We start from the raw sequence: 72,089 nt of genomic DNA, 5'->3' as shown, positions 1-72,089 counted from the left end.
ATGAAACACTCTCTACTTCATTTCTATCTCCCTCTTAATGTAACAAATATTTAAACTCAGTATTTGGTTTGTTTTACTGGTATTTCTTTTTTTGGGGGGGGTTTAATATTATTTTTAGGTCATTATAATTATACATAGTATTTGGGTACATTTTGACAAAATCATACATGCAAAAATCTCCTTTTGCAAATCAAGAAGATCCATTTATATTTGTATTTTCCCATGTCTTACACATAAGGTAGATATTATGATTCCTGTTATGTACTTTGCATTCCCCCCTCAGCATCTGGACATTATTTATTTTTGTTACAGGTGGAGACAAATGATTCCATTTTAATATGACAACACTCATATCATCCCTATTTGATGCAGATCTTTTTTAAAACCCCCAATCACCTATAAACTATGTTTTTGTTAGGTTTTATTTTAAAAATTTTGTTTATTTTAAATTATTCATTCTTTTTAGATATCCTTTACAGTAGAGTATACTTTGACATATTATATACACACGGAGTATATCTTATTCTAATTAGGATCCCATTCTGGTGGTCATCCACGATGTTGAGATTCACTGAGGTGTATTCATATATGAGAACAGGAAAGTTAGGTCCAATTAATTCCACTGTCTTTTCTATTCCCATCCCCCCACCTCCCCTGCATTCATTTTTGCCTAATCCACTGAACTTGTATTCTTTTTCTTCCCTCCTGGTTGTGTGTTAGCGTCCACATATCAGAGAGAACATTCCACCTTCAGTTTTGTAGGATTGGCTTATTTCACTTAGCATATCTGGCTACCTTAGCATGATAGTCTCTAGAACCACTCACTGGTGAATGTCATAAAGTCATTCTTTTTATGGCTGAATAATATTTCATTGTGAATATATACCACATTTTTTTATCCACTCATCTGTTGAAGGGCACCTAGACTGGTTCCATAACTTAGCTTTTGTGAATTGCTATAAATATTTGATGTGACCATGTCATTGTCGTAGCCTGATTTTAAGTCCTTTGGGTATATGCCAAGGAGTTGGACAAGTCGGTCAAATTGTGGTTTCATTCCAAGTTTTTTGAGGAATCTTCATACTGCTTCTAGAGTGGATGCACCAATTTGCAACGTATAAGTGTACCTTTCTCCCCACATGCTTGCCAACTTTTATTGTTGCTTGTATTCTTGATAATTGCCATTCTGACTGGCATGAGATGAAAGCTTAGTTTGTTTTTAATTTGCTTTTGTCTAATTGCTAGACATGTTGAACATTTTTTATATATTTGTGGGCCAATGGTATGTCTTCCTCTGTGAAGTGCCTATTTTGTTCTTCAGCCCATTTATTAATTGAGTTATTTGTTGTTTTGATGTTAAGTTTATTGAGTTCTTGTATATCCTGGAGATCAATGCTCTGAGGTGCAGATGGAAAAGATTTTCTGTCATTCTGTAGGCTCTCTCCACGTGAGGAATACAATTGATTTAATGGGTGTTAATTTTATATCTTGGTACTTTGCTGAATTCATTGATGAGTTCTACAAGTTTACTAGTGGAGTTTTTTGGTGTCTTCTAAATATTTTAGTGGAGTTTTTCTTTTCCTTCTAAATATAGAATCGTGTCATCTGCATAGAGATAGCTTGAGCTCTTATCTTCCCGTTTGTATTGCTTGAATTTCTGTCTTTTGCCTAATTGCTCTGGCTTGAGTTTCAAGAACTGTTTTGAAAAGAAGTGGTAAAAGAAGGCATCTTTGTGTGTTCTAGCTTTTAGGAGGAATATTTTCAGTTTTTCTCCATTTAGAATGATGTTAGCCTTGGGTTTGATGTATATAGCTTTTACAATGTTGAGGTATGTTCCTATTATCCCTATTTTTTCTAGTGTTTTAAATATGAATGGATGCTATATTTTGTCAAATGTTTTATCTGCATCTTTTGAAATGATCATGTGTTTCCTATATTTAAGTCTATGATGCAATGAATTATATTTATTGATTTTAGTTTGTTGGACCAACCTTGCATTCTAGGGGTGAAGCCCACTTGATCTTGGGGAACTTTCTTTTTTAATATGTTTTTGTATGCAATTTCAGTACTTTATGAAGAATTTTGCATCTAAGTTCATCAGGGATATTGATCTGATATTTTCTTTCCTTGATGTGTTTTTGTCTGGTTTTGGTATTAGGGTGATACTGGTTTCATAGAATAATTTTGGAAGGCTTCTTTCCTTTTCTATTTCATGGAATAATTTGAGGAATATTGGTTTAAGTTCTTCTTTGAATTGTGGTAGAACTCAGCTGAAATTACACCTGGTCCTAGATTTTTTTTTTTGGGTGGGCTTTTGATGGCATGCATTTTCAATTTCATTGCTTGAAATTGATCTGTTTATGGGCTGGGATTGTGTGGTCCAGCATGTGGGAAGCACTGGGTTTGATCCTTAGCACCACATAAAAATAAATAAATAAAGGTAATGTGTTCATTTACAGCAACAACAACAACAACAAAAATTTAAAAAACATTAGAAAATAAAAAATGACACTGATCTGTTTTAGTTTTCTATACCCTCTTGATTCAATATGGGTAGGTCACATGTTTCTAGAAATTTGTCAATATTTTCAAGTTTTCTATTTTATTGGAGTATGGATTTTCAAAATCGTTTCTGTCTCTAGTTCAGTAATTTCTGTGGTGATATTTCATTTTTCTTCATGAATTTTAGTAATTTGAGTTTTTTCCCCTCATTGTCCTGCTTAGTTTGGCTAAGGATTTATCAATTTTATTTATTTATTTATTTTTTAAAAAAACAACATTTTTTTCATTGATTTTTTTGGAATTTTTTGGTTTAATTTTGGCTCTGATTTTAATTATTTCCTGTCATCTAGTGCTTTTGTGTTGATTTGTTCTTCTTTTGTAAGGGTAATGTAATGCTAGGTTATTTATTTGATGACTTTCTATTTTTTTTCATGAATGAGCTCAATGAAATGAAAATTCTCTTAGAATTGCCTTCATAGAATATCATGCTAAGTGATGTATGCCAATCTCAAAAAAACCAAAGGACAAATGTTTTCTATGATAAGTGGATGCTGATACATAATGGGTGGGGGGGGCAAGGGAAAAATGGAGGAACTTTGGATTGAGCAGAGGGGAAGGCAAAGAGCGGAGGGGAATGTGTGTGAGAAAATGGTAGAATGAGATGGACATTATTACCCCTATGTATGGATATGATTATACGAATTGTGTGGCTCTACATCATGCACAACTAGAGAAATGAAAAGTTGTGCTCCATTTGGGTAAAAAAATCAAAATTAATTAAAAAAAAAAAAGAATTGCCTTCATAGTCTCCAAGAGATTTTGATATGTTGTGTCACTATTCTCATTTACCTCTAAGTGTGTTTTAATTTCATCAATGATTTCTTCAGCTATTCATTGTCCATTTAGTAGAGTATTATTTAGTGTCCAGATGTTCAATTGGCTTATATTTATTTTATCATTGATTTCTAATTTTATTCTATTGTGTTCTGATAAAATTCAAGGTATTATCTCAATTTTTGGTATTTGCTAAAAGTTGTTTGTGGCCTATGATATGGCCTATTTTAGAGAAGGATCATGTGCTGCTGAGAAGAATGTTTTCATCAATGATGGATGAACTACTCTCTATATGTCTGTTAAGTCTAAATTAGTAACTGTATTTTTTAGTTTTATAGCTTTTTTATTTAGGTTTTGTTACAAGGATCTATCCAGTGATGTGAGGAATGTGTTAAAGTCACTCAGTCATTATTGTGTTGTGGTCTGTTTGACTCTTGATATTGAGAAGGGTTTGTCTGATTTATGTAGATGCTCCATTGTTTGGGACATAAATATTTATGGTTGTTAGGTCTTGTTGTTGTATGATTCCCTTAAGCAGTATGAAATTACCATCTTTGTCCCTTCTGATTAACTTGGGCTTGAAGTTCACTTTATCTGACATGAGGATAGAATCCCCTGCTTGTTTATGAGATCCATGTGAATGGTAATTTTTTTTTTTTTTGGCCAGCCTTTTACCTTCAGTCTGCAAATGTCTTTGCCTATGAGGTGAGTCTCTTAGAGATAATATAGTGTTAGGTCTTGTTTTTAATCCAATCTGCCAGTCTATGTCTTTTGATTGATAAGTTTAGGCCATTTCAAGCAATATTATTATTGAGATGTGATTTTCATTTTATGTCATTTTGATTTATTTCTGATTTTTAATTTGAATTAGTTCTTTGATTAACTCTTCTTCTAGTATAGTTCCTCCCTTTGCTGGTTTTAAATTGTATTTTTAATTTCTACTTCATGAAATGTTTTTTGAGTACATTTTGTAGAGTAGGTGTTCTTGTTGTAAGTTCTTTTAAATTTTGTTTATTGTGGAAGATTTTTATTTCATCGTCGATTCTGAAGCTCAGTTTTGCTGGGTATATTATTCTTTGCTGGCATCTGTTTTCTTTCAGAGCTGATATATATGATTCTAAATCCTCCTAGCTTTGAGGGTCTGGGTTGAGAAATTACGTGAGGTTTGGATTGGTTTTCCACTAAATGTGACTTATCATTTTCCTCTGTCAGCCTTTAAATTCTATCATTCTGTATGTTAGGCATTTTCATAATAATGTGCCTTGGTGTATGTCTGTTTTAATTTTTTTTATTTGGGGTCCTGTATGCCTTGCCTATCTGCTTTTCTGTTTTATAATTTAGGTTTGGGAAATTTTCTGATGTATTTAATTGAAAAGATAGTACATTCTTTTGGTTTGTATCTTTGTCTTCATCTATTCCAATAAATCTTAAATTTGGTCTTTTCATGTTATACTATTTTTCTTGGAAGTTCTGTTTATGGTCTCTTAATATTTTTTCTCCATGGTCAACTTCATTTTCAAGATTACATATTTTGTCTTCATTGCCTGAAATTCTGTCTTCTAAGTGGTCTAGTCTGTTGGTGATGCTTTCCAATGAATTTTTAACTTGGTTTAACTTGATTTCTTAATTTTGAGAATTTCTGTTTTTTTCCCCATAATCTATCTATTGAAGTGATCTTTTACTTCCTATATTTTCTCTCTTATTTCATTTCTTTCACCATCCTTTATCTTGCAGATCAACTTAAGGTTACTTTATAAACTCATTTTTCTGACATTTCTTCCACCATGTTAGGGATAGATCCTGTTATTGAAGTATTATGGTTTCTTTGGATGGTTTATTACCTTACTCTTTTATATTGTTTGTGTGTACCCATCTAGTATGGATCCGATGCAGTAGAATTTCTACCCTGTGGACTCATAGTGTCCCTGAATGTTTTCAGTACCTCACAGTTTAGGGGAACACAGATAATAACAGCCAATGCAAATAATATATAGCATTAATCCAAATTGTTTCTGCTATGACATCTATGATATTAAGTGTCACAATAACTAGTAATGATGTGATCAATTATTGCCCACAGTAAAAACAATAAGTTTGCAGAAGCAATAGCAGTTTCAAAGGGTGAAGAGGGAGATAATAGAAGAGATGTAGGATGTGATGATTATGAGGGAAGAGAGAAAATATAAGTAAAAAGTTAAAAGAAGAGTGTAAGAGAGAACAATAATACTTGGTTGTAAGCAGAAGAAAAGGGTGAGAGTAAAAAGTGAAATAGGTGAGAGAAAAAAATATATAAAGTAAAAATTAAAAAAATTAAAGAATACAAAGGTAAACTGAAATACACTAAATAAATGTCCTTGTTCTGAAAAGATGAGCCATGAAAAATAACTGCCTTCCAAAATGTGCTAGAAATGAGAAAAAAACAGACAATGTTTATATGTATGTATAAGTGTCCACAAACCATAATGGAGAAAAGAAAAAATTCTTAATGAAAATTTAAATTGCTTCCATTGGAGTTCAAAAAATTCTTGGCTTTCCTTCTTAGGAGTGTTGAGTGGGCTGGAGTTTGTTGTCCGCTCCACCCTCAGGATGGGGCAGCTGTAGTGTTCTATGAGAGGAAATCTTCAGGTGGAGCTCCTGAAGGTGGGGTTTAGGCCTAGTTAGGCTCCAGGTTCTTCATCAAAAGGCAATCTGATGATTTTAAACCTGTGCACCTCCAGGGCCCAGAAATTGCTGGTTCATGCTGGAAGAGAATCTCCCTTGGGTTCCACTCATGTGACAGAGGAGCCAATTCTTTTTCCCCCTTTTTGTCACCCATAGAAGCCATATTTATTTATTCTAATTTGTTATATATGATGGCAGAATGCAATTTATTTCATATTACACATAGAGCACAATTTTTCAAGTTACTGGTTGTATACAAACCAGTGTTTTCACACCATTCATGTCTTCATACATGTACCTAGCAATAATGATGTCTAACTTTTTCCACCATTTTTCCTACCCCCACACCCCCTCCCTTCCCCTCCCTCCCCTTTGTCCTATCTAAAATTCCTCCATTCTTCCCATGCTCTCCACACCCATTGCCATTGTGAGTCATCATCCTCATATCAAAGAAAATATTTGGCTTTTGGTGTTTTGGGATTGGCTTACTTCACTTAGCATTGTATTCTCTAACTCCCTCCATTTTCCTGCAAATGCCATAATTTTATTCTCTTTTAATGCTGAATAATGTTCCATTGTGTGTGTGAGAGATGCCCTTCAGCAGATGAATGGATAGGGAAACTGTCAAAGTTTCAAACTATCAAATGGATAGGGAAACTGTCATCTACTGAAGGGCATCTGAGTTTCCCTATCCATTCATCTACTGAAGGGCATCTGAGTTTCCCTATCCATTCATCTACTGAAGGGCATCTGGGTTGATTCCACAGCTTAGCTATTGTGAATTGTGCTACTATAAACATTGGTATGACTGTGTCCCTGTGGTATGCTATTTTTAAGTCATTTGGGTATAAACTGAGAAGTGGGTATATTTTGGGTATAAGCCAATATAATGGTTCCATTCCAAGTTTTCCAAGGATTCCCCATCCTGCTTTCCAGATTGGCTGCACCAATTTGCAGTCCCACCTTTTCCCCACATCCTTGCCGACATTTATTGTTGTTTATATTCTTAATAGCTGCTATTCTGACTGAAGTGAGATGAAATCTTACAGTAGTTTTGATTTGCATTTTTTTTAATTGCCAGAGATGTTGACCATTTTTTCATATATTTGTTGATTGATGGTACATTCTCTTTTGAGAGGTGTCTATTCAGTTCCTTGGCCCACTTATTGACCATAGAACCCATATTTCTAGGTATCTTGGATTTAGTCTCCAAACTCAGTCACTCTAGCCCCAGCCCTTTGGAATTCCCAGCTGAGTGTGTCACTCCCAGCTGATCCTATGAGCTGCTGACTCAAAGGGGGAATGAGGAGCTGGGTGGGTTTCCATGACCCCCATTTCCCGAGGTAAAGCTCTCTATTTGTCTGATTTTCTCCTGGTCACTTTGGCATGCTCTATGTTGTCTGCTGTGGGTTTTCCAGGCCTGTATTTTGGGCCCAGCTCAGGAATTGGCCCCTACAGCTGATGGCTTCCATGGTGTGGCTGCAAAATGTCCTCCGTAGGCAACTGGGAGAGGTGTGTCTTGTTTCCCACAAAAGGATATTATGGAGTACAACTTTCACGTTGGTCTGGCAGTGTCTTTGATACTGGTCTCTCTGTACCCAGTCATGTCACAGGCCTCCTAAAAATGTGGTTTCTTCAATTCCCTTATCCTTCCACTTTGCTTGCTGGGGTGGGGTGGTGGGGGGACTGTTCTGACTGGCTCTAGCAGTGGCAGTGGCACTAGCATTGGCACAGGGTATTTTTTCCTTATTTTATTATATCCAACCTCCTGAGAACCCCATCTGCTTTGAATGTGCAGTATTAATCCCCAGTAAATTCCCCCTTTTTTTTTTCACTTACCTATTTGCTGTTTTGGAAAGCAGCCTCCTCTATTCTGCCAACTTCCTTGTTGCTGACTTTGCTCTTTTCTAATTAACAACATGTTCTCAATTGTGACATGTTAGAATATGGAATATTGAGGTGGCTCTCTTTCTCTTGTCTAGTTGCCCTGGTTACTGCCTTCAACACAGTGCCAATGTGGGAGAGGCCTCTATGCTTCATTTGGTAAGATGCTTGCTTTGAGGGTAGAATTGTGTCTAGGGAATCATGTCAAGAAAATATCTGTCAATTCTTTCTTAACTGAATATTTTAAAAAATCATAACTTGTGTGTCATATTTTGTCAAATGGAAACAGAAAGCGTGTCTCTTATTTTAATGGAGAGTTTTACTTGAAGAATTTCTATTTGTCAAGAAAGCGCTACTAGGATATCCGAGAGGCAGCAGAAAGTGTGTGAAGGAGCTCACACACTTGGGTTGGGGAACAAAGTGAAGAGAAGGCACCCGTGGAGCCCATGAGAAGAAGTCTACTGTGTGATTTGATGTGGCATCTGAGCTCAGAGGAGGGACTTGTAGAGTCAGACCCTAACTCTGAGGAGGGACTTCTGGTTAACTGGAAGAGCAAGTGCTGGAAAAATAGCAAACTGAATTCAAATGCAGCTACTGGAGCAAACCACCACATTTGGAGTGGAAAATCAAGAGAGAGCAAATGGGCAAAACCCCCCAAACCACCTCCCTCCAGTGCTCTCTACAGCAGAGGTTCATGGGGAGTTGCCTGTCAAGCAGGAATGTTTTGCCGGGTGCCAGCCCCATACCACAGAGCAGGAATGGAAGGAGGGTGAACTTGAAGCCCAGCTTGATAACTGGCACAACACCTTCCAGAATGATTTGATCTTTCTCTTTGGAGATATGGTGTCTTGGTTCATTTTCTGTTGCTATACCAAAACACCCAAGTATGGGATAATTTATTAAAAAATAAAAGTTTATTTGGCTTACAGTTCTGGAGGCTGGGAATTCCCAGAGGATGATGCCAACATCTGTTTTAATACCTAATGGGGGCCTTCTTGCTGCACCATAACACGGTAGAGGACTTCACATGGCAAGAGGGAACAGGTGTGCTAGCCCAAGTTTCTCTTCTTTTTCTATGAAACCATTAATGACATCACAGGGCACCACCCTCATGGCTTCATCTAATCCTAATGAACTCCCAAAGGCTGCACCTCCAAATGCTGTTGACATATGAATTTGGGGATTAAATTTACAACACATGAATATTTTGAGGAGAAACTCAACCATAGCACATGGAGATCATGAACTATACACTAATGTGATTAGGCTTTCTAATATTGATTATTTTTTTTGGAACCAATTCCTACTTGGTCACAGTGAGTTGTTTTAATATGTGATTTGCCCATATTTTATTTAAGGTATTTAAAACCAGTATTTAAAGTGAAACTGGTTTAGTGTTTTTTTAAGAGCAATATTTATGTCAATGTTAACTTGGCCTCTTTAAAAAAATTGGAAGTTGTAATTCTATCCCCATTTTCTGTAAGGGTTTAAATAACATTTGAGATTATCTGACTGAAAAAGATTGTGGTTGCTGAGGATCAAGCCCAGTGCCTCATGCATGCTAGGCAAGCGCTCTGCCACTGAGCTACAGCCCCAGCCCAGAATTCTTAATTATAGTTATTGAGATTCTAAAGCTCTAAAGTTTCAAATTAATAAGTAATTTTCCTAAAATTATGCTTTATTTATAATGTTAAATTTATTTATATTGTTTTAAAGGTATTATTTTAAGATATTAAAATATTCTCTATTTCATTGGCTTTCCCCCCTTTGTCCTTGTTCTATATGTGTTGTTGTGCTTTTTCTCTTTTTCCAGCATTTTCTCTATTTTTACTTATGCCATAGTTTTTTTGATTATTTTTCACTGTTTAATAGTTTTTCAAATCAATATCTTTTTTAATCCTTATTTATCACTCTGGTTTTATTTCTTACCTATTATTTATTGAGAAAGATATGGGTAATAATTACATAATTTTTGTTTTCTGAACACAGAATAAACTGTATTCTAATGTAAGTGTTTGCACATATATCTGTAATTTCTTCTTGGCAAACTTAATGTGTTTTCAGACACATAAATATTAATGTTATCTCTTTATTATAAATTATAGCCTTTATTATTAAAAATAAAAAATAATTTTTCTTGGTCCTGTTTATTGCTTTTTGGTGAGAATTATCCTTTATACCAACATTTGTCCAGTATGAACTTTATCAACCTTTAATTTTTTCCCTTTCTGAATCTTTTTGCTTACTGTGTCTCTTATAGAGTTGAATTTTTGTTCATCAGTAGGATAAATTTTTTTCTTATAATAGATGATCTAATCTGACTTCTATTTATTGATACTAATGAAATGTTGAGCGTCAGTTTGACCATGTCATGTTTTATTTGCTTTTGTTGAGTTCTGACTTTGTCATTCAGGAAGATTTGCATGTTATAGTAATTACTTCTATATTAATGACTTACATAAATGCCGTTGTTTCCTTCTTCTGTAGATAATCCCTGTTGGTTTCTTACTTAGAGCAATGTGAAATTATTATGTAACCTATTTCTTCTCCTTCCTCTTCCTAAGTTTTGAATTTTAGATACCACTTTTATTTTATTGTTGATCTTTTCAGTCTTCAATATATTTAAGCTTCAACTTCACTTGCCAGCCTCAAGGGATATCCTTATACTCTCTGCTAATACTAGGAAACAATCAGAGATCTTTTATTTCCAGTTCCCCTATCCTTTCTCCTTATCTGTCCATTGTAAAGTGTTTGCTCAAATATTTTGCTGTTGTGTTTTTTAAAAAATTTTTTCTTATTATTGAGTGAAATTCTGGATATAAATCTATTTTGTTTTATTTATTATATACTTTAAAAAATTTTTATTTTGCTGTGCTGGGGATTAAACTCAGGGTCTTGTTAATTTGCCCAGGCTAACCTTAAACTTGTGATTCTTCTGCATTAACTTCCTGGGTAGTTGGGATTACAGGCACATGCCACTGCATCTGGCTGTAAATTTTGTAGAAAAGTTTTTTCTATATCTAGAATGATTGGAGAGATTTTACAAAATTTGTTAATGCAGTGAATTATGCTGATTTATTTTTGAATGTTAAATTAGCTTTGAATTCCCTAGATAAACCCCACTGGGCCAACGTATGTTATTTTCTGTATTTGTTGTTGAATACATAGCTGTGTTTGTATGTTAATGAAGGATATTCAGCTGTGCTTTTGTTATAATGCCTTATGTGTTTTGGGATAAAAATAATATTGGCCTTATTGAATGAGTGGAATACATTCACTCTTGTTGAATTATCTGAAAAATTTATGTAGAATGTTACTATTCTATTATTCTTTCTTAAATGTTAGAATTCAATAGCAATCTGGGTTTGTATTTTATTTTAATTTACAAACTCATTTTGTTAATAATGTAAGTTTATACAAATTCAATTTCTTTTAACCAAATATAACTTACACTGAAATTGCAAATTTAATTTCTTTATAGACACATATTGTTAATTTTTGTCCAGGTTGCCTATATTAAGTTGTAATAGTGCATGTCTTTGTCCATTTCACTGAAGTTATCAATTTTATTAGTATAAAATTGCTTGTAATACCCCCTTATTATGCTTATAATAATTGTCTTATAATTATTATTAATAATTGATACACTAAAATTATTATATTACCATATTATAGAATTACAATATAATATAAATTAATATTATATAATATTAATATATTATAATTATTATTAATAATTAATAATGATTATTAATATAATAATAATTGTAAAAGCTTCAATGATGCTACTTCTATCCTTCCTTCCTTCCTCCCTTCCCTTGGGAAGTTTAAAAATTTTTATTTTTTTTTTTGATATTACATGACAGTAGAGCAAACTCACACTGCATAATATAGAGTGTGCCTAAGCGACCAGGAGAAAATTAAATGTGAATAGAGGTCTACACAGGAGACAAGAGGTCACAGAAATGCATCCAGTATTCCCCTCTCCCCTCCAATCCAGCTGCTTTCAGAACCAGCTGGTAGAGATGCACAAGGCCTGGAATTTGAAAGCACAGGGGTAGAAATTTCATTCTTCTTTAAGGCTGAGTAATATTCCATTGTGTATATGTACCACGTTTTCTTTTTCCACTCATCTGTTGAAGGACATCTAGATTGGTTTCATAGCTTAGCTACTGTGAATTGAGCTGATGTAAACATTGATGTGGCTGTGTCACTGTAGTATGCTGATTTTAAGTTCTTTCAGTATGTAGGGAGGAGTGGTATAACCAGGTCAAATGGTGGTTTCATTTCATTTCTAGTTTATTAAGAAATCTCCATACTGCTTTCCAAAGAGGTTGCACAAATTTGCAGTCCCACCAGCAATGTATGGGGTACCCTTTTCCCCACATCCTCACCAACACTTATTGTTGCTTATATTCTGGATAATTGTCATTCTGACTGGAGTGAGATGAAATCTTAGAGTAGTTTTGCCTTGAATTTCTCTAATTGCTAGAGATGATGAACATTTTGTTTTCATGTTTGTTGATTGATTGTATTTCTTCTTCTTGGAAGTGTCTGTTTTGGTCCTTGGCTCATTTATTGATTGGGTTATTATTTAATTTTTTTGGGTTAAGTTTTTTGAGTTCTTTATATATTCTGGATATTAGTGCTCTCTCTGAGGTACATGTGGTAAAGATTTTTTTTCCCATTCTGTAGGCTCTCTCATCATGTTGTTGATTGTTTCCTTAGTTGAGAAGAAGCTTTTTAGTTTGAATCCATCCATTTATTGATTCTTGATTTTACTTCTTGTGCTTTAGGGCTCTTGTTAAGGAAGTCAGATCATAGGCTGACATGGTGAAGATTTGGGCCTGTTTTTTCTTCTATTAGATACAGAGTCTCTGTTCTAGTGCCTATGTTTTTGAACCACTTTGAGTTGATTTTTATTTTAGGTCAGAGAGTTTTTAATTTCATTTTCCTATTTCATTTTAATTTTCATTTTCAGTTTTGCCAGCACTATTTGTTGAAGAGGCTATCTTTTCTCCAATGTATGTTTTTGGCACCTTTTTTCTATTTTGAGATAATCATATTTATGTGAGTTTGTTGCTGTGTCTTCTATTTTGTATCATTGGTCTACATGTCTATTTTGGTACCAATACCATGCCATTTTTGTTACTGTTGCTCTGTAGTATAGTTTAAGTTCTGGTATTGTTATGCTTCCTGCTTTACTCTTCTTGCTGAGAATTGCTTTGGCTATTCTGGGTTTCTTATCTTTCCAAATGAATTTCATGATTGCTGTTTCTAGTTCTAAGAAAAATGTCATTGGGTTTTAATAGGAATTGCATAACATTGTATAACAGTTTTGGTAGTATGACCATTTTGAACATATTAATTCTGCCTATCCAAGAACATAGTAAATCTTTCCATCTTCTAAGATTTTCTTCAATTTCTTTCTTTAGTATTCTGTAGTTTTTATTGTAGAGGACTATCATCTCTCTTCTTATATTGTTTCCAAAGTATTTTAATTTTTGAGACTGCTATGAATGGGGTAGTTTTCCTAATTTCTCTTGCAGTGGATTTATCACTTATATATACAAATGCATTTGATTTATGGGTATTGATTTTATATTCTGCTACTTTGCTGAATTCATTTATTAGTTCGAGAAGTTTCATGGTGAATTTTTTTTTTTAGTTGAAGTTGGACACAAAACCTTTATTTTATTTATTTATCTCTGTGTGGTGCTGAGGATCAAACCTTGCATGTTCTAGGTGAGTACTCTGCCATTAAGCCACAACCCCAGCCCCTATGGTGTAATTTTTTTTGATTTCTAAATATAGAATCATGTCATTGGCAAATAGTGATAGTGAGTTCTTTTCCTATGTGTATCCCTTTAATTTCTTTCATCTGATTGCTCTAGCTAGAGTTTCAAGGACTTTATGGAATAAAGTGGTGAAAGAGGGCATCCTTGTGTTTTTCCAGATTTTTGAGGGAATGCTTTCAATTTTTCTCTATATCAAATGATATTGGCCTTGGTCTTAGTGTAGATAGCATTTACAATGTTGAGGTATGTTCCTAATACCCCTAGTTTTTCTAGTGTTTTGAACATGAAGAGGTGCTATATCTTCTCAAATGCTTTTTCTGCATCTATTGAGATGATCATATGATTATTGTCTTTAAATCTATTGATGTGATGCATTTTTTTGTTTGTTGATTTCTCTGTGTTGAACCAACCTTGCATTTCTGGGATGAACCACACTTGATCATGTTGCACTATTTTTTTTATGACAGTAAAGCTTTATTTTTAAATTTTTATTTATATATGACAGCAGAATGCACTACAATTCTTATTACACATATAGAGCACAATTTTTTATATCTCTGGTTGTATATAAAGTATATTTATACCAATTCATGTCTTCATAAATGTACTTTAGATAATAATGACCATCACATTCCACCATCATTTATAACTCCATGGCCCCTCCCTTCCCCTCCAACCCCTCTGCCTTATCTAGAGTTTGTCTATTTCTCCCATGCACCAGCTCCCTACCCTACTGTAAATCAGCCTCCTTATATCAAAGAAAACATTTGGCATTTGTTTTTTTTGGGATTCCTAACTTCACTTAGCATTTTTCTTCTATAACTCTATTCATTTACCTGCAAATGCCATGATTTTATTCTCTTTTATTGCTGAATAATATTCCATTGTGTACATATGCAACATTTTTAATTCATTCATCTATTGAGGGGCATCTTCCACAGCTCAACTATTGTAAATTGTGCTGCTATAAACATTGATGTGGCTGTGTCCCTGTAGTATGCTATTTTTAAGTCCTTTGGGTATAGACCAAGGAGAGGGATAGCTGAGTGAAATGGTGGTTCCATTCCCAATTTTCTAAGAAATCTCCATACTGCTTTCCATATTGGCTGCACCAATTTGCAGTCCACCAGCAATGTATGAATGTACCTTTTTCCCCACATCCTTGCCAACACTTATTGTTGTTTGTTTGGCAGCTAATAAGCTGCCATTCTGACTGGAGTGAGATGAAATCTTAGAGTGTTTTTGATTTGCATATCTCGAATTGCTAGTAATGATGCACTTTTTTTTTTCATATATTTGTTGATTGATTGTATATCCTCTTCTGAAAAGTATCTGTTCAGGTCCTTGGCCCATTTATTGATTGGGTTATTATTATTACTTTTTTTGGTGCTTAGCTTTTTGAGTTCTTTATATACCCTAGATTAGTACTCTATCTGATGTGTGAGGGGTAAAGATATGCTTCCAATCTATTCACTTTACAGATTGTTTCTTTTGCTGAGAAGAAATTTTTTAATTTGAGTCCATCACATTTATTGATTCTTAATTTTAATTCTTATGTCACAGGAGCCTTATTAAGGAAGTTGGGGCCTAATTCCACATGATGGAGATTAGGGCCTACTTTTTCTTCTACTAGACACAGTGACTCTGGTTTTATTCCTAAGTCCTTGTTTCATTTTGAGTTGAGTTTTGTGTATAGTGAGAGATAGGAGCTTAATTTAATTTTGTTGCATATGGATTTCCAGTTTTCTCAGTAGTGTTTGTTGAAAAGGCTATCTTTTCTCCAGTGTGAGTTTTTGGCATCTTCGTCTAATATAAGATAATTGTAATTTTGTGGGTTAGTCTCTGTGTCCTCTATTATGTACCATTGGTTTACCAGTCCATTTTGGTGCCAATACCATGCTGTTTTTGTTACTATTGCTCTGTAGTATAGTTTAAGGTCTGGTATAGGGATGCCACCTGCTTTACTCTTCCTGCTAAGGATTGCTCTAACTATTCTGGGTCTCTTATTTTTTCAGATGAATTTCATAATTGCCTTTTATATTTCTATGAGGAATGTCACTGGGATTTTGATCAAAATTACATTAAATCTGTATAGTGCTTTTGGAAGTATGGTCATTTTGATAATATTAATTCTGCCTATCCAAGAGCAAGGTAGATATTTCCATCTTCTAAGGTCTTCTTTGACTTCTTTCTTTAGGGTTCTGTAATTTTCATTATATAGATCTTTCACCTCTTTCATTAAGTTGACTCCCTAGTATTTTATTTTTTTGAGGCTATTATAATTGGGGTATTTTTTCCTTGTTTCTCTTTCTGAGTATTTGTCACTGATATACAGAAATGCCTTTGATTTATGTGTGTTGATTTTATATCCTGTTACTTTGATGAATTCATTTACTAGTTCTAGAAGTTTTCTGGTAAAATTTTTAGGGTCTTCTAGGTATAGAAGCAAATAGGGCCAATTTGAGTTCTTCTTTTCCTATGTATGTGTATCCCTTTAATTTCTTTCATCTGTCCAATTGCTCTGGCCAGTGTTTTGAGAACTATGTTGAATAGAAGTGGTGAAAGAGGGCATCTCTGTCTTGTTCCAGTTTTTAGAGGGAATGCCTTTAATTTTTATCCATTTAAAATGATGTTGGCCTGGGGCTTAGCATAGATAGCCTTTATGATATTGAGATATGTTCCTGTTATCCTAGTTTTCTAGTGTTTTGAACATAAAGAGGTGCTATATTTTGTCAAATGCTTTTTTTTGCATCTATTGAGATGATCATATGACTCTTATCTTTGAGCTTATTGATGAGATGAATTACATTTATTGATTTCCATGTGTTGAACTATCCTTGCATCCCTGGGATGAATCTCACTTAATCATGGTGCACAATCTTTTTGATGTGTTTTTGTATTCGATTTGCCAGAATTTTATTGAGAATTTTTACATCTATATTCATTAGAGATATTGTTCTGCAGTTTTCTTTCTTTGATGTGTCTTTGTCTGGTTTTGGATTCAGTGATATTGGCTTCATAGAATGAGTTTGGAAATGCTGCCTCTTTTTATAGTTCCTGAAATAAATTGGAGAGTATTGGTATTAGTTCTTCTTTAAAGGTCTTGTAGAACTTGGCTGTTTATCCATCCAGTCCTGGGCTTTTCTTGGTTGGTAGACTTTTTTTATTGGTTGTTCAAAACATTACAGTGCTCTTGACATATCATATTTCATACATTTGATTCAAGTGGGTTATGAACTTCCATTTTGATTGGTAGACTTTTGATGGTGTCTGCTATTTCATCACTTGAAGTTGATCTGTTTAAATTGTGTATATCATCCTGATTCAATTTGGGCAAATTAGATGACTCTAGAAATTTGTTGATACCTTTGATATTTTCTATTTTATTGGAGTACAAGTTTTCAAAATAATTTCTAATTATCTTCTGTATTTCTTAGTGTCTGTTATATTTCCTTTTTCATCATGTATGTTAGTAATTTAAGTTTTCTCTCTCCTTCTTTTCATTAGAATGGTAAGGGTCTGTCAATTTATTTTTCAAAGAATCAACATTTTGTTTTGTCAATTTTTTTCAATTGTTTCTTTTGTTTTAATTTCATTGATTTCAGCTCTGATTTTAATTATTTCCTATCTTCTTCTGCTTTTGATGTTGATTTGTTTTTCATTTTATAGGGCTTTGAGATGTCATGTTAAGTCATTTATTTGTTGACTTTTTCTTCTTTTAAGGGATGAACTCCATGCAATGAACTTTCCTTTTAGAACTGCTTTCATAGTGTCCCAGAGATTTTGATATGTTGTGTCTGTGTTCTCATTCATGTCTAAAATTTTTTAAATCTCCTCCTTGATGTCTTCTGTAACCCATTGTTCATTCAGTAGCATATTATTTAGTCTCCAGGTGTTGAAGTGGATTTTGTTTCTTATTTTAGCATTGATTTCTAATTTCACTCCATTATGATCTGATAGAATGTAGGGTAGTATCTCTACTTTTTTATGTTTGCTAAGACTTGCTTTGTGGCATAGTATATGGTCTATTTTAGAGAAGGATTCATGTGCTGCTGAGAAGAAAGTGTATTCTCTCATTGAAGGATGAAATATTCTATATATGTCAGTTAAGTCTAAGTTATTATTGATTGTATTATTGAGTTCTATAGTTTCTTTATTCAGCTTTTGTTTGGAGGATCTATCTAGTGATGAAAGAGGTGTGTTAAAGTCATCCAAAATTGTTGTGTTGTTGTCAATTTGACTCTTGAATTTGAGAAGAGTTTGATGAACGTAGATGCTCCATTATTTGAGGCATATATATTTATAATTTTTAAGTCTTGTGGGTGTATGATTCCCTTGAGCAGTATGTAGGGTCCTTCTTTATCCTTTTTGATTGACTTTAGTTTGAAGTCTACTTTATTTGATATGAGGATAGAATCCCCTGCTTGCTTCTGTAGTTCATGTGAGTGGTATGATTTTTCCCAACCCTTCTCCTTCAGTCTGTGGATGTCTTTTGCTATGAGATGAATCTCTTAGAAGCAGCATATTGTTGGATCTTTTTCTTTAATCCAATCTGCTAGTCTATGTCTTTTGATTGGTGCATTTAGGCCATTAACATTCAGGGTTATTTTTGAGACATGATTTGTATTCGCAGCCATTTTTGTTTATTTTTGGTTTCTCCTTTGATTAGATATTCCTTTAGTGTAATCCCTCCCTCTGCTGATTTTCATCATTGTTTTTCATTTCCTCTTCATGAAATATTTTGCTGAGGATGTTTTGTACTGCAGGCTTTTAGTCATAAATTCTTTTAACTTCTGTTTATCATGGAAGGTTTTTATTTCATCCTCAAATCTAAAGCTTAGTTTTTCTGGATATAAGATTCTTAGTTGGCATCCATTTTTCTTTAAGAGCTTGGTATATGTTGTTCCATGATCCCCTGCCTTTGAGGGTCTGGGTTGAAAAGTTTGCTGAGATAGAAATTGGTCTCCCCCTATATATGATCTGATTTCTCTCACAGGCTTTTAAGATTCTATCATTATTCTGTATGCTTGGCATTTTTATTACAGTGTGCCTTGGTGTAGATTTATTGTAATTTTGTATATTTGGTGTCCTGTAAGCCTCTTGTATTTGGTTTTCCAATTTGTTCTTCATGCTTGGGAAATTTTCTGATATTATCTCATTGATGAGATTGTGCATTCCTTTGTTTTGAAACTCTGTGCCTTCTTCTATCCCAATAACTCTTAGATCTGGTTTTTTGATGCTGTCCCATAATTCTTGGATGTTCTGTTCATGGTTCTTAACTTTCTTCACTATGTAATCAACTTTATTTTCCAGATTATATACTTTGTCTTTATTATTTGATGTTCTTTCTTCCAAGTGTTCTAGTCTGTTGGTTATGCTTTCTTTTTTTTTTTTTTTATTGTTGGTCGTTCAAAACATTACACAGTTCTTAATACATCATCTTTCACAGTTTGATTCAAGTGGGTTATGAACTCCCAACTTTACCCCGTATACAAATTGCTGTTTCACATCAGTTACCCTTCCATTGATTGACATATTGCCTTTCTAGTGTCTGATGTATTCTGCTGTCTGTCCTATTCTCTACTATCCCCTCTCCCCTCCCCTCCCCTCCCCTCCCCTTTTCTCATCCCTGTTTAATGTAGATCTTCTTCTCAAGCTCTTCGTCCTTACCCTGTCCTTGTTTACTCCCCTTATATCAAAGGGGTCATTTGGTATTTGTTTTTTAACGATTGACTAGCTTCACTTAGCATAATCTGCTCTAATGCCATCCATTTCCCTCCAAATTCTATGATTTTGTCGTTCCTTAATGCAGAGTAATACTCCATTGTGTATAAATGCCACATTTTTTTTATCCATTCATCTATTGAAGGGCATCTAGGCTGATTCCATAATCTTGCTATAGTGAATTGTGCTGCTATGAACATCATTGTAGCAGTGTCTCTGTAACATGCTCTTATTAGGTCTTTAGGGAATAGACCGAGAAGGGGAATAGCTGGGTCAAATGGTGGTTCCATTCCCAGCTTTCCAAGAAATCTCCATATTGCTTTCCAAATTGGCTGCACCAATTTGCAGTCCCACCAGCAATGAACAAGAGTGCCCTTTTCCCCGCATCCTCTCCAGCACTTATTGTTGTTTGACTTCCTAATGGCTGCCAATCTTACTGGAGTGAGGTGGTATCTTAGGGTAGTTTTGATTTGCATTTCTCTAACTGCTAGCGATGGTGAGCATTTTTTCATGTACTTATTGATTGATTGTATGTCCTCCTCTGAGAACTGTCTGTTCAGGTCCTTGGCCCATTTATTGATTGGGTTATTTGTTATCTTATTGTCTAATTTTTTGAGTTCTTTGTATATTCTGGTTATTAGGGCTCTATCTGAAGTGTGTGGATTAAAGATTTGTTCCCAGGATGTAGGCTCCCTGTTTATCTCTCTTATTGTTTCTTTTGCTGAGAAAAAACTTTTTAGTTTGAGTAAGTCCCATTTGTTGATTCTAGTTGTTAACTCTTGCGCTATGGGTGTCCTATTGAGGAATTTGGGGCCCGATCCCACAGTATGTAGATCATAACCAACTTTTTCTTCTATCAGATGCCGTGTCTCTGATTTAATATCAAGCTCCTTAATCCATTTTGAGTTAACTTTTGTGCATGGCGAGAGATAGGGGTTCAGATTCATTTTGATGCAAATGGATTTCCAGTTTTCCCAGCACCATTTGTTGAAGATGCTATCCTTCCTCCATTGCATGCTTTTAGCCCCTTTATCAAATATAAGATAGTTGTAGTTTTGTGGATTGGTTTCTGTGTCCTCTATTCTGTACCATTGGTCCACCCGCCTGTTTTGGTACCAGTACCATGCTGTTTTTGTTACTATTGCTCTGTAGTATAGTTTGAAGTCTGGTATCGCTATACCGCCTGATTCACACTTCCTGCTTAGCATTGTTTTTGCTATTCTGGGTCTTTTATTATTCCATATGAATTTCATGATTCTTTTATCTATTTCTACAAGAAATTCCATTGGGATTTTGATTGGCATTGCATTGAACTTATAGAGAACTTTTGGTAATATCGCCATTTTGATGATGTTAGTTCTACCTATCCATGAGCAGGGTATATTTTTCCATCTTCTAAGGTCTTCTTCTATATCTTTCTTTAGGGTTCTATAATTTTCATTATATAAATCTTTCACCTCTTTTGTTAGGTTGATTCCCAAGTATTTTATTTTTTGGGGGGATATTGTGAATGGAGTAGTTGTCCTCATTTCCGTTTCAGAGGATTTGTCACTGATATACAGGAATGCCTTTGATTTATGCGTGTTGATCTTATATCCTGCCACTTTGCTGAATTCATTTATTAGCTCTAATAGCTTCTTTGTAGACCCTTTTGGGTCTGCTAGGTATAGGATCATATCATCTGCAAATAGTGATAATTTAAGTTCTTCTTTTCCTATTTTTATGCCTTTAATTTCTTTCGTCTGTCTAATTGCTCTGGCCAGTGTTTCGAGGACTATGTTGAACAGAAGTGGTGAGAGAGGGCATCCCTGTCTTGCACCAGATCTTAGAGGGAATGCCTTCAATTTTTCTCCATTCAGAATGATGCTGGCCTGTGGCTTATCGTAGATTGCTTTTACAATGTTGAGGTATATGCTTTCTATTGAGTATTTTATTTGATTTATTGTATCCTTCATTTCAAGGATTTCTGACTTTTTTTCAGTCTCTCTCTCTTGAAATAATCTTTTGCTACCTATATTTACTCTTATCTCATTGTTGGAGTGATCAATTTTTGCCTGTATTTGCTCATTTAGGTCATTCTTTAATTCACAGATAATTTTAATTATGAACCTTTTGAACTCCTTCTCTGATATTTCATCAACTTCGCTGTCCATGGGTCCTGTTACTGTAGTGTCCTGGTTTGTTTGGGGCACTTTCCTCCCTTGTTTTTTCATGTTGTCTACGTGTCTTCCTTTCTTGCAGTGTGGATCTGAGATATTACAGTTTCTTCCCTATATTCTTGTAGTACCTGTGCAGATTGTCTGTACCTCACCTTGATGTTGTGCTTCCAGACCCTTTTTGTGTCCCCCAGTGAATGCTACTGTATCCTGGATCTGAGTCCTGCACAAGTTGGAGTGTATGGATCTGAGCTGCCAGGCTTGACCCCACCCCCAAGATAGTCTGCTGGTTGGAAGGGGAGGTCCTGCACCAGAGGCTAGGCTCTGGTTGGGTATATGCCTCCCTGGGGGTGGGGGGGTGAACCAGGCCTACTGAGAGCCTGGATCCTGCATGCTGATGTGAGTGGTCTGGACTGGATCTTTGCTTCTGTTGGCAGTAGGCCACTGGTCAGGAGTGGCAATCCTGCACCAGAGGCTAGGCTCTGGTGGGTGTCTGCCCTGCTAGGGAATGTACTGGGCCTTCTAAGACCTGGGACCTGCACAGGTCGGTGTGGGTGGATCTGGGCCATGCCCTTGACCTCCTGCAGTAGTCTGCTGGTGGGAAGGGGCTGTCCTGTACCAGAGGCTAGGCTCTGGTGAGTGTCTGCCCCCCTGGGGGAGGGGCATACTGGGCCTGCTGTGCACCTGGGACCAGCATAGGCCAGTGTGGATGGATCTGGCTTGACCTCCTACCTGCACTATCTTTTTTTTAAAAAAATATTTTTATTGGTTATTGATGGACCTTTATTTATTTGTTTTATATGTGGTGCTGAGAATCAAATCTAGTGCCTCATAAATTCTGGGCAAGTGCTCTACCACTGAGCCATAACCCCAGCCCCACACTATTTTTAAAATATGTTTTTGTATGTGATTTGACAGGTTTTTTTGAGAATTTTTGTATCTATATTCATCAGGGCTATTGGTCTGAAGTTTTCTTTCCCTGATGTCTTTGTCTGATTTTGGTGTTAAGTTGATACTAGCTTCACAGAATGAGTTTGGAAGGATTTCTTCCTTTTCTGTTTCATAAAATAATTTGAGGAAGATTGGTATTAATTCTTCCCTGAAGGTCTTGTAGAACTCAGCTGAGAATCTATCTGGTTCTGGGCTTTTCTTGCTTGGTAGGATTTTGAACTTTTCCTCTCTTTTCTTCTTGGAGTTTTTCAGTTTCAGATCTTGTATTTATGCATATAATCTATTTTAAAATTTATTTTTGGATATGATGTAAGCTGAGAGTACAATTTTATTTGTTTTGCATGTGGTTTTTCAATTTCTCCAACCCTATTATAAAAAGAGATGGTCCTTTCCTCATTGCCAAAACTTAACTGTCTTTATATACTTGGGTTTATTTTTGAGCTCTTATTCTGTTTCATTTGTCACATATCTGTTTTTTAAAAATATATTCTGTGCTTACTATGTATCAAATACTTTTTTTTAAGTTGTCAATGGACCTTTATTTTATTTATTTATATGCAGTGCTGAGAATTGAACCCAGTGCCTCACACATGTTAAGCAAGCGTTCTGCCTCTGAGCCACAACTCCAGCCCCAACACATCTGTTTTTAATGCCAGTACTACACTGCTTTGAATATTATAGCTTTGTAATATGATTTGAAATTAGGAAGTGTGATGTGTTCAAATTCGTTTTTCTTTCTCAATATTGTTTTGGCTGTTCAATTTAATATCTTCTGTGGTTCTATATGCATTTGAGAATTCTTCTTTCTATATGAAAAATTCCTTTGTGGTTCCATATACATTTGATAATTTTGTTTCTATGTAAAAATGTCTCTGAAATTTTGATAAAGATTGTGTCAGATCTGTATATTGCTTTGGGTAATATGGACGTTTTAACAGAATTAATTTTTCCAATAGACAAATGTGGAATATCTTTCTATATTTGTAGCATTCTTAACTTTTTAAAATCAATGTTTTATATAAATAAATTGTTTAATTGTTTATTTTATATAAATAAAGTGTATAAATTTTTTAATAACTTGATGAAATTTATCCTAAGCTTTTTATTATTTTTGTTGTTGTGGTATTATTTTCTTTCTTGGATAGATGGTTAATGACCTAAAAAAACCCTACAGATTTTTAATGTTTATTTTTGCATTCTTCAATGTTATTAAGCACATTTTTTGAAAATGGCATATAGTTGAGTGTTACTTTGTAAATTTAAATTAATAATTTGTCTTCTAATTGGGGTATTTAGACCATTTATATTTAATGCTACTATTGATATTTTTAATTTTAAATCTACTGTTCTATTTGTCTTGTAGTTTTCTCTTCTACTGTTTGTTTACTCTTGTTTTTCTGTCTTGTCTGGATTTGGTAGATATTTTAGATGACTCTTTGTTTGCTTACTATTGATTATGATTTATGATTGTTATAATATGCTTTGTTTAATGGTTACTTTAGAGCAACTACTACTCTAATGTACTTATTCTATAATATAATATTACTTGGAGGTAGACTTAACAAAGACTTAACAAAGATTACCTCCAAATAATATTATAACACTTTATAAATATAGTCATCTTTCAATATTGGAAATTCATGGATTCAGCTGTTTGGAAAAATTATTTGGAAACTATTTTTCTTGTCATTATTCCCTAAACAATATAGTTTAACAACTATGTACAAAGCATTTACATTGCATTATATATTATAAGTAATATAAAGATAATTTAAAGTAAATGTTAGGATTGCATATGTTATATGCAATTAATGTACCATTTTATATAAGAGACTTGAGCATCTGTGGATTCTGAAATCCTGGAACTAATCCCTGAGTATATTGAGAAACAGCCATATTATAAAACCTTACAGTAATGAACTTCCATTTTTGACCTCTTATAGTTGTGTATCATCATATACTTACATATGTTGCATAAACCCCACAGTACATTTTGTTACTTTTGTTTAAAAAGTAATGTTAGTGCTACTTATTTTTATTAGTGCATCTCAATTATTGCAGAATGGTGGGTTTCATTGTGGCCTATTTGCACATACAGAAAACACAATTTGATCAATTTTATTCCCCAAATTTATTACCAAGTATCTCTCTCTTCACATTCCCTTCTTTGTACTTAATGACCACCCTTCTATTTTCATGGCATTTATTTTCTCCCTGTTTTTTTCTTCACTTGTAGCTTCCAAATATGAGAGAAATCATATGACACTTTTCTTTCTGAGTCTGGCTTATTCACTCAAAATTATGGTCTCCAGTTCCACCCATTTTTCTGCAAATGTCATAAATTCATTCATTGTAATTGAATAAAACTTCATTGTGTATATATATATATATATATATATATATATATATATATATATCTCATGATTTCTTTATCCATTCATTTGTTGACATATGTGTATGCATGTATGTCTAAAGTATGCTAACTTTAATTCTTTTGAATATATATCATTGAGTGATATTGCTGGATCACATAGTATTTCTATTCTTAGTTTTAAAAATTTGTTCTAATTAGTTATACCCGACAGTCGAATGCATTTTGACATATCATACATAAATGGAGTATAACATTTTATTCTTCTGGTTGTACATGATGCAGAATCACACTGGTTGTGTAATCATAATTGCACATAGGGTAATAGTGTCTGATTAATTCTACCATCTTTCCTCACCTATAAGCCCTTCCCTCCTTCACTCCCCTTTGTCTAATTCAAAGTTCCTCTATTCTTCCCTAGTCACTCCTTTATTGTAAATTAGCATCCACATATCAGAGAGACCATTCAGCCTTTGGTTCTTTGGGATTGGTTTATTTCACTTAGTACAATATTCTCCAGTTCCATCCATTTACTGGCAAATGCCATAATTGCATTTTCTTTATGGCTGAGTAATATTCCAATGTGTATGTATACCACATTTTCTTTATCCATCATTTGTTGAAAGGTACCTATTTTGGTTCCATAGCTTACCTATTGCAAATTGAGCTGCTATAAACATTGATGTGGCTGTGTCACTGTAGTATGCTGATTTCAAGTCCTTTGGATATAAACCTAGGAGTGGGATAGCTGGGTCTAATGGTGATTCCATTCCAAGTTTTCTGAGGAATCTCCATACTGCTTTCCAGAGTGGTTGCACCAATTTTCAGTCCCACCAACAATGTATGAGTGAACCTTTTCCTCCACATTCTCACCAACATATATTGTTGCTTGTATTCTTGATAATTGCCATTCTGACTGGAGTAAGATGGAGTCTTAGTGTAGTTTTGATTTGTATTTCTGTAATTGCTAGAGATGTTGAACTTTTAAAAATATATTTGTTGATTGATTGTATTTCTTCAGTGAAGGATATTCTTAGTTTTTTGAGAAATCACTATACTGATTTCCATAGTGGCTGTAGTAATTTACATTCCCATCAACAGTGTATGAGAGTTCTTTTTTCTTGCATCCTTGCCAGCATCTATTGTTATTTGTTTTCTTGATGATTGTCATTCTAGCTGTAAGAAGAGAAAATCTTAGTGTTGTTTTCCAAGATTTTAAGTTGGGCAACTTTTTCAAATAGTTATTGGACATTTGTACTTCTTCTTTTGAGAAATGTCCGTGTAGTTCATTTGCCCATTTATTTATTGGGTTATTTGTTCTTTTAAGGTTAAGTACCTTTTATAGTTCTTTGTATATTCTGGATAATCCTCTGTCAGAAGAACAGCTGGATAAGACCTTCTCTCATCCTGTTGTAACTTCATTTCATTAATTGTTTAATTTACTGTGCAGAAAACTTTTTAATTTGATTCCATCTCATTTATTGATTCTTTATTTTATGAGCTATAAGGATCCTGATCAGGAAGTCTTTGCCTGTGCCTATATGTTGTGTTTTTTACCCCTATATTTTCTTCTAATAGTTGCAAAATTCTTGGTCTTGTACTTAGAACTTTGATCCACTTGTGTTGCATTTTGTATAGGATGAGAGATAAGGATCTGGCTTCATTCCTATACATATGAATAACCAGTTTTCCCAGCATCACTTGTTAAAGAGCTATTTTTTCTCCAATGTATATATTTGAACCTTTGTCAGGTATCAGATGATTGTAGGTGTATGGGTTCATTTCTGTATATTCTGTTTTATTTCATTTGTCTATATGCCTTTTTAAATGCCAGTACATGCTGTTATAGTTACTATGGCTCTGTAATATAATTCAAAATCAGGTATTTCGGTGCCTTTAGCATTGCTCTTTTTGCTCAGAATTGCTTCAGTTATTCTGGGTCTTGTATTCTTCCACATGAATTTTAGGATTTTTTTTCTAGTTCTGTAAAGAATACTCAGTATTCTGATAGGAATTGCATTGAATCACTTTTGGTAATATGGCCATTTTATCTATTAATTCTGCCTATTCATGAACATGGGAGATCTTTCCATCTTTTAGTATCTTTTTTAGTTTCTTCAGCATTTTAAAATTTTCACTGTAAAAGTCTTGGTTAGGTTCATTCTTAGGTATTTTTTTTGTAGCTATTATGAATTGGGTTGTTTTTCTAAAAATTTTCGCAGCCAATATATTATTCTGTATAGAAAAACTATTGATTTTTGTATGTTGATTTTGTATCTTGCTACTTTGCTATTTTTTTTGTTGGTTCTAGAACCTTCTAGTGGGACCTTTAGGATCTTCTAAGTATAGAATCATATCATCTGAAATAGAAATAATTTGACTTCTTCCTTTCCTATTTGTATCCCTTTTATTTTTCTCTTGCCTGATTACTCTGGCTAAGATTTTAAGAGCCTTATTGAATAGGAATGGTGCAACTGGATATCCTTGTCCTGTTCCTAATTTTGGAGAAAATGCTTTCAGTTTTTACCCACTCAGTATGATGGTGCTTTGAGTTTGCTACATATAGCTTTTGTATTTAGGTAAGTTCCTTTTATCCTTAGCTTCTTCAGGAGTTGCATCATGAAATAGTATTGAATTTTGTCAAAGCCTTTTTCTCATCCATGAGATGATTATGTGATTTTTGTTGTTTGCTCTATGTATGTGGCATATTATGTTTATTGATTTGCATATGTTGAACCATCCCTGGAATAAAGCCAATTTAATCATGGTGTATGGTCTTTCAGATGTGTTGTTGAATTTGATTTGCATCTCTGTTTGTCAGTGATATTAGTGTGTAGTTTTCTTGAGTTCTTACCTGATTTTGGTATCCAAGTGTTACTGTCTTCATAGGATTCAGTTTGGAAATGTTTCTTCTTTTTGAATTTCATGAAATATTTTTTTAGGTATATCCTTTATGTATTTTAGCACATTTTACCTTTAAAACAAATTTTGTGCAATATATCAATGTATCTCTGAGTAGTTAGTTGAACAGTGTTTTTTTAAAAAAAGACAACAAAAAAGCTAAGTATATACCTAAGCCGTAAGACTTACTTTCATGCCATTATCATCTGACTACTGAGGAAAAAAGACCTGAATTACAATAAATCTCAGCAAAATTTTCCAATTCATATTAGAAGGACTTCAATTTACAAAATCTTTTGAAAGGGCAATATCAATGCAATTCACATGAGAACATCTAGTTAATACACTTAACAACAATCCACAATTTTGCCATATGGTAGAACTTTCTACTGGTCTTTCAATTCCTTCAGCCTTCAGATTGCAGATTTGACTGTGATGGCAGAAATGGTGTTGTAGGTCCAGGCACCAACAGCCACTGTTTTCATGCAGGAACCACAGTGCCAGGTCCCCACAGCCCTCCTCTTCATCTTGGTTTTGCCACAGAAAGGACATGTCTACTTGGAGTGCTGGCTGATTTCAATTTTCTTCACCATTTTCCGGAAGGAGGCACCATAGCGGGTCCCACGATTCTGACTTTCTTAGTGCGTTTAGCCATGTCCCCACAACTTAGGCCTGAGACTGAAGAGCTCATGAGATATTTTGAGAAATATTATTATTAGTTTTTCTTTAAAGATCTGGTAAAATTCAGCTGTGAATATGTTTGGTACTAGGCCTTTTTTATTGGGACTGCTTTAATCTCGTGCTTGTACTTGTTATGTTTAAGTTTTCTATATCTTCTTCAGTTTTGATAGGTCATTTCATATTATCTAGAGGTTTGTTCATTCCATCTTGATTTTCCAATTTTTCAAAATGTAAAATTTCCAAAGAGTCCTTAATAATTCTCAGAATTTCAGTTACTGCTCTTTTAGTATCTCTTTTTTCATCCCAAATTTAATAACGTGTGTTTTCTTTCTCTCTTTTGTTTACCTTGGTTTGGGGTTTATAAATTTTGTTTATCTTTTCAGAAAATCAACTCTGTTTCACTGATTCTTTGTATTGTTCCCTTAGTTTCCATTTTAATAATCTCAGCTTTAATATTTATTATTTCTTTCCTTCTATTAGTTTTAGGATTGGTTTGTTCTTGGTTTTCTCAGACTTTGAGATACATGATTAGGCTATTTATTTGCACTCTCTTTTCTCAATGTAGGTGCTCATAACTACAAACTTTCCTCTTAGAATTGCCCTTACTATATCTAAGAGATTTGGGGCTATGTTTTCATCATTTGATTATAAGAATTTTTCAGTTTCTGTCTTAATTTCTTCAATGATTTACTCATCATTCAAAAAAAATATTGTTCAATCTCCATGTATTTGTATATTTTCTGTAGTTTTTCTTGTTCTTGACTTTTTTTTTTCTTTTTTTGGTACCAGGGATTGAACCCAGGGGCACTTAATCACTGAGTCACATCCGCAGTCTTTTTTTATATTTTATTTAGAGACAGGGTTTCTCTGAGTTGCTTAGGGCCTTGCTAAGTTGCTTTGAACTCACAATCCTCCTGCCTCATCTTCCTGAGCCGCTGGGATTACAGGTGTACCCCACTGCGCCCTGCTCTTCTGAGTAATTTTGGCTTGACATCTGCTTCATCTGACATGAAAGTGGCTACTCTTGCTTGGTTTAGATTCTGTTTACTTCGAATACCGTTTCCCTTCCTTTGACTTTTAGTCTGTGAATGTTTTTGCCTCTGAGGTATTTCTTGGAGACAAAATGCAATTGAGTCTTGTTTTTTAAACTATTTTGCTAGTCTGTATCTTTAATTGGAGAATTAAAATATTTACATTTATGACATTACTTGCTGTCATTTTACTTCTAGTTTGAGCCATTTCTACTTCTCATTTGCTTATTTATTTTTTAATGTGATTTATTATTTTCTTGCTCTCTTGGAGCTGTTTATTTTTCTCTTTTGTATGGTGATATTTAAATAGTAAGAAAAGGTCTTACATATTTTATCCATGCTTTAACTTATCCCATGTAGTTTTACAGTTCTGGTGCCATTTTTATCTCTGATGAAGGATTTCCTTTATCATTTTTCATATTATGAGCCTACTGGTTGGTAAATGACTTCAACTTTTATGTGAAAGAGAAAAATAATTTTGCCTCAGTTTTGAAACATTTATACTGGATATAAAATTCTGGCTTAATCAATGTTCTTTGTGTATTTTAAAGATTTGTTCTACTGCATTCTTGCCTGAATTGTTTTGATAAGAGATATATTGTTTTCTTTATCTTTATCACATTTTTTTTTCTTCTGGCTACTTTAAAAATTTACCGTTTACCACTGATTTCGAGCATTGTGTTTATGATGTACCACCACAAGTGTATTTTTCTTCATGTTTCTTGTGATTTAGTTTCATTCAGCTTTTAAGACCTGTAAATTTATAATTTTCTTTAAATTGGAACAATTATAGTCATAATGTTTTCAATTTTTTGTTTTCTTTTCTCTTTCTGGGACTTGAATTACAATGCATGATGAACGACTTGAAGCTGTGCCACAGCTTACTCACAATATGTTTATTTATTTTTTTAATATTTTTGAGAGAGAGAGAGAGAGAGAGAGAGAGAGAGAGAGAGAGAGAGAGAGAATTTTTTAATATTTATTTTTTAGTTTTCGGTGGACACATATGTTTATTTTTATGTGGTGCTGAGGATTGAACCCAGTGCCCTGTGCATGCCAGGTGAGCATGCTACTGCTTGAGCCACACCCCCAGCCCTACAATATGTTTATTTAAAAAAATATCTTTTTAAAAGAATAGTTTTCTTTTTAAAATATTATGTTTCATTTTGTATAGTTTCTATTGCTCATTGAATACAGTGGTTTGTTTGGTTATAGAAATTTTTTTTCTGCCCGAATTTACTGATTTTCTCTCCATGTGGTATTAGCTATGCCCCTTTGTTTCTTATATTTCATTTAAAATTTATAGTTAGGGTGCAGAGGCTTGATTACATTCAGATTAATTTTTTAAAATAAGGATACATTATAGGTAGTGTTATGTACTTCTATTAAAAAAAGCACATAATATCTGGGCTCTTCTTTGTGATCTCAACAGTTTTTGACAATCATCACTATGAGTTCATACATCAATTTACTTCTGGCAGATTCTTCATGAATGACTCATGGAATTTTTCTTGAGTTCTTGTTTTTTTAATAAAATATAGTCTTCAATATTTATATTTAAATATTAATTTTGCTATATGTAAAATCTTTGGCTTCCTTCCTTTTTTGAACATCTTAAATACACCATTCCATTTTCACTTGGCACAAAATGTTGTTAAAATGTCTCATTTCAATCTGGTATCTTTTCCCTTTTAAATGACTTGATTATTCTTATCTGGGAGTAGAATAATTTTAAAAATTTTATACTCCTTCTCCAGTTTCAACTACTGTTCTCAGATTGGTCTTTGTTACTTCACAATTTATATATTTTTAGTATTTTTTTGTTCATTGTTTGATGGTGTTGTCAGAATTTTCTTTGTCTCTTGCAGATAATGTAGATATAATGTAGATAAGTGTTCTGTTCTGTGGAGTTAAAATTTTGGTTCATAAAGATATGTTGTCATTCAATTGTCTGTGGGTTTTTAGTTTTGTTATATACTCTTTATAAGGAGAGGGGACTTTCCAGGAAGATTCACATGTAAGTGTAGGCTATCAGGTGTGTTTCTTCAGAATCCTTCCACTAGGTTTTACAAATCTTATATGTAAGTTTTTGTTGGCCTTTTAAAAAGTTTTTTCTTTTTTTCCCCCCATGATTTGTAGGATACTTTGGTCTGCATTGATGTTCCTTACTTGAGTCACTTCTGTTGGCCAACCACAGTCTGTACCCATCTCCCTCACTCAGGTGTATGGAGAATCCTCTATTACCCAGTGTGGTTAAAGATGTTATTCATAGGTTCATCTTTTCCACTCTCATATTTTCTCTGTTTAGTTTAAGGATTTGGAAATTTAAACTTCACTCTGCTGTTATGGTCAGTCATAACATTGAAAGTTCAAGGCTTTCAAAAAATTTACAGAAGTGTTATTACTTCATAAATATTACTAAATCATTATGGAACTTGCTTTTCTTAGACTTAGTTTTTTAAATTTATCAATGTTGGCACATATATATTTGTATGAATACATAATTTCTTTTTGATATTTTCCCCTGTATCAATATATCACATTTAATTTACCAATTTACTTGTTCATTTGCATTTTCTCTAGCTCAAATTTTTCACAGTAACAAGACTGCAATAAAAATTCTGATATATTTCTGCTATCACTCATGTATGAGATTGCTACAGTATTTATTTATAAAAATATATCTTTAATCTTTTAAAGTGTAAATAACATGAAGTCTTTGTAAATTAAATATGGTATACAGGTGTTACATGCCTGAATTATCTGAGATTCTGGTCTTTTTGAGTTTTACAAAAGCTCTTCTACTTTTTGATAGCTGTTCTTTTAGATTGTAAAAAATCACAGCTTATCAAATAAACATCCCATTTCCTTTAATAAAGTTCCTGGAAACTTCTACCTTTTCCTTCAAAGGCTCAATAGACACATAAACACATACACAACCTCTGTGTTGGTAGTTTTCTGTTTAGTTTAGTTTGTTCCAAACCAAATAATGTAGAGAAAACAAGGAAGGATACCCTGGTTTCCCTTTCAGGTTTTCTATTCTATGTCCTTGGAGTTTCTGATAGGCTCTCAGAAGTCCCAACTGGACAGCTTTGCCTTAACTGAAATAAAGTTTTGGTTTGTAAAATATTTATTAACAAATAGTGAGCCTGCCTCTTTGGTTTGGAGGCTTATGCTTTCCTTTGGGTTAAGTAATTTAAGAACGCTAAATTCAATTCCTTGAATTTCCTGTGTATTCTGCTGAGGAAGAAGGGATCGTAGTTTTTAGAAATGCTCTAGGCAGCTGTGACTGTCCTAAATTAGGCTACATAATGTTTCTATTTTCAACCAATTCAGTGTTTTACTAGTATATTTGTTTGTTCATTCATTTGAAAGACCTTTGTATGGAGTGCCTGTTGTGTGGCAGATATGGTAGGGCTAGAGGATAAAGAGGAGGAGAAGGAGGAGGAGGGTGAAAGTAATGATTCTGATCACAATGGTGCTGTGCATAGATGTGTTTCCTTTTTATAACTTTAAAAAAATTCATTTTTTAGTTGTATTTGGACACAATACCTTTATTTGTCTTTTTTTATGTGGTGCTGAGCATTGAACCCAGGGTCTCTTGCTTGCTAGGTGAGCACACTACCACTGAGCCACAACATCAGCCCCTGGAGGGTGTTTTTAAGTTGTATGATGACTATATTACATTCAAAACATAAATTTAACTGTTCATTCATATTTAAGTTGTTTCACAGGTTTATTTATTTTTCTAGATATTTATATATATCAACTACTCTTATCCTTATGATAGCCCTATTTGGTTGGCAATATTGTTCTTTCCTCCATTTTACAGATGGTGAAGGCACAGAGAATTAAGTGATTTTCTCATAAGTACAAATAGAAGGTGAACCTTGGGTTTCATCCTAGGCAAACTGGCTCCAAAGACCCCGTGCTCAAGACTCCTTCTTTCTCTACCTGTCTCAGAAGTAATCCTAAGGAGTTTACAATAGAGGGGCCCTTCATCATAGATACGCCAGACAGAAGAAGGGCCAGCTTACCTCTGCAAGGTAGGACAAAGTCTGCCAGGGAAGATTTCTTGTTTTGAAGGATACGTAGGAATCAGTTGAGATCCTTTGAAAGGGATATTTGCAAATACCTGCACTGATGGGTCATGCTGGCCACATGAACTCACATTCAGCATGGTGGTCCACGGGAAAGGACTACTCCCCAGGGTGAGTTCATTTGGGGTCATAAGTTCAGGTTCTGCCACTTCTGAGTCTCATGGTCTTTGAGCAGTCACTTAGCTCTCCTGATGTGGTCCTTGCTTAACAACCTCACACATTGATTTCAGTCTCAAAGGGAATAATTAATGTAGAAATTTCTTGTAAATTGCAAAGTGCTAGGAAACTATAAGAGACTGTTACCATTCCCAGGAAAGGAAAAATAAGGCCCAATGTGTCTTGTGTTTTGGGGAAACATGAATTATGACTCTATGCTTTGCTATAGTGATTGCCTAATAAAACTGGATTTAATTTTTTTAAGTTCCAACCTTGAGTGTGTCAAGTACCATGTGTCACTGTGAATTCTTGCTATACAGTGTTGACTGATGGGCCAGAGATTTTCCAGCGGACTGAGGATATGCTTCTCCATGCCATCTAGTATTGATGTACTTTCTTCTTCCCAAGGTAGAAAGGGTCTGTCCTATCCAATGGATAGAGCTGGATCACTAAAACAGTCACTAGAATGGCCCTATCCACCACAATGGTTGTGTTCATTAACTCCACAAATTGAAGCAGGGATTTCCCCTAAAATAATTCTCAGAAACTAGGGACAATAAAATTGAGCTGAGGGTTTACCCGGAGAGGATTTAGTAGAATAGCTCTCTTGTTCCAAGGTTTCATGAACAAAATTCCGACTCGAGTTTCTTAAATCTAACATTCTCCACCAATAATGATTTGAGAAAGACTCAAGAGCTCCAATCTCTTGATAATGAAGAGCAAAAATTAAAATAGTTACAGAGATTTCTCCAAGTCCTGGGTACCTTCAATTTTCCAAGATCTCTCTTGAAATGGCTATGTGCCATTCATATCATGGAAAATTTAGCAGGGCACGGGGTATCTATCTGGTTTTAGTTTGCTGAATCCAGAGGAATCCAGTCCTTGAGTGACAGGTGATTTTGACAGGGAGGTGTCCTTCTATCCAGCTCTTGGTATGAGACTTGACCCCTGTGTCCTACAGGAGTCAGAGATTGTTTCCTTCTGTGGAGTCCACCCCTAGGTGAGATCACAGTGAGGAAGCCCCTAGACCTGAAGGTCTAGAGCTCAGTGTGTCCTTGTGCTTACTGGGGAGCTCCTTCATTCTAGGTCTGTGACCGCCATGTGTACCAGAGAAGAGAAGCAATGACATGTCTTTGGTGCTCCATCAAATTAATTACCTAATTTCACAACCCCCTGTGACTTCTAAGCTTAGCAGGTCACTGCTGTCCTGTCCTTCACCACCTGGTCACACCCCTTACTCCCCTTAATCTTGGGGGAAACTCAGTCTACTTCTTTCAGATGTTTCTAGTCAAAGAGTGGCTCCAGCGTGTCATCTGTTTCTGTCTTGCCCTGGCTGCTTATAAGGCTGCCCGGATTGCATAATCCATTTAGAGAAGCTTCCACACTGTTGACTAGTTTGGAAGACTGCTGTCCTTTTTAATTTTTGGTGTATCAGGGATTGAAACCAATGGCACTTAACGACTGAGCCATATCTCCAGCCCTTTAATTTTTTTTTTTTTTTTTTGTGGTGCTGGGGATTGAATCCAGGGCCTTGTGCATGTGAGACGCTCTACCAACTGAGCTATATCCCTAGCACCTCTTTTTTAAAGTTTGAAACAGGGTCTTGTTGTTTAGGGTCTTCCTGAGTTGCTGAGGCTGGCTTTGAACTTGTGATCCCTCTGCCTCAGCCTTCCAAGCCTCTGGGATTACAGGTGTACACTACCATGTCTGGTAGACTGCTGCCTTTAACTAAGCAGGTCCTAGATTTTACCTGACAAAGCATCGGACTTACAACATCCCAGACTTTGAAGTTCAGAGGAGCTCCCCTGCTTTCTAGTAATTTGTGCTTAATTGACCTCATGGCTGATATAAATTATCCACTTAAAATTTCTCTGTCTTTGCTCAAGTTCTTGTCGTAGATTTTGTTGCTTCAAGTTATGTGGTTTGAAATTCATTTTACTTTGAATGTCTAATTTATTGCATGGAAATAAATGATATATAACCTTGATTATTTGGATTCATCTTAGCTCACATCTGAGTTGAAGCCTTGACCTGCTCATATCCGTAGTTCTTAGGAGCCTTAAAGGCAAGTAGTTATTGACACAAGTGCATTTGAGAGTACACCCACCCTGAGCCAGTGTGACCTTCTGTTTACCTTCTGTTCTCAGATTATGGCTCTGGGTGACCTCCCTGCTTGCTCATAGTCAGAGCCTAAGTTGCCCTTCATATTTATCTCCTGTGCTCCTCTTTCTCACTCCACTCTTCTTCCAGCACACCAACCTTCGTGTGGTTGCCCAACCCACTAGGAGTTCACGGCCTGAACACCTTCACACTCCCTTCCCAGGCCTGCATGCTTCCCTTTGGCTGTCCACAGGATGATGCTGTCATCTCCTCAAGTCTTTGCCTAAAGTCACCTTCTCAGGGATTTGTCCTGTTACCATTTATTCATCTAAAATTGCCACAGCTTCCCCAGAACCAACCATTCCTTCTTCTGCTCTATTTTACCCTACATCCCTTATCACCATTGGATTACCCTCTATTTTGTTTATATATATTCCTCCCAACTAGAATGTAACTCTTAAAAGGGAAAAAAATGATCTGGTTTGTTATATCCCCTGTACCTGAGCAAGAGCTTGGCATGAGCTAAGGCAGAGTAAATATCTTTTAGTAAATGAATGAATAGGCTTTAGATCCTCTAATTATATAATGAATATCAGTTGAAGGTATTCCCTTCTTTTGTAACATCTCATAGAGTAAAAATTAAATGTCTTTAACTTAACATGGAAACAACACAAAATCTCATTTTCCCATAGATATATTTTCAAGTATCCTTTAATTTTTTTATAAAACATTTTTTTCCTGGCAATTAAAGTAATACTGAATCATTGTAGGGGGTTCAAAAAAGAATGACCCTTTAAAATTACTAATAATCCCATAGAGTTAACCTCTGCTAGCATTTTGATGTAATAATTCCTTCCAGACCTTGAAACACATGCATGTGCATATGTAGCATGTGTATGTTCCCACACCCTCACTTTTCTATGAATGCATAATGATGTGCATTTGCATGTATTTATATATATAGGTGTTAATGTTGGGGTTATATAATATTTAATTTTATCATGTACTATGCCAGAAACATACTGTGTATCATTGTTTGTTTTTCTAAAACATTATGTTCAGAGGTCTATTAATATTGTACTATAATCCATCAAATTATAATTTTTTTGTGTCTTTACTATGTATTTGATTTTAGGTTTTTAAGAACTCTTTTATCCTTTAAATTGTTTTGTGTGTACATTTTACTTATGTACAGTTTTCTTCAAGTTTGATTTTTGTCTTTATAATTTTTAAAAATGTCATCTTCTTGACTTTAAGTGGTTTAGTATCACCACCTTTTTACCTGTAATTCCTTGGTTTTATCTGTGTCTTACCTACTTTGTATTTTCTAAATTATATCCCCTTTATATTACACACACACACATACACACACACACAATTTGAGAAGTTTAGTTTTATTTTATGTTTTCTTTCCACATTTTCATCAGTACATTACAGTTGTACATAGTGGTGGGCTTTGTTGTTACATACTCCTACATGCACACAATGTAGGGATATAATTTGATCCAAATCACTCACCAGCACTTTCCCTCTCTCTCCGCTCCTCCCGCTCCCTGGTCCCTTTTTTCTCTTCTACTGATTTCCCTCTGATTTTCAGAAAATTTCCTCCACACTTGCCACTTTCTTTTCCTTTATTTCTCTGGCTTCCACATGTGAGAGAAAGCAGAGGACCCTTTACCTTTTGAATTTGGCTTATTTTGTTTAACATAATGTTCTCAAGTTCCATTCATTTTTTCTGTTCATATTTTGTAGCATGTTTTTTCTCATGGTCAAGTGGGCAACAGCAGGAGTGTGGCCCACTCCTCGTCTCTTAGCATTTTATAGTGACCCTCTCAGAAACCCCTGGTTGAAAGAGCACGTTCAGAACAGTGGTGGTCTTCCCCATCTGGCTGATGAGGTTTCAAGAGCCCTCTGGCAACGTGTTCCCAGCCATCTCTTCCTGAAGAGAGGAAAATTCCATATTCCAGAGTGTCTGCCTGTGTGGCCTCTGGTGTGAGAGTGTGGGAATGTCAGCCTCTCACCCAGTCTAACATGGAGGTCAGGGGAACAAAGGCTTCAGTGGGCCTTGGGAGCTGCCCATGGAGTCTGTGTGGTCAGCATGCTGGCGTCATTTCCTCCTCAGCCTCTCTCTCCACCACTCTGACTTTAAGCTTCCTACTTGCTATGGCTTGAGTGTGTCTCCCAGAATCCATGTGTTGGAAAACTTAATCCCCAAAGTCACATGGTAAAAGTATTTGGAGATGGAACTCTTAGGAGGTGACGGAATCCTGAGTGCTGTGCCTTCATTGAATGGGCAATTCATTCATGGATTAGTGGGTCATGGCATGAGTGGCTTTGTTATAAAATCGTGCTTTCTGACACACACTTGCGCTGTCTTGCCATGTTTTGATGTAGCCAGAGGCCTTCACCAGAGGACAGCATATTCATGTTGGACTTCCTAGCCTGCAGAATCAAGACCTAAATAAACTCTTATTCTTTATCAATCACTCCATCTGTGGTTATAGTAACAGAAAACAGACTAAGACATTGCTGATTTTTTATTGGGTAGGGGTAAAATGTTGGAGTCCTTGCAGCTCCTAGTTAGGCCCAAGGAACAGCTGGATGTGACTTCTATTTGCCTTAGGGCCAAGCGGATCTGAGATCCTTGTGGATCAAACAGACCTGCCAACATTGCAGCATCAAAGAAGCCAGTTTCTTAAGAGAGAGATGGCTGTCTAATTGATCCTCTGTCTCTGTACCTCAGTCTTCCAACCATGGTCTCTGCACTGCAGGAGTACTGTTCCCCTTGATTTCAATGTGTTTCCTCTGGACCCTGAAGGACTGTCTCCCTCCGTGGAAACATTTCCTCTTTCACTACCTGGCTTCTTGTATATTCTCTGAAGTCAGCTTTCCTTCCATCTCTCTTCAGAGAAGACTTGAATATCTGGGCTCAGCTCCACAGCCAAAAGGCATGTCAATGAGACTCTAAACGTGGGGCCCAGTCACAGGGTAAGCGTTCTCTCCATAAGAGCCTCTGATAGCCTGTGGGCCCAATGATTCTCAGGATTTCAGTCAATCAGCAGGTCAGTCTTTCCTGGACTGGTTGAAAGGTTACCCTTGATCCAGACACATGGGCGCTCAGTTGTAGGGATTCTGATGGTGGAAATATATAGGGAAGCATTCCTCTGGTGTGCAAACTCCCAGGGGGGGAGGGGTAACAGGCACCCTGTTTCCCATGCTTAGAATGCTCTAGAGTTTCTCCTAAGAATTAGTAAGATAACTAATAAATATGCAACGTCTACCTGCTGTGGTGATGCCCTGCATGAGGAGGCTGTGTACTAGCATCTTATCAACCTTGGCTGTGATCTCAGGCACACAGCTCCTGGGAATAAAGGAACTTGCTTGCCAGACAATACAATGTTTCACAAAGCCCTGGTGCTCCTGGACCTGCTGGCCTAATGGTAACTCCAGACAATGGACTTTCTTGAGAGCTGCCCAAGTCTCCTAACATTACATATTGTAAATGTAAAATGTAACTGCAGAATAAGCAACCTTGCTGATATAATAGACAATAATGTAGTTATGGCATTAAAGACCTAATGTAACCTATTGGTAAAAATAATTGTGGCTGCTTGGATGAGTAGCCATCTTTCCTGTCTCTACATTTTGTCTCTGTGTCTTTTTATTTCCCTTACACTTTAGTAGATTTCTTGACAATACTGGTTCATCTGAAGCACTCATTTTACTCCTTGGTGTTGCCTGATAACATAAACTCTCCAAGACGAAAGACCTGATACGTTGGCAGGAGACCTGGATTTTAAAACGCACATTTTTCTCTCAAATTTAAAATATCAAGCCCTCTTCTTTCCAGCTTTGTGGATGCAAATATTTTGGCAAAGGTCAGGGTGGACTGGTGCCTAGATTTGCTTGGCCTCAAGGAGAACTGGCTTGTGCAGTAAGAATCTGCTCCTTCCAGATCTGATATAAAGGTACCATTAGCTGTAAAATCTGCAGTCAAAGGTAGCACCCTCTGGCCAGCATTCTATCTACTTGGACGTTCCAACCTACCGCAAATCACCTTTAACCTTGATTCTCTATGTCCGGAGCAGGATGATTATCTCACAAGACCCATCACTAGGCCCAGCCAAGGGCTGACAGGCTTGCCTAGAGCTGAGGGGCCACTCCTGTAGGTAGTGCATGGCCTTGGTTGGGAGTGAGGTTGATTTCAAGAATTTGCCACAGTTTATAAGTGAATTTTATTGCCTCAACATCATTTTTACTTACTTGCCTTGTGTGCTTTCTTGAGGAGGAGGGAGGCTCAGAGTGCCACCAACGAGTGCAGGAATTACCTTGATCCTTGGGCACCCCAGGGATCCCACACTAGCTCATGGGTCCAGTAAAAGCAAAGCAACTTCACATATATTAGGGATCAAAACACTTAAATCCTGCCTCCTCCCTTTTTCAAAAATGGTAAATCCACCTGAGATCGTGTGCATTCTGAAGACAAAAGCTCCTCTTCTATTTTAAATAGCATTGTGGCTCACTTACAACCTGAAGTGTGAGAAATTTGCCAACTGGGGACCATAGCCAAAGGGCTTTCTTGCTCTCCGACTTCTTTGTCATAGGACTAGGTGTGTACTGCAGACTAACACCTCTGACAATTTTAACTAGATGGGCAAGGGTGGTTCAAGGTGGAACTTAATTTCTAGACTTTATGGTATAGTCATACCATGAAATGTTAAGCAGCTGCTTAAAAAGTATGCTTTTAGAGTTTTTTTTTGTGTGTGTGTTTTAGAGCTATTTTAAGACATGGAAAGAAGTTGATAGTGCAATACAAGCTGAAAAAAGGAGCAGGATTCCAAACTGCTTTTTCAAAACTGTGGATCCCAGTTTTGTTGTTTGCAAAACACATTAACACCAAAATATTGATAATATATTTTTGGGTGACTCCATTATATATTCTTTTCAAAATATTTCAAATATCTACAATGAATGTGAATTATTTTTGTAGTGAGAAAGAGACACATTATTGAATTAGCATAAGATTCAAAAAATTTTTATTGTTGAAATCAAATGTAAAATCTCCATCCACAGAGCCATCACCCAGCTTCCAAAATAGCCCAACTACTGACTAATCTTGTCTCATTTATGCCACCATCCACTCCCCTCCAGCCCATATGATTATTTTTTAATTAGTAGACAACTTTTTGAGAGCAGATTTTTGGTTTACAAAAAATGGAACAAACAAATACAGAGTTCAGAGTTCTCATACATCCCTCCCCAATCCAGTTTTCTCCATTATTAATGTCTCACATTAATGAAGATTTGTTACAACTGATGAACCAATACTGACATTTTTATTAACTACGTTCCCAAGTAGTTAATAAGAGGTTCAATCTCTGTTGTGTGGTTCTTTGAACCCAAGCTTCTCAGTCTACAATTTAGAGTGCATTAATCCCTAAGACTATAAACATCTAAACCAAATCATCCAGGTGAAGTCTCTTAGTTGCCTCCTCAATTCTATAGTTCAGGAACCAGTAAAGTGATAAAAAAAAAAGCCCTTTGGGAACTCTCTGAAAATTACAAATTTGTGAAAACAGCAGTCCTACTGAAATCTCCATGCCTGGCCGAGGAAAGCAACTGAGGCACTGGTTGGTGGCTAGAATGTGGGTGGGGCCTAGACCACAGTGGCTGGGCAGTAGGGAGCTGCAAGGAGAGCTGGGAACTTTCCCCAAGACTAACTGGAGCCGGAACCTACAAGGGGAATTGAATAAAATCATCATTCTGACATCCTAATTAAACTGAGGCTATCTGAGTAGTGGTGTGAAGGTGGGTAGGTTACTGTGGGCCATGACATCACCTGGCCCTGCAGCTATTTCCAAGACACCTGCCAGATGCTAATTAGTCAAGTCCTTTGGTTCTGGGAGCTAGGTGATAGCGAGGAGGGAGCAGAGGTCATACCCCTTCCCACTCCTCTCCCCTGCATCCCCTGGCCCTGCCCAGTACATTTGCAACAAGTCAGTTGAATTCTCTGACCTCTGCATCAAGCCCGCAGACTTACTCCCTAAATCTCTCAGGCTGTTCTTAGAGAGACCACGTTGACAGGCTGATATTCAGCAGTGTCGCCACCAAGCATTTACTGAGCACCTGCAGGTCTCTGCCTCAGGGCGCTGACCTCTCACTGTGGAACAGAAAGTCCCCGGAGAACAGTGTGGTCTGCTTCTCATTTGCTTATTTTCCAGGGCCCCAATCTGCCTTCACCTACCCTGTCTGTGACCAAAGGGACGTAGTTATTCATAGCACATGTTGTCAGGATTTCAGAGAGGCCATCAGTACTAGAATGGAATTCTGTTTCCAAGCTACCAAATACTTAGCTTGTTGTGATGCGTGGTCCCTCGGTGGAAGTCCCAGAGGGCCACTCCACTGCTGGCTTCTTCCTTCCATCTTTGTGGGGGCCCATATGCCGACATCAGTCATTTATCACCAATCGGGCTTCACACCTTCCCACCAGGAACCCCAAACTCAACCCAGGATCACCCTGACTCTTTTAAGTCATGGAATCTGCAAAAACCTATAGAAAAGGCCACGAAAAAACTCTAGAAGAGAAAAACGGGAGAAACTATGCCTGATTTAAAAACATGATTTTCATTAGAACAGGGTGCCGGGGAAGAGTTCCACCTAGAGCCTTGCATCCCTTTTAATGAAATTACTCATGAAAAAAAACAATAAAAATTGGGTCATAACAGATTTGCCCTGGATATTTACTCTGTGATTCATATGGTGCCAGGTATTTCCCACAGCTCATGGAGATCAACAGGATAACTGACTCTATTTCACACAGAAGGACATTGACCCCTGGAGTGGGACAAGTGACTTCTAGATCCCAGTCAGCAAGAAGCACAGTGGGTGCTCTGTCCAGCCCTTCCTGGACCCCGGGGCCATGTGCCTACCATAGGACGAATCCCGAGTGTTCCAGAGGAATTTCCATTAATGTGAGGACCTAAGGAACTGAACCAAGAACACTATGCAGAGGCTGGCAGGGTTCTGAGCCCAGGAGGGCTGGGGGGGATACCAGCTGGGACCCGTGTGTCACCTCTCCACTCATAGTTCCTGTGGGGTTGCCTGTCAGGCCACCAGGCATTCATTGGTCTAAACTGCCTTCTTGGAGGCTCCTTTGGGCACTCTGGTGACTGACATGACCTGTGGATCTCTTTCTTCCTGAGACAGAGCAAATCTATCAGCTCAGTCCAAGGGAGACCCTAACCTTCTCTCCTGGCTCAGAAACCCAGGACATGACCAAGCCCTGACATATTCTCTATGGAAATCACTCAGAGTTGACCAGAGAACTGCTTCCCCTAATGTTTTCTAGACCTCCTTTTCCTGCCAATCTCCATCATCTCTTCCCATATCCACTCAGGGGAATAATGTCACAACGGCAGACCAGAAGCAGGATGATAGGAGAGACCCTGGTCTCCCCCTTTCTTCCCTTGCCGTCACTTTCTGTAGTCTCTTCACATGCAGTAGCTACTGTCAAACTTTAAAACTTGGGTTGGGCCATGCCACTCTAATGCTTCAACGTCTCCAGGAGCATTTTGTACCACAGTAAAAGCCTCTCCTTCCCACTGACGCCACCTGGCATTGGTGGCCTTGCTCTTCTCCATATGCCAGAAGAGCTCCTGCTTTGGAGCCTTTGCATTTCTGTGCTGCCTCCTGGGCTGCTCTTTCTCCAGGTGTGTGCATGGTCTGCTATACCCAGTATGTGCTTGAACCAGGATGAGCTCTCTCTGCCTTTTACCTAATCTGAAGACCTTGATTTCTGGAATATTGGTAATATAGGAAAGAGTTTTGATTTGAACTTGATAAATTGTGTTTGTTTGACCTTATACATCTCCTGAGAACTCTTAGGGGTGATTCAACTATGGGTCAAGTGATTTGATTATCCCTCTCTTAAGTGATCCACTGAGGAGGGCAGGAATCTAGAATTTTTAGGAACAAAGTTACCATTCATTCAATAGACGCCTATTGAGCACTGACTAAGACAATGAGTTAGGAGGCAGGGAAAACAGAATAAAAAAGCATTCTTTCTCTCAGTGAGCTAGTTGACACAGATATTAAATGTCCATTTACATGATATTAAATTATAACTGTGATCAATGCAGTTAAGATAGAGTTGGTCAGGTCTAGGAGTTTCACCAGAGAAGAATTCTTTTTATTTGTTCTTTTTAGACATACATGACAGTAGAATGTATTTTGATATATTATATATACATGGAGTATAACTTAGGATCTGATTCCTGTGGTTGAACGTGGAGTTTTACTGACACATATGAAGATAGGAATGTTATGTCTGATTTATTCTATTGTCTTTCCTATTCCCATGCCCCTCCCTTCCCTTTATTACCTTTTCTAATCCAGTGAACTTCTATTCCCCATCTCCCTTATTTTGTGTTAGCATCTGCATATTGGAGAGAACATTTGGCTTTTGGTTTTTTGAAACTGGTTTATTTTACTTAGCTATGATAGTCTCTAGTTCCATTCATTTACTAGCAAATGCCATAATTTTATTCTTCTTTATGGCTAAGTAATATTCCATCGTGCCTATGTACCACATTTTCTTTATTCATTCATCTGTTGAAGGGCACCTAGGTTGGTTCCATAGCTTACCTATTGAAAATTGAGCTGCTGTAAACATTGATGTGGCTGTGTCACTGTAGTATGCTGATTTGAAGTTCTTTGGCTGTATTTTGAGGAGTGGGATAACTGGGTCAAATGGTGGTTCCATTCTAGATTTTCTGAGGAATCTCCATCCTGCTTTCTAGAAGTTTGCACCAATTTGTAGTCCTGCCAGCAGAGTAGGAGTGAACCCTTTCCCCTACATCCTCACCAGCATTTGTTGTTAATTTTATTCTTGATAATTGCCATTCTGATTGGAATAAGATGAAATCTAAGTGTTGTTTTAATTTGAATTTCTCTGATTGCTGGAGATGTTGACCATTTTTTCATATGTTTGTTGACAGTTTGTATTAGAGAAGGCTCCTGAGGAAAGGGACATTCAACTTCAGATATGACAGATGAGTTGGAGAGGTGTTAAATAGTTCTAATCAATTTCTGGCTCAATGGACAATAAAATTCAGTGAAGCAGACAGGAAGACCAGTGTGGGTAGATTGTGGGAAATAAGCTCTGTGTGAAGCTTCAGTTTGAGGTACATTTGAGACATTTAAGGGTTGGTATCAAGTATACAGTGGGGTATTATCAGATTTATCAAAGAGTTATACAGAAAGAAATGTGGAAATCAGAGGAGTGGTCTGGCTTTAGGTGTGCTTTTTTCTAGTCACCTGCCCTCTGTTTATGGTAACTGTGGTAATCTAGGTGCACATGAATACATTTGGAAAAAAATGTTGATAGAGAAGAAGAGCGGGTTTGGAGATAGAAGGAGGGGTTTCAACATTACAAACTTAAGAAGGACAAACTCGTCAAGAAGTTAGAGATTTTAGATTAGGAGGAAGAGCAACTTCAGTGAAGTTGAGGCAGAATTTTTTGCGTACTTGTTGCAACATTTTTGTAAGTCTGAAATCATTTCAAAATTAGTATAAAAAAATCACCACTTTGTTAGTGCTTATGAGGATGGAGGAGAGGCCAACCTCTTCGTCTTGGATACCTGCCCCCACAGGTCGGAGCCAGGCCTCATTTTCTTATCTTCTTCAAAGAGCCAATTTAATTCCTTGCGGTTGGTATGTTCCTCTTCATATACCTATAGATCATCTCTGCTTCTAAATCACTGTCATCTTAAGAAGTGAACTGTCATAAAAGGGTGACTCTTAACCCTTTATAGAGATATGCATGACTTCTTAGATATATGCAACTTTTAATACATTTTTAAGGAAATGCCACTGGTTTATTAAATGTATACTACATTTTGGTGTATCCCTACTTATTTATTTAAAAAAACCCAAATGAACATATATATATTTAATTGCGAACACTGGATAAATTACTATCAATTTATACCTATCAGGTTAGCAAGGCTTTATGGTAATAAGCAAACCATACTGCCCTACCCCTTCCAATCTAATGGTTTAAAAGAACAAAGATTTAGTTCTTACTCAAATACTGTATCTTTTTTTTGGATACTGGGGATTGAACTCAGGGGCATGAAATCACTGAGCATATCACCACCCTATTTTGTATTTTAGTGCCTTGCTTTTGCTGAGGCTGGCTTTGAACCCCATCCTCTTGTCTCGGTCTCCTGAGTCACTGGGATTACAGGTGTGTGCCACCGTGCCTGGCTCAAATGCTGTATCTTGTTCAGGTTGTCAGAGAGCTTGGCTCATATTTGCTCCATCTTGACACCTATTCCCTAAGTCACTGCAGCAGGGAAGGCACAGCTGCAAGTCAAGTATCAAAGCTCAGTCTCTGGACCTGGGAACCACACACATCCCCTTTGCTCACTCTTCCTTAGTGGCAGGTAGACACTGTTTATGTTTAAAGGAGTGTCCTTTCTGTGTAGGAGAAGTAGAGGAGGTCTAGGACAGTTTTGACCTATACCAGGTGATTCAAGGTTCTACCACAAGACATAGAAGTCAATAAAATAATGTTGTGGCAGAAACCATAAATCGCTTACTCTACTCTGTGTCCATTTTCTACTTCTTATTGATAGAATCCTTGATGTCAATCAACTCTACAGACCCCTAATAGATGTGGGTGAACATATGACCCAATTTTGGCTGTTTATCTAGGAACAAAAGTTGTAAGGCGGGACTTAAAGCAAAAGGCAATTTTTTTTTGATGATAATAAAGGTGGTTTGTGTTTTAGCATCTGTTCCTCCCCTCAAAATCCATCTTCTTTCTCCCATCTTAAAAAGTGGGCACAGTCTAGGGGAGCTCAGGAGCATCCTGTAACCATGCATAGAAGCCACTTGGATCAGGACTGCAGATGGAACCTGGATCCCTATGACATTGTCGAGACTTTCTATTCCAGCCACATCACTGAAGAAAAATAACCTGGCACTGTTGGGTCTTCTGTAACTTTCAGACAAACTCAATCTAAATGATACAAATAAGATACTTTGGGGATGGGGATGTAGTTCAGAGGTAGAGCGTTTACCTAGCAAGGCCTTGGGTTTTATCCCCAGCAATGCAAAAAAATTTTTAAAAAAATTATGCCACAATGATGTGTTCATATAGTATCATAATTCTGAGAATTTAAAAAAGATTTACAAAATTAGGAACATTACCCACACCTTCTTTCAGGTAGTTAAATGGCAGATAACTTTCTATAATTAATTTAGAATGGTTTTTCTACGATAGCACTGAGGAAAATAAATATTGTCTACATATAAGATACACTTTGGGCACAGAGATCCAGGACAAAGCCTTGGAGCCATTTTCCAACTTATGGCTTGGTGGCAGGAGAGAGGGACCCCTTTTCCACTTTGCATGGAAAGGCCCAGGTTGGGTGAGAAGCCACTGCAAACAACTCGCTTTGACCTGTTTTCTTGCCTGCTGGGCCGCTGGGACTCCACTTTGCAACATTCAGCCTGGGTGCTAGGAAATCTTCTTTGCTCCTTAGAGGTTCAAGCCTGCAACATCTCTCAGCAGACTGGGTAGGGAAGGTCGCAGGCATCTAGTCCTCTTGACCCTGGAAGGATCCATGGAAGCCAGGAAAGAGAACAGTGAATCTTTCCATGAATATCATATAGGATAAAACTGCTTTTAAAACTGCTGGCACAGCAAATGCAGCTGCCCTGCTGCAGGTATCTTCTCTGGGCACGGCCTTGGTTGCCTCAGTTACCTCAGTAGCTACTTCTCACACTACCTCCGAGGTCTCGGCCACTGAACAGGAAATTTCCTGTCCATCAATTGCTGCCTGCACTGCTTCCGCCATTGCTGCTGCCTTTTATTCTGCTGCTGCCAACCTGAGGTCGCCTGGAAGTCTTCTTTCTAGGTGCTGCTGCCACAGAAGACATCACTGCCTCAGATGCAACTGAAACCGACACTGCTGCTGACCCTGGGAGATGGCCTGGTGACACTGCCCCCACAGCTGCAGTTGTAGCTGCTGCTGACCTGCTGCCTGCTGCCAACAGCCACTGCTACTACTGCAGCTACCACAGCTTAGAGGACTGCTTTGTGGGAGGCTCCAGGTTTGGTTGCACGTGGCTGTACCCATTTTGGGGCATCAGCCAGGTCCTGGGTACCAGCAGGTTTATCACTACAAGAGCATCTGGGGACTCCAGCTGGCACCTGCAGATCCAGTGTGGGGGTGCCTCTGGGTTTAGAGAGGCCTGGGGTCTTTCTGCTTGAGAGTGCTGGTGGCCCCTGTCTTGCTGCTGCATCTGAGAGTTGTTCCTTTGCCTGAGTGGATCCCTAGTGGTCTCTCTGCAATAGGTGCAGCATTGAGATGTTGGGACTGCAGCGTGGCCAAGCCTGAAGACCATGAAGCCAAGATGGGTGGGATAGAGACTGGGTTTGTGAGGACTTTTCTGGGTTTGGGGATCCCAAGAGATGTCAGAGATGGGGCTGAGAAACTATTGAACACTGACACAGACAGTTTGACTTTCCAGCAAGATTTATTTTATTTTTCGTTTTGCTAATCTCTCTACCATATTTGGAACAGGAGATGTTTTTAATGATCAGTGTGTGGAGGACAATGATATATAAATGGCGTTTTTAATTTTTATTGTATTCTTATGTCTTTAATTTTTTTCTCTTTGTATTCTTCCTCTCTCTTGTCTATTTTCTTTCCAACGTTTCTCCAACAGCCAACCTCTGTCATCTCCTCTTCCACTATTCCTGTGAGCTTTTAGTTTTAGCTTTTCTCTCTCTCCCTCACAAATACTACATACTATACTACCTCTGTTCTGTCACCTACCATCTGAAATTTAAATTGTTTTAACAAATTTTCTGTTTGTATTATAGATAGTTATTGAACTCATAATTTTAGTTTAATGCGAGAAAGCAGTGGACACCTTAGTGGGAGCTATTAAGTTTAAGGCTATAATATAGTGTATACACTGGGTGCTGTTGATATTGGTCTCACCAATATCAATAGAGATGGGGCTAAGGCAATAGTGCTGGAAACCTTCAGGGACACTAGACGTCTACAGGGTAGAATGTGTGCTGCCTTAAATCCATATTTCTAGATGAGAAAACCGAACCTCAGACAATGAAGACAAAATATATAATCTTGAAAGTTAGAGTCGACCTATGCAGAAAAAATGGTGAGAAACCATTAACAGAATATCCAAGAATTATGGAATAACATGAAAAGACCAAATTTAAGAATTATCAGAATAGATGGAGGAGTGGAGATACATACCAAAGGGGAATGCACAATGTTTTCAACGATAAAATAGCAGAAAATTTCCCAAACCTAAAGGATAGAATGGAAAATCAAATACAAGAAGCTTACAGATCCCCAAATGTACAAAATTATATCAGACCCACACCAATACACATTATAATGAGAATGACTAACACACAGAATAAAGATAAATTCTTAAAGGCTGTGAGAGAAAAAAAATCAAATTACATATAGGGGGAAACCAATTCCGATCTCAACAGATTCTGATCTCAACAGATTTCTCAACCCAGACCCTCAAAGATAGGAGGTCCTGGAATAATATATTCCAAACTCTGAAAGAAAACGGACTTCAACCAAGAACTTTATATCCAGCAAAATTAAGTTTCATATTTGAAGATGAAATTAAAACCTTCCATGATAAACAAAAATTAAAAGAATTCACAACTAGAAAGTTGTGAATTCACAACTACAGAGCATTCTCAACAAAATATGTCATGAGGATGAAGTGAAAAAAAAAGTGAAAATCAGCAAAGGGAGGATCTACACAAAAGGGACATTCAACTAAATGAGAAACTAAGAAAAATCAAAACCCATAAATAAATCAAAATGACAGCAAATACAAATCATATCTCAATAATAACCTTCAATGTTAATGGTCTAAATCAGTCAAAAGACATAGATTGGCAGATTGGATTAAAAAGCAAGACCCATCAATATGCTGTCTTCAAGAGACTCACCTGATGGGCAAAGACATCCACAGGCTGAAGGTGAAAGGACGGGAAGAAACTTATCACTCCTATGGCCTACGTAAACAGGCAGGAGTTTCCATTCTCAGATAAAGTAGACTTGAAACCAAAGTTAATCAGAAGACACAAAAAAGGACATTTCATACTTCTCAAGGGAAATATACATAAGCAGGACATAACAATTATAAATATTTATGCCCCAAACAATGGAGCATCTATCTATGTACATCAAATAATCTCGTCTCAATTTTAAGAGTCAATAATAATAATAATAAGTCAATAATACTGGGTGATTTTAATACACCTCTCTCACTACTGGACAGATCTTTCAAACAAAAAATAAATAAGAAAACTATAGAACTAAATAATACAATCAATAATTTAGACTTAACATATGTATAATATTTCACCCATCAATGAGCAAATATACTTTTTTCTCAGCAAAACATGGCTCATTCTCTAAAATAGACCATATACTATGCTACAAATCAATTCAGTAAGTACAAAAAAACAGAGGTGATACCCTGCATTCTATCAGACCACAAGAAATGAAATTAAAAATCAGTGATAAAATAAAAAAGAAAAGCTGCTATAGCAAATGGAGACTAATATTGAATAATAAATGGATAGTATAAGAAATCAAGGATTAAATAAAAAAATTCTTAGAGTTAAAGGAGAACACTGATACAACATATCAAAATCTCTGTGACATTATGAAGGCAGTATTAAGAGGAAAGTTCATTGCATTGACTGCATTCATTAAAAGAATAAAAAGTCAACAAATAAATAACCTACCACTACATCTCAAAGCCCTAGCAAAAGATGAACAAAGCAACACCAAAAGCTGTAGAAGACAGGAAATAATTGAAATCAGAGCTGCAATCAATGATATCGAAACAAAAGAAACAATTAAAAAATTGACAAAACAAAAAGTTGGTTCTCTGAGAAAATAAATAAAATAGGTAATCCCCTGGCCATGCTAACCAAAAGAAAAAGAGATAAAACTCAAATTGCTAAAATACAAGATGAAGAAGGAAATATTTTTTGGATCTTTTAGATATAGAATTATGTTATTGGAAAATAGTGATAGTTTGAGTTCTTCTTTACCTATTTGTATCCCTTTAATTTCTGACTTCCTTAACAAATTCCTTAAGCACAAGAAGTAAAATCAAGAATCAATAAATTGAATGGATTCAAACCACAAAGCTTCTTCTCAGCAAAGGAAACAATTAATAATGTGAAGAGAGAGCCTACAGATTGGGAGAAAATCTTTACCACATGCACCTCCAATAAAGCATTAATTTCTAGGATATATAAAGCATTCAAAAAACTTAACAGCAAAAAACAAATAACCCAATCAATAAATGGGCTAAGGAACTGAACAGACACTTCACAGAATACAATTGATAAACAAATATATGAAAAAGTGTTCAACATTTCTAGCAATTAGAGAAATTCAAATAAAAACTACACTAAGATTTTATCTCACTCTGTCAGAATGGCAATCATTAAGAATACAGGAAACATAAATGTTTGTGAGGATGTGGGGAAAAAGGTACACCATACATTTCTGGTGGAACTGCAAATTGGTGCAAACACTATAGAAAGTATTATGGAGACTCCTCAAAAAACTGGGAATGGAACCACCATTTGACCCAGCTATCCCACTCTTTGGTTTATACCCAAAGGACTTAAAATCAGCATATTATAGTAATGCATCCACATCAACATTTATTGCACCTCAATTCACAATAGCTAAACTATGGAACCAACCTAGGTGTCCCTCAATAGATGAATGGATAAAAAAAATGTGGTATATGTAGTCAATGGAGTATTACTCAGCCTTAAAGAGTAACATTATGGCATTTGCCAGTAAATGATTGGAGTTGGAGAATATCATGCTAAGTGAAATAAACCAATCCCATGAAACCAAAGGCCAAATGTTTTCTCTAATATGCTAATTCACAATAAGGTGGGGGGGGCACTAGGGAAGAATAGCATTACCTTAGATTAGGTAGAGGGAAGTGATGGGAGAGAAGGAGAGGGGATGTGGGGATAGGAAAGATAATAGAAGGAAACAGACATTATTACTCTATGTATATATGTGACTACATTATTAATGTGATTTTGCAACATGTACACTCAGAAAAATGGGAAATTATATCCCATTTATGTATGATATATCAAAGTGCATAAACATATTCTACTGTCATGTATAACTAATTAAAACAAATATAAAAAATTAATGAAAAAAGATCCACTTTGGGGAATAATGAGTTGTGTTAACTTATTGTTAAACATGTAGTTCATTTGGCAAAACATATTGACATCTGAATCTTCAAAAACTCTTTAACCCCCTCCCCCTAGATATCACATTAAAGTGATACTATGCGAAAAGAAACTTAGCTGAGATAGCATTTCAGAAATCACCAGAGAAATAACCTTGTTCTTTGAGAATAAGACAAATAGTTTGGTTGGGACATAAAGTTAAACTTATTATTAGCAAGTTTCTCATTCAAATATCATGTTCACATGAATTTCTGTTTCACCAACTCTGTCATAAATTACATAAGAACTTATTTTAATGTGTTTGCTTTATTTTTAAAAAAGAAATGAATTATAGTAATCTCTTCATCATGTTTGCCTTATAGGTGAAGGACTATTAGGAGAAGCTGTTCCATCTGTTCAATGTATAAGAATCCCATCTCTCCAACACCCCTGCCTTGTTTCCACTTAGGCAACTTTGGTTTTTAACACATTATCTTTGTAGTTCATTTAGCTCTGAGTCTTTTGATAACTGGCTCTGATTTTAGAAAAACAAACAAAATATTTTCTCTTGCGATAGCCCCACTAGCACTGATATGGGCCTGAAAATTACTTTTTTACATGGTTAGATAAAGCTAGTGTATACTTTTAGATCAACAGTAGAACAAGATGAGTCCAAATATATCATGGTTGCTTGTTAATTTTGCTGTTCTTTTTAGATGCCCCAGATCTGGGGGTAGGTGATGATCGTCAAGGATGCTGCTTGGAAAAATATTTCCTTCTGGGCTGCGAACATTTTAGTATTTCTATACCCAGGACTTGTTAAATGCTGTGTAATTCTTCAAAAAACTTGCTGGATATTTTACTTCCATGCAAATATTTTCCCCAAATCCTCTGTCTTTGTGCTGAATGGCCCAGCTCTAATTTCATCTCCACTGAGACCTTTTCCAAATCTCACCAGTCATCCCCTATATGTCCATAATTTGGTGATTGTATCCTGGTCATCCTGTATCTTCTGCCTGCTTTCTCACTCGTCTGTCAGCTCTTAGCATACATTGCCTTTATCCATCCTTGACAGAATCCCGTGTTTGGCACACGGAGTACGAATCTAGAGGAGCTTCATGTGTACTTGACAATTGTGATTTTTTTTTTCTCACTATGTGGTTGATACCTTCTCTGACCCACTCACAAGGGAGATCCAAGGACTGATCTGTGTCCCTTATAAAACTAAAGGGGAAGTTTGGTTAACAGCAGAAATAGAGGACTAACTTGTAGTTTTCTATGCCAAAGGTCAAAGCATTGTTTATTCTGTGAACAGCTCCAGCTTGCGGAAATCTAAACTTCCCTTAATTTGGGGCAGATAATAATAATTTTGGGCAGATAAGATTCTGGGAAGTCGTCACTGCCCACTGGCTTGGCAGTGAAGCTGCTACAAAATGATTACCCAAGACTTTCTTCCTATCTAGTGTGAGTTAAGAAGAACCCCTTCCCCCAAAACAAAAGAAAACCAAACCAAAACAAAACAAAAAAAAACCCCACAGAATTACCTGACTTAAAAAAATAATAGGTCAAGATCTTCAAGATCTTGTGGTACTGTTGGAACTGAGAGTGAGTCTTTTGTCACTTGAGAAATTATCCAAACAATCCAGGATTTGGTAGATGTGATGATTCATCATCTTTGGCATCTTTTGTCGTTGATTCATGATGGAAATATCAGAAAGCATGAAGTTGTGAGCCAGGGTGAAGAGCCTTGCAAAGGAATAAAAAAAAAAACACAAAACTTTTACATATTCAGGTTAGTGACTTGGCAAGGACGCTGGGATTCTCTCTTGGGAAGATTCACTTTACAAAAAGTGAACCTGATTAGGTTTATTTCTGGCAGACTCAAGGAGGCTGTAGTAAAAATTACTGAGAGGCTCAACCTCAACTCTTAGGTCCTGTACCTCCTGCCTTCACTTTACCCAGACCTCAGTGGGGCATGTAGGAGGCTGATCGGACACTGTGCTCTCAGGCCGATTTTTCTTTGACACACCACGTACCACCTTCTACTCTGTCTTCAACTAAACCAAACCATACTGTGTCTGGACTCTGCCTTTATTGTGGAGAGATTGATTTGGGGAGTAAAAAGGAAAGAGGAATGGCCACAGATGGAATGTGGAGTGGGAAGTACCAGAGAATGGAGTTATTTGTGGAGTCTGGGGGAGCGCTCCTTCCACTGAGATGCAGGTTCTGCATGTGATCTGAAGTCACCGAGGAGTCAGGAGCAGGCAGGGAGCTGCTTTTCAACCACCTTGAATAGGGGTCAGCACTGATACAGGAGGGTTTCTCAGACTGTTTTCAATTGTGTGCACTTGATGTTTGAGAGTATTACCTTAAGGAACAAGGCTACTTCATGCTCTGGTGTGAGGAGGGCTGGACCAGGAATGAGAAGATCTTGTTCTATCCCCAGCCCAAACTACTTGAGTTTTCCACTGGGTCCCTTAATGTCCACGAATTGTTTTTCTCTGCTATGGAGGTAGCAGCTATCTCTGAGTTTTGCCCATTGTGAAAAGTGCTTGGAGTCCTGCATATCCATTACCACTGATTACTTATTAGCCATAGACATCTTCCCTGTAAATTCTGAGATAAGGCTTGTCACAGAGAAAGAAATTATGATCTGATAAAACCAACACTAACAGAGGGCAGGGATGGGCTTGGCAGAAATCCCAAGGATATGGGTCCAGACCCAGACAGGAACATTAAAATTCTCTAGAACAACAACAAAATCATCTAAAAAAAAAAGGATGCAGAGATACTAGCAGTCCTCACTTCATTGATGTCATGTTGTACCATTCATGCGTTTCAGGGCTGGACATGGGCTTCCAGCAGGAGAACCAGGATGGGAAATTACAAATTTGCATTTGTGATAGTGAATTGCCTGAATGACCAAATGGTTCTGGCTCATTTACTGGTGGTAATGGTCCATCCTGAGGGATGACTTTATGATCCTTTGGGAAGGGATTTAAGAAGCAGAGGGTGACAGAGATCATTCTCTACCCTGTGATTTCCCATACCCCTTGGATGCTGAACACCAGGTGAAAAGACTGGAGCTCCCTGGGACCTGTCATAGGCCTGTGGGAGTAAGGCCACAGACCACAGGCCTGCAGGGTGCAGTAACAGGAAGGTAGGTTAGAAATCAAAACTTTTTTTTATGGGCAACCTTTCTTTAGGAAAAAATTCAGAAATAGACCACAGGCCAGATGACCTCTTACAAAGTCTCTAAGAGGATAGATAATTTTATATATGATAATATAGGCTTCTTATATTGTGTGATACAGACTGGCACTTTCTTTTATATATATATATATTTATTTTGAGTATCTAATAACACCCAGTATAGTATTCTGCATATTAATTTTGATAATTGGAATTACTTTTGTCTTATTTTTGGTGAATATTATTAGCCCATGAGGATATTTGTTTAGATTTTGAAAAAGATATTAGATCTTTTCCTACACACATACATAGACATAATAAATTCCATACAAAATGAACATTCATGAACTTATCAAACAATGTAGAAAGCTACCTTAGTGTTCTTCTCATATTCCATTCCTCCCTTCCATGAAATCCTGAACTTTGTATATATAATGCCCATAATTTCCTTATATCTATGAATCTCCAAATGTGTTGTTCAGTGTCTATGATGCTGACTTTATTTAGGAATCAAACTTTTGTAATCGAACTGATTGTACTGAAATCTCAGATGAAGCATTTACTAGTTATGTGGCCTTGAATATGCTATTTACCCTCCCTGATCATCAGTTTCTTCATCAACAAATGACAATAATCCTGCCTACCTCATCTCCCTCCTGAAGATTTAATGTATTAAGAAATGTTAAGGATCTTGTACATTTCATACTAGTCCACAAATGACCCTCAGCTAATATTACCTCTTTCTCCTTCTCTATTCCGTATATCCTTGGGGACTCCTGTGAAGCACACTGACCTTTTGACACTGGCATCAACTCCAAGCCTTCCAGGCCTTACCACAGCAGCAAACAAGAAACCCCTGGGATGAACAAGATCCTTAAACTGTATTTAATGTGTCCTTATAGGAAAGACAAATGAGCTGGACAGAGACAGCGGGTGCTAATACCAGATCATTAATTAGCAAGTTGCTTAGCCTTGGTAGAAATCATTTATCATTTTCAGAAGAGTTGAGAATTGCACAGCTTTCCAACTCTCCTCCTTCCTTCTGCACCAGTATGGCAGATACAATTGCCCCTGCCAGAGTTTTCCCTCCCACAAGACCTTATTGAGATAAGTGATTGGGATGCTGGCTAAATGCAAGAGCCCTGCACTTGGAAGGGGGCTGGGGCCAAAGGCTCCCAGGGTTGGAGAGCCAGGCCGGAAACCCCAAAAGATAAATGAAGACTTTGGAACAAGATGAGAAAATGAACAAACTATTTGCTGTGAGCATGGACATGATGTTCCTGAAATGTTCACTTTAGCTGCCAAAGTAACCCTTTTGGAATTCATAAGCAACCTCACCAGGACTCCATATGTGGGTTCAGTGCTCAGAGCTTGTGTGTGGTGTTTTATAGCAAACCGGGTACAGTCGGGTCTCTGAGTTGATTGTGTAGAGGAGGAACCTGAAGTTCAGAAAGCAGAAGTTATTGCCTCTATTGAAATTATCTATCAGGCTGCGGACTTGGATTCCAAACCAACCTTTGTGTGATTCCTAAGTTCAGGCACTCCTTATTACACCATCCTGTGTCCCTCATGTCACCATGAACAGGACAGTATTGGTTGATAGTGTTTTAATCTCAGTATTTTAATTTTGGTTGATAGTGTTTTAATTTCCCACTGCCTTTGGTGCTGAATAGATGATGCTTCTTTGATATTCTTGCTTGCCTCTAATCTTTAGATGTTCATCCTCTCTGTTGGCAGTGATCTCAGATTGGCTGAAGTTCATGGGCAATGGGCAACAACACATTTATTGTTAGGTGAGACTGAAGTCCAAGTGTGGCATGTGCTAAGGCAGAACGACTATCTTAACCAATTTTTCGAGGCAACTTTCTTACAGGAAAAGGACATGGCTAGGAGTTCTCAAAGGAAAGGGAGAGGTTGCTTCCCAGGAAAGAACAGGGAAAAGTGTCTAAATTGAACCTCCAGTGTATGAGGACATGTACACGCAATACAAGTCAGGAAAGGAGTAGAAAACATTGCCTCCAGCCCCCGAGACTCAACTGGAAGTAGAGGAGACCCTACGACTCAGAGCTGAGTAGACAGGTGATTTGATTTCTGTCCTTACAAGAGCAGCTCATGCGGACTGCAGCACTTGGTCCCAGGCTGGGAGCTTAGGGGGTGAAGGAGGCATGGTTTTCATGGCTACTGTTGAGTTATTTTTCCAGCAAGAGATCTTGCCAATCTTTTGCACTTGGGGTGAGGGGCACTTGAATGATATTTAGGAGATGTTATACATATTCTTAAATTTATATCTAGAATTATTTTTATAAAACCATATTATTTGATAGAATTAAGAGTTGATTAAGATCTATGGAAGTAGAGATTTAGATTAGGGAAACCGAAGTTAGGCATTTGGCTATAATAATTTTTTCTTGTTTCATTTGTCATTCACCCCCTCCATTTCTGCTTTAATTTTCTCATGGAATAACATAGAAGAAAATTCAGACATACCATTTCACCCATAAATGCTTACTATGATCTCTAATATAGGGGAACTATTTTAAAAACTATTTTACCATTAGGACATGCACTATTACCATCACTAGAGATATGCAAAATAGTTCTTTAATATTATCTACTCAGTGTGCTCTATGATTCTTTTCATAGTTGATTAAAAAAAGAAAAAGGAAAGATTGTGCACACCTTATGTCTGGTACACACACACACACACACACACACACACACACACACACACACAGCAGTTCTTTCTCCTTTCCCCTTTTGTTATTTATTTATTGAAGAAACTGAAGAAGCTGAGTTATTTGTCCAGTACAATTTTCTGCATTATGGATTCAGCTGGTTACATTCTTTAGTGCTGTTCCTCTATCTTGTTTTGTATAAGTTGATGATAGAAAATAGATCAGTTTTGGATTTTTTTTTTCTTTGCAGATGCTTCCTATTTGTTGCTGTGTCCTTCCTATTGCATATCACTAGGAACATGGGAAAGATGGATTTTTTCCATTTGGATGTGCAGATTCACCAGTGGAAAAGCTCTTCTCAATCTTCCACTTAGTGTGGAGTTGTAGCTGATCATGGTCATTGCCACATTCCTTGTTTCATTAGGGGTATAAGTTGGTAATATTCTAAGACAATAAATTCTTTCTGCATTTATTAGCTAGAATTTTTCTATTGATCAACTTCTGGCCATTAACTGGTTGGTATTCCCAAAAGATAGATTTACAAGAAAGTCCATATAAATGCTTTTTTTCTTTCCATTTATCAGTTTTGGTGTGACCAATGTAGTCTTTTTGCTATCATTATGCACTCCTGAATTTTAACTTTTTTTGATATAGTTCAATTCATTGCAATTATTGTTATTCTTTCAATAATAATTATCCTAGTATTGGCCAGTGAGAATCTTTCAAATTGCTTTCTAGGTCTTTTTGACAATTCCCTGATAGTTTTGGTTAGCTTGTTTGTTTTCTGGTATGTTAAAAAATTCCAGAATCATCTCATACAATTTCTGATGAGAGTTGGAATCAGATTATTTTTTTCCCCAATGACGCTTGGAAAAATATTTTGAAACTAAAATCTGAATGTTAGGTGTAACCATGACTACTTGATTTCTATTGCTGCTAGGTATTTTTCTTGGAAATCAAAGTGAATTTCAATGTAGAAATTTTGTGTTTCCAAAATACAAAGCTAGAAAAATATATATTCTTTTTTCATATTTACTTATTTGTCATTATCAACTCATTAAATATGTATAGCTAATTTCTTTCAGTTAGGTACAAAGCAAATGCATTCAGAGAATTTAGCTTCTGTTCCTCTCTCCTATTTTTTTTTACTTTTCTCTTTTAAAAATTGTCTTAAATTTCTTCTTAAATGATACACACATACTTATATTGTCTCCTTTCTTAATTAAAAGGTATTTTATATTCACTATTTAAGCAACTTACCTTTGTTAGTGTAACAATATATGAAGACTTTCCCTCCACTGTGTGTTTTCATAGTTTATTCAACCTGAATCTCATTGATTGACATGGGAATTATTTCACCTTTTTCTTTTACAAATAATGTTGTGATAAACAGCTTTGTATATATGTCATGTTCCTTTTTTTTGGGGGGGGACAATTTGAATGAGGAGTCATCATTAGTATAATATCCTAGGGATGAGGTATGTCATCTTATTCACTTAGTATACAGGTATTTCAAAATGTTTTCTGTGGGCCAAAGACTGCTAATTTGGTGGAAAGAGGAGCAGTGAGCAAAAGAGGCATGGTCTTTGCCCTTTGTGAAGCTTACAACTTAGTAGGGAGAGCCCGGGACTAATTTTGGAAATGAATATATAATTAAAAGTGTAATAAATAATGTAGGGAAAATAAAAGGAGAAATCTAGAGGGAACTTGGTTGATATTGAGTGGTTGGAGAAAGCCTCCAAAAGGAAGGGCCATTGGGTGCATTATTGAAGGGGAGGTAGGGTACAGGCTAGGCAAAGAAGTGGAAGAAAAACACATGCAGCAGAACGGAATGGGACAGAGTGCTGAGGCAGGAGAAAGGATCACATGACAAACAAAGGTAGGACAGTCAGTCTGGATCCTGTAGCTAAGGAGAAGTGTGGTAAGAGAGATGATGAGAGGTGTGGGCAAGGTACAGGGGATGATGGTCAGCAGGTCTTTAACTCCATCCTAAATTAAAGTGGTCGCCACCATAGAGTTGATATAAGTAGTGTGATCCAGTTCATTTTTTAAAATAACAAATATTCACTCTTTAAATATGTGTCCAGAAGGATTGGGGAGGGATAAGAGCAGAGGCACAAAGACAAGTCAGGAATAGTTATAGAAGTCAGGAGGCTGGTAATAGATTGATCGTGGTGAGATGGGGTCAGGCTGGAGAGCAGAATGGGTGGAGACAGAAAAGGTCAGACTCATTGCATGGGAAGTGAAGTGGATGAGAGAGAAGAAGGAGGTGTTTAGAATAACTCCTTGGTTTTGGGAACAAATATGTGGCTACTTGAGGTGGGCCTAGAAAGAGTAGGAGAGAGAAATCATCAATTTAGGACATTTTAGTTTGAAATACCCATGAAAAATCCAAATGGAGACATAGGAAAGCCATGGGTGTGTCTTTTGGAAACTTTGGATGTACCATTGGGAGGTTGTGGACACCGAATGGAGGATTTCTTCCAAGGCCAGGGCTCTGTGTGAGGAAAAGTCTCCTGGACTTTATCTGGGGGCTCCAGGGGAATGAGGTGCTGGCTGAGAAGATAGGATCATTTTTAGCAATAGCAGCAGTGAAAATTGAATTTCCTTAATAATCAACACTACCCTATAAATAAGTACAGATATTATATTTCCATTAAAAATTCACCCTCCCCCAAATAATTCACACTCACAGCATTTCAGAACAACAGAGATGATATGTAGTCTGGCTCCTTCACTTAATTGAAAATAAATTTGGGAATTCTTATTGCCTGTCAGCCTGCACCACCTGCTCTGTACAGATAGATGGATTCCCGGAAGAACATTGACTTCCTTACCAAAGGAGGAAATAATCAACTTAGTTCTCCCCGTGATTTGTTATCAATTTTATCAAGACATACTGACTTAATTTCTTTCATTTGCAAAATTAGTGCCAATCCTCAAGCTAATTCTTTGTGTTGAGTATAACTCAAAGTAGAAGAGTTAGCTTACACATGAAGGAAACAAATGAAAAGTTAAAACCATGAAGTAGCTCTTCTCTAAGGCTTTCTTTAATGTGAAAGATGGTTTCTCATCCCACAGTTTCTAGAAGGACCGTGGTTCTTCATGAGCATCATTAAACTCTTCTCCCTTGGTGCAGCTATCTAGGAGGCACATGGACGTTCTCACTGGTCTTGATACTAATGACTATAAGGATGTCACTCTAGCTAGATGTGGCTATAATTAATGCATTTTTGTCTACATTTTTCTGCTCCTTCCCTCTGGGAAAATGGTAGGATTGCACGTCTAGGTCTCCTGTGGGTAGGTGGAGCCATGTGATTACTTTTGGCAAATTGTAAGTGAAAATGATGCTTCACCTCCATGGTAGAGATTGAACTCAACAATGTAAAGTTCTCTGTAATGCTCTGCCTTCTGGTCCAATGACTGGAATCTTTGAAATAGTTGCTTCTCTATCAGGCTGGATTCTGTGAGGAGCAGAGATGAAATGGACATGCAGCACGAGCAAGATATTTACCTTTGTTATTGTAAGCCACAGAGATTTGGGGGCTGTTTGCTACTGTTGACTAATTTAGTCTATGCTGACTGCTACCCTGTGTATTCTGTTATCTGCTTTTTTATAGAGGCCAAATTGCCACACTTGGAGTGGAGGTGAGCTGAGCCATTCTCCTGCTGCTGACAGTCCTGCCTTTGTCAATCCATTCTGAGACAACAATGCTCAGACTGTGACAGAGTGGGGCAAAGGGCAGCATGAGGAGCATGTGTCCAAGATTGTAGCACCCCTTCAAAAGAGGTTGAAAAGTGGCAATAGGATTGAATCTATACTAACCAGTTATAAACTGTGGGGCCTCTGCTAAATCACTCCATCCTGCCATGAGTATTAGTGGAATAACACATGCACAGTCCCTAGCATGGTGCTTTGCATACAATAAGCTCTTTGTGATGATAGTGTGCATATTATTTTTATATATAAAGAGAGAAAGTGAGAGGAAAAAAGACAAGTGTCTTAGTCCATTCAGCTGCTGTAACAATACCTGTGATGGTTAATCTAAATTGTCGACTTGAGTAGATTGGGAGATGCTTAGCATTAAGAGACTTTTGGGCCTGTCCATGAGGGTTTTTCCAGAGATGACTGCATGTGGGACAGCAAACGGAGGGGGAGACCCATCCTGAATGTGGGTGGCATTGTACAATAGGATGAGGGACCAAGATGGAACAAACGGTGAAATAAAGAGCATACCTATGCAGATGCAAGCTCCATTTTTCTTGAGTGGGTGCCTGGATTGCTGCTGCCATTTGGGTGCCAGGTCCTCCAGCTCTTTAACTCTTCTAGTGTGGGCTCTGCGCATTGATTCTCCAGGGGATTTCAGGCCTTCTGTCGTAGTTGGGGCTGCATCATTGGTTCCTCTTATTCTAAGGCTGCAGCTTCTAGAACTGAGCAGCTACTGGTTCTTCCAGCTTTCTGGTGTGTAGATGGCTCTTATGGGATTATCCAGCTTCTGATCATGTAGGCTCATCTAATCAACCCCATTTTATAATTATACCTATACCTATCCGAATTCTCTTCCTCTAGAGATCCCCGACCAATGCGATATCATGGTCTGAATGGCCTATAAAACAACATACATTTATTTCTTACAATTTGGAGGCGGGGAAGTCCAAGACCAAGGTGCATGCATATGCCATGTCTGGTGAGAGTCTATTTGTTGACTCAGACGACTCCTTTTCTTTGTGTCCAAGTAGTGCAAGGAGCAAGGCAGCTCTCTGGAGGGTCTCTCTCTTTTTTCCCCTTTATGTCATTAGTTTATTTACAAACATATATAGTACGCTGTGAGTCTCAGACAGTGTACCTCTTAACATTCTTTACATCTGTTAAATGGATGAATTAAAACATCTTTATTCCTGAAGTAGTTGGTGTCTTACTATAATGAAAAGGTGCAGCATATCCTGGTCCAAAGTAGAAGATCATCTTTTTTTTTTCTTTTCTTAGAGAGAGAATTTTTTAAAAATATTTATTTTTTAGTTTTCGGTGGTCACAACATCTTCATTTTATTTTTATGTGGTGCTGAGGATTGAACCCAGCGCCCCACACATGCCAGGAGAGCGCGCTACCGCTTGAGCCACATGCCCAGCCCATGAGCTCATCTTAATCGGTCAGCGCCACTTGTTTTCCACTGAAAATGGCAAATTCTTCCGGGGCCCGCCTCTTCACGGTTCTGATGGACCACCGAGGTGGCGAATCTCTGGACGCTCTGTCCCAACATGGTGCTGTGAGATCTGAGGAGCGCAGATGCCAAAGGCGGAAGAGAAGCCTCACAAAGTCCCTTTCTTTCAATCTCGTTCCTCTGCATGCAAAGACAGAAGGGAAGATGGGAAATGGGAACATCGGCTCTTTTTTAAGGGCACAAATTCCTTTCATGGCAGTTTCACCTGGGACATCATACACTTAATAAAGTCTGTGATCCACTCCCCCTGAGTGACTGCCCTGAAGAGAAAATGGGCCCAGGGCTCTGTGTGTCCGTCCTCACAGGAAGCTGTGGGTATCCCCAAGGGAGAGGGGGGGCACTGACCCAGGACAATTTACATCCTGTGTCTGTCAGCAGATTCCCAGCTTGGACACATGTTTTTCCTTTTTCAAGTAGGAGCAAACATTAAAATAAAATTCCCTTGGAATGCTTTTATAGCTCAAGGGGAAAAAATCACACGTTGCCTGGAGGACAAAGAGAGCGAGCAAGTCTCTGAAATAATTTTGTACAGGAATGAGGAGGATGTTTTAGAAGACATCTGCTTGGTGTCCTCAAAGAAGAGGCAAGAGAAGGTGTGTTCTATGAAATGGGGGCAGAAAGTCACATAGGAAACACACTGGTTCTGGAGAGGGTCGGGCCAAACAAAGCACCAGGGACAGAGTTCTCGGTTTCTTCTGCCCGACAGGGTAGCAGGGCAGCTCCTACAGGGCAGTCTGACAGCCAGGGATGAAATATGGGGAAAAAATTAGCAAGGGGCCCAAAACTCCTGTCACTTCAACTTCCGATTCTCAATCCATTATCACCTCCTGGAAACCCACCTGGAAAATGGATGCCTAGGAACCAACTTTTTTATTCTTTGATCCTAGATTTAGTGTCTAATTAGAAGCCAGCAGTCTCTGACAGATCCTGGACAAAGCTATGGAGACCTCTTTTTGAAAAGATAAGCATGTCAAAATGACTCCCACCCTCCAAAAAAGTCCAAACCAAACCAAAACAACAAAACCCTCCCTATTATACACCTGTTTTCTTTTCTTTTTTTATTGGTTGTTCAAAACATTACAAAGCTCTTGACAATCATATTTCATACATTAGATTCAAGTGGGTTATGAACTCCCATTTTTACCCCGAATGCAGATTGCAGAATCACATCAGTTACACATCCACAATTTTACATAATGCCCTATTAGTAACTGTTGTATTCTGCTACCTTTCCTATCCTCTACTATCCTCCCTCCCCTCCCCTCCCATCTTCTCTCTCTACCCCATCTACTGTAATTCATTTCCCTCCTTGTTTATTTTCCCATTCCCCTCACAACCTCTTTTATGTAATTTTGTATAACAATGAGTGTCTCCCTCCATTTCCATGCAATTTCCCTTTTCTCTCCCTTCCCCTCCCATCTCATGTCTCTGTTTAATGTTAATCTTTTCTTCCTGCTCTTCCTCCCTGCTCTGTTCTTAGTTGCTCTCATTATATCAAAGAAGACATTTGGTATTTGTTTTTTAGGGATTGGCTAGCTTCACTAAGCATAATCTGCTCTAGTGCCATCCATTTCCCTGCAAATTCCATGATTGTGTCATTTTTTAGTGCTGCGTAATACTCCATGGTGTATAAATGCTACATTTTTTTTTATCCATTCATCTATTGAAGGGCATCTGGGTTGATTCCACAGTCTAGCAATTGTGAATTGTGCTGCTATGTACATCGATGTGGCAGTATCCCTATAGTACACTCTTTTAAGGTCTTCAGGGAATAGTCCGAGAAGGGCAATAGCAGGGTCAAATGGTGGTTCCATTCCCAGCTTTCCCAGGAATCTCCATACTGCTTTCCAAATTGGCCACACCAGTTTGCAGTCCCACCAGCAACGTACAAGTGTACCCTTTTCCCCACATCCTCGCCAGCACTTGTTGTTTGACTTCATAGTGGCTGCCAATCTTACTGGAGTGAGATGGTATCTTAGGGTGGTTTTAATTTTCATTTCTCTGACTGCTAGAGATGTGAGCATTTTTTCATGTACTTGTTGATTGATTGTATGTCCTCCTCTGAGAAGTGTCTGTTCAGGTCCTTGGCCCATTTGTTGATTGGGATATTTGTTATCTTATTGTCTAATTTTTTGAGTTCTTTGTATACTCTGGATATTAGGGCTCTATCTGAAGTGTGAGGAGTAAAAATTTGTTCCCAGGATGTAGGCTCCCTATTTACCTCTCTTATTGTTTCTCTTGCTGAGAAAAAAACTTTTCAGTTTAAGTAAGTCCCATTTGTTGATTCTAGTTATTAACTTTTGTGCTATGGGTGTCCTATTAAGGAATTTGGAGCCCGACCCCACAATATGTAGATCGGAGCCAACTTTTTCTTCTATTAGGTGCAGAGTCTCTGATTTGATATCAAGGTCCTTGATCCACTTTGAGTTAACTTTTGTGCATGGCGAGAGAAAGGGATTCAGTTTCATTTTGTTGCATATGGATTTCCAGTTTTCCCAACACCATTTGTTGAAGATGCTATCCTTCCTCCATTGCATGCTTTTAGCTCCTTTATCAAATATAAGATAGTTGTAACTTTGTGGATTAGTCTCTGTGTCCTCTATTCTATACCATTGGTCCACGCGCCTGTTTTGGTACCAGTACCATGCTGTTTTTGTTACTATTGCTCTGTAATATAGTTTGAAATCTTGTATCGCTATACCTCCTGATTCACACTTCCTGCTTAGAATTGCTTTGGCTATTCTGGGTCTTTTATTTTTCCATATGAATTTCATGATTGCTTTATGTATTTCTACAAGAAATGCCGTTGGGATTCTAATTGGCATCGTATTAAACCTGTAGAGAACTTTGGGTAATATCGCCATTTTGATGATGTTAGTTCTGCCTATCCATGAACAGGGTACATTTTTCCATCTTCTAAGATCTTCTTCTATCTCTCTCTTTAGGGTTCTGTAGTTTTCATTGTATAAATCTTTCACCTCTTTTGTTAGGTTGATTCCCAAGTATCTTATTTTCTTTGAGGATATTGTGAATGGGGTGGTTTTCCTCATTTCCGTTTCAGAAGTTTTGTCGCTGATATACAGAAATGCCTTTGATTTATGCGTGTTGATTTTATATCCTGCCACTTTGCTGAATTCATTTATTAGTTCTGGTAGTTTTTTTTGTAGACCCTTTTGGGTCTTCTAGTATACACCTGTTTTCATCTGGAATAAGAGCTAGTGTTCTTCCAGAAATCTGACTGCCCCTGAGAAAATGGAGAAATTACTTTGAAAATTCAGATTTAGATTCTCAAGAAAATGTAAGAGTACTGTAAGTGCAGGAAAGAGAAAGATCTGTGACAAGAATTGATGGATTTAAATTGAAAAACATAGTTACCCAAAATTAAAAGGATACAGAAGCAGCAATGAAGAGATTAGGAATTTAGAATCTTGCCTGAGCAAATAATTGACTGGTAATTGCTGGTGGCTATTAAAGTACAGCACCAAAGTCTTTCCACAGGAAAAGGAAAATCATAGCGGTACAGAGAGGATGAGGACAGAAATGAGAAACCAAGAGTCAATTCAAGGACATCCACCTGCAATTAATGGGGATAAGAGAGGGGGCACACGGATGATGTGTAGCACATACAGAATGGCAAAATTGTAGGTATGCAGCACATGCAATGTTCAAGTTTCTCAAATAGAACAGATACAGAAATAGGCGGCAAAAGGATAAGCAGACACATCTTGGAAACTCCAAAATGCTTTTTAAAAACAGCTGTTTATGCCACAGAAATTACTGCTACAATTCCAGACTATATAGAGTGCAATAACCATAACTTTAGAGTATTTAACCGAAACTTGAGGAACAGACAATTATTTTACTGAAACTGTTCCAGGAATGGTTGCAGAAAGGGATAAAATGTCTAAATTCCTTTTACAGAGGTGGCATAAAACTGATGAAAAGTGCAATAAAAGGGTTTAAAATATAAAACTGTAGCTCAGTCCCCAGGTTGAATATATTCAATGTTATAACAGATGTCCTTTCTTTCCATTGATATGCAAACCTAGTATAATTCTGGTCAATATCCCAGGATGATTTCTTTTAGGAACTTAACCAAAAGATTCTAAGGTTTATCTAGAATTGAAGCTTTCAAGGAAAGCCAGGAAAATTCTGGAAAAGAAGCGGGTAATTGTCTGGTAATTGCTACTGCCATTAAGGCATATCGCAGTGTTTCAGTGATCAGAATAGCCTTGAACTGACCTCAGGGGAGACCATTTGTGAGGAGGGATGGAGCAGAAACACAGTCCAGAAACAGATGTATGCATGTAGGAAGATTTCTTAAACAATAAAAGTGATGTTCAAATCAGCATAAGCGAGGGATTATTACCTAGTACAATATATTAGCCCAGCACATTATATACTTGGTAAAATACTAGCAACAAAAATTATGACAGTAATAAATTAAGATCTTATTTTAAAATTATTTTAAATTAATTAAATGTAAGATAATAAAGTCATAAAATATTAAAGGGAAGTGCAGGACAATAATTCTGTAATCTTTGTTGTGAAAGAACTAATTATTAAAAAAAAGAACCCAAAACCTAAACAAACAAAATCCCACAAAAACCCTCTTGAGAATGCAAAACATCATAATAAAGATTTTAAAAGAAAGTTGTTTTTCTTTATTAAAGATGCTGTAGATGCTGGACATAGAGCCCAGGGGTCAACTAGTCAGCCACATTCCCACCCCCTATATCTGAGTTGGGAATATTTGACAAAAGATGAATATTATTAATGTGTAAAGAGCGCTTTCAAACCAATATTCAAGATACTGACATTTCAACTGCAGGAAGTGCTAAGGTCCCTGACCACATTTCATCTTTAAGATTGAATTTCTTCGTCCCAGCAGACAGGAGTGTTGGGTTCTAAGAAAACACAATGGAACCTCTTTCCTGATCATTCTCTGCTGAAGAGATGCTTCTCCAAATGTTGTAGTTCCTGCTAAGTGATAGCTTGCATACAGTGATCAGCTTCTCTTGGTTTTTCCAGTTCCAGGGGCAGCCCAGTGATGGACTACAGTGCTGTTACAGCTGCATCACAGGTGAGCTTCCACCTCTCCTTCTGGCCTCTTTCCCTGCAGGTATTCCTCCAAGAATCCACTAAACCCTCTGTATGCAAACCTTTCTTTTAGAATCTTATTTCTAGACAACCTGACTGTTTTTAAAATTTCATTACTCTGACAAATTACCTGAGATAATCACCTTATAAGGAGAAGATTATTTTGGTCCAGGGTTTCAGAGGTTTTAGCCTGTTTGTTTGGCGCAGTTGCTTTGGGGCCTGTGGTGATGAAAACATTATGGTGGCAAGTGCACATTGAAGGAGATGGCCTACCTTACAGCTTTGGGAGGAAAAGAGAGAGAGAGAGAGAGAGAGAGAGAGAGAGAGAGAGAGAGAGAGAGAGAGAGAGAGAGAGAGAAAGAGAGAAAGGAGATGGGGTTCCAGTATCACCTTGAAGGGCACATTCCCAAAGGCTTAAATTCCTCTCACTAGGCCCCTCCTCTTAAAGGTCCCACAACCTCCCAATAGAGCCACAGGCTGGCAATCAAACTTTCAACACATGGGCATTTGGGGGACACTGATCCAAACCACAGCAGATATCAAATAAAAACAGACAAGGAACTTAAGCATAGATAACAAAAGAAAAAAAAGAAATAAAACAAGATGGCCATTAATATGTGAAATGTAGCTTCCCACACAAGAGACACAACACCAAGAGGCAGAGCTGTCTGGAAAGGTAACAGCACATTTCTGAATGGAAATTTGGGAGTACCTGTTAAAATTTAGAAAGGACATATGCTTCTGCTTGGCAATCTCTCTCTTGTGAATTTATCCTAAGGAGACAGCCATACAAATGTATTGGCAGGTGTAGTAACTAGAGTTCTCCTGAGAAAGAGGACCAATAGAATGTGTGTGTGCGGGCGTGTGTGTGTGTGTGTGTGTGTGTGTGTGTGTGTGTGTGTGTGTAAAGAGACTAACTATAAGGAATTTGCTTATATGATTATGGAGGCTGAAAAGCCCTAAGATCTGCAGTCAGCAAACTGGAGACGGTGTGAGTCTGAAGGTAGGTAAAAGACCAGTGTCCTAGCTGAAGGCAGGTAACAGTCTGTCTTGCTCAGCTTTTTTGTTCTACTCAGGACTTCATTTGATTGAGTGAGTCTCACTTGCATCCAGGAAGTTAATGAGCTTTGCTCAGGTCTATCCATTCAGATATTAATCTCATTCAAAAACACCCACACAGGGACATCTGGAACACTGTTTGACCAGATCTCTGGATCCATGGGCCAGTCAAATTAGCACATAAAATTAACCACCATAATAAGTGTGCATGTAAATGTTAGTTGAAGCATTGTATAAGCCTATAGTCACCATGAGGTTGTGGCCAAATGAACAGGAAGGCAGTTCTTTGGGGCCTGTGGTGATGAATAACATGATGGTGGCAAGGGATTTTTTGTCCCCCGTTACTGTTGGCACTCAGAACGCCGCCTCCCACCTCAGCAATATCCCAGAATTTTTCAAAACCTTGTTGTGAGACTCCCATTCTTGGGCCTTACATGCCACCAATCCCGGTCTGGAACTTCAAGGCAAGCTACCCAATAACCTGGTCTGAATCTTTTACTGTTTCCTACTTACTCCAACACAGCTGCTCTCACCTTATCCTTCAAGTTCCTAAATCCTCCTGTCCACATCTGGGTATTATATTAGTATTTTCCTTTTAGCTCTTAACTTGAAGCACCCTCAGACTCACTTTTGGGGCTTCACAAAGTTTAGATTTCTGTTGGGCACTGTACTCTTTATGGTATCAATTCCTATGTTCTTTGTAAAAATCCCCCTAATCCAACCTAAACCACAAAGACCCCCACCTGATGATTCAGGGAGGGACATCTGGGCCTAAATCAGCAGATTGGCCTATCCTGCATATATACTGGGAATTTTGCCAACTAGCCAGACCTTCTGCATCCAGAGGAAGGGACACTCATCCTTTTGGCCTTCATTGTAAGCTCACAAGGTGGACCTATCACCATGTCCCATCTACAACGCTCAAGGTCTTTGATAGTCAATGGTTCCCAACATCAACCAATAAAGCCTCTAGATAGGTAGCAGAGACCAGAATGCTTCAAAGATTTTCCATGCTCTCTTTTAAAGAAAACATAGATTTCAAAGTGAAATTGGCACCAAGGAAATAAATGAGATGCTATTAGCCATCAGATCCCTCAATAGGTGGTAGAAAAATGTAACAGTACTGTGTTTTATTTTAGGAAGTTTTTCACTCTCTGGAGAAAGCGACCAGTCTGTTTGATATTTAGCATTTTCATAGATTGTTAATATTTTTCACAGGGGTCTCATTTCCTCTTAAGAACCAGCTTGCCAACACCCTGTTAGCCTTCCAGTTCCATAGACCCCTCATTCTTTTTCCTGACCTTCTCCTCTTTTAAATTAGTTTAAAAATGTTTTACAAAAGCACATTTTGTATGCTCAACGTAAAAATTCAAACACTATAGGAAAGTATAACACAAAAAGGAAAAAAAAAATTCTCTGTTCTCATCCTTTTCACTCCCCAGAGATAATCACCACAAATGCTTGTGCCTTTCTAGAACTTTCCCTGCATAGACAATCAGAGAAACATATGTTGATAGACTGATTAATAAAACAATAGCTGGAAAATGATACACTTAATGCTTTTACTTGCTTTTTCCTATTTCATATATGATAGACATGTTTTCACAGCAGTTCTCAAAGTAGGTCTACTGCAATGTTCAATATTTTGTTCTAAAAAAAGCTATCTTATTTAAACTAATGTTCCACAGACTAACATGTAGATTACTTCACAGGTTTTAAAAATGAATATATAAAAGTGCTCCAGTGAATATTCTTACACATGAATCTTGGAAGGATAGACCTTGGGTACCAAAAAGAAAAAAATAATTAAATGTCTTTAAACTTTCATTTTTACTAATATAAAAATTTAATAGTGGTTAAATTGAGAGGAAAAATGTTGCTCTTTTTAAAATTTCTTTTATCAAATGACCTTCTTTTTTGTTTTTTGGTCTTCTATAAACCTGCCCTTAAGCTGTGACAAAATTAATCTTCTGAAAAAACTATGTTGATCCATGGTATTCATAGATTCTTTTATAAATCATTTAAACAATTATGTCTCATGGACACAGCTTGAGGCTGGCTGCATAACAGCACCCTCCCCTGCCTCTTTGAAGGGGGCATTCTGGAGATTTCCTCCCTCAGCCTGACTAGCTGACCTTTGCTGATTTTACTTGAAGCTATTATTCCAATCGACTCAGCCTTGGCTGACATCTGGATGTGTTTTATAACAGACTGTTTTCATAATTCCACAAAAAAAGTTCTCAGGATTAATACTTGTTTATTTTCATCTTCCATTGGACCTTAAATAAACTAGTGGCCAATTCCAGTAGAACCCTTTACTGGAAGCCATTTTACAAAAGTGAAGGGGATGGTAAATCCATCAAACCTTGGGTTTCTGTTGCTTTAAAATCTCTTGCCAACTGAACATTATTCCAGAATGGTTGTAAAGTCAACCAATAGCTAAATACTTGGGAACATTTGCAAGTTAGCTAGGGTAGAAGCAGCCAGATGTGTGGATTGGGTATACGGTTACCTTCCCCTGGTGAGTCGGGGGAGGAGGGCAGGCAGCAGGAAGAACAGGAGCACACATGTGCATGTATGCGAGTACAACTGAGCACACAGGTGGCAAGATATTTGGGGATATTATGTCTTTTGTTCTCTCTGTTGTAGGATTTTCTACCTCTTCCATCTGAAGATTTTCCCTTTGCTTCTTAAGAC

At 37.2% G+C, this 72,089-nt stretch overlaps 2 pseudogenes; both read right to left on the bottom strand.

The window, feature by feature from the left end:
• Positions 1–28,168: 28,168 nt before the first annotated feature.
• Positions 28,169–28,437, bottom strand: LOC101968358 (large ribosomal subunit protein eL43 pseudogene; annotated as a pseudogene).
• Positions 28,438–62,904: 34,467 nt separating this feature from the next.
• On the bottom strand, positions 62,905–63,272 carry LOC144366305 (cytochrome c oxidase subunit 7C, mitochondrial-like; annotated as a pseudogene).
• Positions 63,273–72,089: the final 8,817 nt, after the last annotated feature.

This window comes from Ictidomys tridecemlineatus, chromosome 1, assembly GCF_052094955.1.
Source record: "Ictidomys tridecemlineatus isolate mIctTri1 chromosome 1, mIctTri1.hap1, whole genome shotgun sequence".
In the NCBI taxonomy this organism is placed as follows: domain Eukaryota; kingdom Metazoa; phylum Chordata; class Mammalia; order Rodentia; family Sciuridae; genus Ictidomys; species Ictidomys tridecemlineatus.
This window is presented reverse-complemented; position numbering and strand designations above follow the sequence as displayed.